Source organism: Labeo rohita, chromosome 19 (assembly GCF_022985175.1).
Source record: "Labeo rohita strain BAU-BD-2019 chromosome 19, IGBB_LRoh.1.0, whole genome shotgun sequence".
Taxonomy (NCBI): Eukaryota; Metazoa; Chordata; class Actinopteri; order Cypriniformes; family Cyprinidae; genus Labeo; species Labeo rohita.
This window is the reverse complement of record NC_066887.1, coordinates 30,553,251-30,625,339: the sequence shown is the minus strand read 5'-3', so window position 1 is coordinate 30,625,339 and position 72,089 is coordinate 30,553,251. Positions and strand designations below refer to the sequence as shown.

At 33.7% G+C, this 72,089-nt stretch overlaps 1 protein-coding gene and 1 long non-coding RNA gene across 2 annotated transcripts; both read left to right on the top strand.

The window, feature by feature from the left end:
* Positions 1-21,729: 21,729 nt before the first annotated feature.
* atp1a3a (ATPase Na+/K+ transporting subunit alpha 3a) lies at positions 21,730-64,849 on the top strand. Its single transcript, XM_051137377.1, has 21 exons — positions 21,730-22,098; positions 33,236-33,352; positions 33,632-33,691; positions 37,926-38,129; positions 38,834-38,947; positions 39,304-39,438; positions 41,132-41,249; positions 44,091-44,359; positions 49,674-49,872; positions 50,175-50,419; positions 52,358-52,550; positions 52,650-52,962; positions 56,832-56,982; positions 57,111-57,279; positions 58,619-58,773; positions 58,932-59,055; positions 59,179-59,324; positions 61,448-61,578; positions 61,710-61,811; positions 61,950-62,041; positions 63,759-64,849. The coding sequence occupies exons 1-21, from the start codon at positions 22,093-22,095 to the stop codon at positions 63,785-63,787; spliced, it is 3,072 nt and encodes a 1,023-aa protein (XP_050993334.1). The 5' UTR covers positions 21,730-22,092; the 3' UTR covers positions 63,788-64,849.
* A 3,944-nt stretch (positions 64,850-68,793) lies between these two features.
* LOC127182365 (uncharacterized) lies at positions 68,794-71,400 on the top strand. The gene is made up of 3 exons (XR_007829889.1): positions 68,794-68,897; positions 69,580-69,715; positions 71,324-71,400. It is a non-coding gene; the product is annotated as an uncharacterized LOC127182365 (long non-coding RNA).
* Positions 71,401-72,089: the final 689 nt, after the last annotated feature.

Genomic DNA, 72,089 nt, shown 5'->3' with positions numbered 1-72,089 from the left:
AGAAAATGGTGGTTTTCATCTAGCCACTTTCCTGGTACAGAAAACACATTTTTACTCAAAATTAATCAAAAAGGATTTATAGCGTTTTGGAACCAGACTCTTCAAATATACCCTACTTATGACTGGATTTGTGGTCTAGGGTCACATATTTTGGTGGATTTTGATGTGAGTGATTTTCACTGGGGGAAGCTTTATTATGGATTATGGTGTTTTGGCCAGAGGCGATGGTGTAAAGTTTTATTTTTGGGTGAACTATTCATTAAGTGTGAAGTTTAGTGTGATTGAATTTCACCTGCTGCCCTTTCTGACTAGTTCACTCAGTGAAAACCTCATGTTTACTTTTTGTCAATTCACTACAGTGCGTTTCTTCATGCAGTGACTGTTAAAATATAGAGGTATTCGGCTTTAGCAGCTTATTGATCAGATATTTTGTTCAATTTTTTAACATCTGAACACCTCGGGTCTGCTGGAGGATATTCGTTCTTGGCCTTTCACCTGCTTTTCCTCATCTTGAAACATCAACCTTTAAAGTTCATACATACATGTTAATGTGATTCACGCACATTCGCCAGCAGCCACACGTAACCAACCTGTTTGTTCATCCATCTTTTTGTTGCATCATTACCCTCAATCCATTTCGTCTCTCTCTCTTTCACACACACACAATCCTCACTTTTTCTCATTAACCATCTTTGCCCTCATCTATTTCCCCAGTGGCGGCTGCAGCGACACCTTCGATAAGCCATCTCCATGGAAACAGCCCAGCAACAGGCTGGCCCCTCATGGCCAATGAGAGCGAGAGGTGTCCTGGATTCTCCTCCAATGGTGGTGGTGGGCTGCTGAGCTCAAGGTGAATGCTCAGGGAGGCGTGAGCACTGACTTTCTGGTATATTTAGCAGCGAGCATCACCGCATATCTCTTGCACTCAATCTCTGTCTCGTTCCTCCTGTGCTTCTGAATAATGTGGATGCAAAAAATGTTTTTCTGTTACATGACAGTGCTGGATTTACAGCTATAGGCATTGCATGAAGGCCTGATGTAAGTTAGATTGGTTCGATAGGTTGCTTTCTGAAACAATAGTGATGGAGACCACATTTGGATAAATGTGTATTGATTTTTTTTTTATATTTTTAGTCTCTTAGTATATATTAGATTCTTAGTGTACTGAAGCCAAATCAAAGTATGAAATATCTGGAGAATGATGAGTTAGATATATAAACATGAATACAATTAAAACTACATTACATTACAATATATTAAAAATATGTTAAGAAACTGATTATATGAGGCCTTATAAAATCTGTTTTATTTTTTCCCAAGTTTCCTTTTTGATTTTTATTGATTCCGTTTTATTTATTTTTTTTTTTAATTCTTCTAGACTCTGTTTTAATGGTTATATTTAAAAATATTAATAAAAAACAAGTCTGATTAATTGAAGTCATGAACGTACACAATTTAACAGCATTTTATTAAAAATGTCAATTACAAAAATGTAACAAAAATTACATTTTTAGGGCCCAATGAAATAAGTTTTTTTTTTTTCCCCCAAATTCCATTTTATTTTTCCCCTAATTATGTTTTTTCCTTTTTAATTTTGCTTGATTCCATTTTTTTTTCTGTTGTAATTTTTACTAGATTCTGTTTTAATGGTTAAATTAAAAATATTAATTAAAAAGCATGTCTAATTAATTTAAATCATGAAACGTAAACAATTTAACTGCAATTTATTAAAAATGTAACAAAAATAATTTTTTTAAAAGGCCCTTTGAAATATATTTTATTTTTTCCCCAAATTCAGTTTTATTTTTTCCTGATTTGCTTTAATTTAGCTTGATTTTTTTTTTATTTAGCTTGATTCTGTTTTTTTCTGTTTTAATTTTTCTAGACTCTGTTTTAATGGTTAAATTAAAAAATGTTAATCAAAAAGCATGTCTGATTAATTGAATTCATGAAATGTATACAATTTAACCTCAATTTATTAAAAATGTAACAAAAATTATTTTTTTAAGGCCATATGAAATACGTTTTATTTTTTCCCAAATACCATTTTTTTTTCTCTAATTCCATTTATTTTTAATTTTTCCAAACTGTTTTAATAGTTAAATTAAAACATATTAATCAAAAAGCATGTCTGATTTTGAAATCTTGAAATGTAAACAATTTTAACAGCAATTTATTAAAAGTGTAACAAAAATACATTTTTAAGGCCCTATGAAATCCGTTTTTATTTTTTTCCCAAATTATCTTTTATTTTTTCCCTATACGTTTTTTTCTTTTTTAATTTTTCTTGGTTTTTTTCTGTTTTAATGGTTAAATTTAAAAATATTAATCAAAAAGCATGTCTGATTAACTGAAATCATGAAACGGACACAATTTAACAGCAGTTTATTAAAAACATAACAAAAATTAAATTTTCAAGGCCCTATGAAATACATATTTTTTTGAGAAATAATTATAATAAGAATAATTATTTTTATTTTTTTCTTAAATTCAGTTTTATTTTTATTTTATTCCATTTTAATGGTTTCATTAAATTTTAATAATAAAATTACAAATAATCTCATTAATTGATTTTATTAAAAAAAATTCTATTATTCATTTATTAATTTATTTAAGAAATACTGTAGTATGCATTTACATTTTTCTGGTAAACAAATTTTGGTAAATAATTTTTCAGGTAAATATTACTTAAAAAAATAATGTTTTAATAATAATTTGATTAATATAGTAGTAGTAGTAGTACATTAAGTAATGTATTTCTGTCACAGTTTCCTCAAGTTAAACCAAACTTTTATTTAAGTTAAGTTATAAGTTTAAGTTTGTATATGATATGAAAATAGTTTTTCTAAAAAGAAATGGTAAAATGCTCATGAATTAAGTAGAGATAATGTTTATTTGTTCATGTACTCATATATTGAGAGGGCAGAGGCTGAAAACACCATGACCTTCAGTATGTGTCATAAACAAAATCACAGACATGCAGGACTCATATTTAAATAGTATTTTTGTGGCTCAATATTCACAAAAGTCTATATTATGTTTTGATTCAAGTGTACTGACCTACTTTTGATTTATTCATCCCAAACTGAGCAATGACATTCCAAATTAATTTTGAGTCCCAACTTAATTTAATATCAAAATATATAGCAATATATTATCATAACAAGTGAAAAGATGAGCTGATAAATTTCCAGAATTATATTGAATGCAGAATCACAGATTTTCAGTGTGACATGACTTTTTGACCCCTCTATTAATCAAATCCTTTTAATCACTGTTACAAATACAATAACCTAATGACAAATATATATAATCAAGGTCTCAAATAATATTACAGCATATCACTAAAACATCAAGAAGTCATCAAGAATTCAACCTACATCCAGTCCAGTTGCACAGTTTAATGAACTGCTAAAGTCATCGCTCCTGAAATGACCTTAAAATACCAACAAGCACAAGCTTTGTGATTGTTTACACGTCTATAAACAGTGCAATCATTCAATCAACAGCCATTTAATCATACTCTGTTGCTTATCCCTTTTACATTACTCTGATGTGCAGCAAAATTAATAGTTTTAACACTGATGAGTTTGCGTGTTTAATGTTTTCGACTTCACACCGTCACTGTGTATTAGCTTTTAACTGGCCAAATATTTATATCACCATCCTTGTTTGTGTGCACCTGAGCTAGTACAAAGTGACCCATTCGTTCTAACCATGACAACATGCACTGATTGTGTGAAACTGAGGAGAAATATAGCTTTAATACTTCTTGCTGTGAAATTACACCATATAAAACTGTATGAGACGGGTGTGTGTGTGTCGTGAGACTGCATTCTATACCAGTGCCAGTCATCTCCAGTCACGTGACCTGCCTGCCAGTGGTCTCCTAGCAACCTCCTCCCCTCCCCCTCCCTGCCGTCCCCTCTCCATCCGTCCCTCGTTGGATTCTGTGACTCCGTGACATGTGTGTGTGTGTGTGTGTGTGTGTGTGCGTTTGCGTGGGTGTGGATGGGATCGAGTGAGCCATCCTGGAATGTGGCTATTTATAGATCTGATGGATAAATGGTGGGGGAACTTCGTGTTTGCTAAAATTAAACCATCTCTCACGACATCACCCCAGCCATCCCCCAATCTGCGTTTATCTAGTCTTTTCTTTGCACACATACAAAACACGAACGTTCCCTCCCTCTGCAAGCTTCATTCATAACGCTAAAGATGGGAGTGGGAAGATAAATGAAAGAGGGGTGCCAAGAACACAAGGTGCATTAGAGGGCAAAGATGTGCTTCTTTTGATGAAAATGTGAGCGGTGTCGCTATGCAGCAAGACATGATTTCTTTTTTTTTTTGTTGTTGGTCAAATACAGAATTGCTTGATAGAGTTGGCTGTTCCCCACTCCAGTTCATTGAGTTCATAGCTTCATTTAGTTAATCAATACAATATTTTCAAATATAATATAATACAAAAATTGTTGCTTCTGAGACCGAAACAAAGGTTCCCTGGCAATTCAGCATTACAACAATACTGTTAAACAATAACTAATCACATTTATAGTGAAGATAGTATAGAATAGTTCACCCAAAAATGAAAATTACCCCATGATTTACTCACCCTCAAGCCATCCTAGGTGTTTATGACTTTCTTCTTTTAGACAAATACAATTGAAGTTATATTTAAAAATGTCCTGGCTCTTCCAAGCTTTATAATGACAGTGAATGGCTGTTATTATTCAGTTCTATTGTGAAACAGTTAGCAAAAACTAGAGATTACAGTTTATAAAGTTTTAAATATGGAGATATAATAATCAAAAGCATGTCTAATTAAATGATTTTATAAAAAAAAATAATTTATTTATTGTCTTGTGTGTTTTTTTCTGGTAAATAAATTCTGCTAAATAATTTTTCTGGTAAATATTTCTTTAAAAATAATGTTTTAATAATTTTTTTATTAGTAGTAGTAATATCAGTACGTTACGTAATATATTTCTGTCACAGTTTCTTCAAGTTAAACCACACTTTTATTTTGACAGGTTGCTGTAAAGACCTTTAAGTTTCTGTTTGTATATGATATGACGATAGTTTTTCTCAAAAGAAACCGTAAAAAGCTCATGAAGTAACTCTCAGAGCATTTATAAAGATTTATTTGTTTATTTAATTTAAGATTTATTGTTTATTTCATGTACTTATATATTGAGACTGCAAAGGCTGAAAACACCATGCCCTTCAGTATGTCGTAAACAAAACTGCAGAACATGCAGGTTTTTTAATTTAGTAATATTTAATTGATTAATAACACCCATTTACAGCCATTATCAAGCTTGCGAGAGCCAGGACATTTTTAACTTTAACTCTGACTATATTCGTCTGAAAGAAGTCAGTCTTATACACCTAGGATGACTTGAGAGTGAGTAAATCATGGGGTAGTTTTCATTTGTGGGTGAACTATCCCTTTAAAAACACAAATTTATTACAACAAAACTAGGCAGTGAATATTAATTTTTAATTACACACCCATGATCTTAAAGTAGCCTGTAACTGTATCATTTAGAATCGCAAATTACACAAAATACAGCTGCAAGCAGCAATTACCAGGGTTCAAGCACTTTATGGCATTTAAGCACATATGAAAAAAGACAAGCATTTTTTAAGCATTTTTAAAATCCAGATAATTTACCATAGAAATACTATGTTTTTTTTTAACAGTTATGACTGTTATAGTGCCAGCTGTGGTCCGATCTCCTTAAAAATTTTCATGCTTGTTTAGAATCACCTGTCGCATGTGCTCAGCAGGTTTCATAAAGTTTTGAGTTTTCCTTTAGGCTTTATAGGATTTTGGGCAAATTCGGAGGCGCCCCTTTTCTAAACAACATCGTTTTAGCTTCCCAAAGGGTAAATTTCAACATTGTTTTAATAATTATTGACCTAGAGAGTCCAGAGAATTGTACTGCAGTGTTTTTTTTCCAGACTGAATGAAAAACCTAGGACTAGTTTGCAAAAGTAGGTTTTTTACATCTTTTCAATCATTTAACACACGATTTGATTGATAGCAGTGGTTCTAGAGGCAAAGTTGTCCAGAATGCGGAGTTCTGTCATATGATATTAATATTGCGTGTATGTGCAAAAAACACGAAATACATAATCATTTACACCCTTGAAAAACGATATATCGCCCCCCAGTGGCTGATTTCTTTCAAATTTCTCACAGACCTTTGGGGCCATAAGTCAAACAGGCTCATCGAGTTTCATTCCAATCAGCCTCCTTTAACTTTGCCTAAAAGGTGCTCAAACTTCATCTGCCAATGGCGGCCATGTTTTTTTGTGATACACAAATGGTATCTTTGGATAAAAAACTTTGGACAAATGGTTGCGTAGGTATAACCATTTTTGTTTTTTTCCCCCTCTTATAGCACCACCAAGTGGCCAAGCTCCACGATTTCTGTCCTGCGACCTCAGATTAAGCTCTTACATAAGTGTCCTGAGTTTGGCGAAGATATCTCATTCTGTTCAGGAGTTATAGGCATTTTACTAAAAGTGGCCCCGCCCCATTTGGACACTTTGGCGTCCCCTTGCAACAAAGAGTTGAAAGTTTGACTTATTTTTTTTTGATGATTATTGATATTCGCTCTCCAGAGAATCTTTCTGCACTGGTTTGGTTCCGATTAGGCGAAAAACCTAGGACTACATTGTAAAAAATTAAAAACACAATTTGTTGAGTCAGCTTAAAATAATTTGTTACCCTGCTGCCTTAAAATTTTAAGTTCAGTCAACTAAAATAAGTTTGGTGAACTTGAAATGTTAAGTTGTACTAAGTAACTTAGATATTTGTGTTTGCTAAACTTAACAGATGGGTAAGTAACCCAGCTGCCTTAAAATTTGAAGTTGATTCAACTCAAATATCTAAGTTGTCACTTAGTATAATTTAACATTTCAAGTTGAATAAACTTTTTTTGAGTTGGCTGAACCTAAAATTTTAAGGCAGCCAGGTTACTAATTATTTTAAGTTGACTCAACAAATTGTTTTTTTACAGTGTAGTTTGCAAAAGTAGGTTTTTCAAAAAATTCTAAATACCCTAAAATTTCGCCAAGCTCATGATCGAATCTGAGGCATGCATTTAGTCCGACGACATAATTCACTTGAGCCTGCGACTGATGGTTTAGGAATTATGTGCAATTTCATACTTTTGTTCGCTGTAGCGCCCCCATCAGGCCGATTGGATCAAGCCTCGGTGACACTGACGGCGGTGCGAGTACTACCATCCCTCCAAGTTTCAAGTCTGTACGACTTACGGTTTGGTCTGCACGATCAGTTTTATGTGGAGATTGCTGATCCGTGTCCATTCTAACAATTACAATGGGGTTTCAGCACTATGTGCTTGAACCCCTAATAACGATAACAATATAGCGTCCACACTTATGTAAAATAACGTTCTGTTTATTAGATTTGCACCCTGCAGTTTTGTCGTCTGCCACTTTAAATGCTTGCATTCTTTAAAGCAGTATGGATTCTGATTGGGTGTAGGTGTTCCTAACGTTCTTCAGTTAGAAATAGCTCTAAAAGTGATTTCAACTATATCGTTCCTCCGTGTCATTAGTGTTAATAGCTGTGTTGTGAACTTATGTATTCAACTCGTACAGTTATGGTTGAATTAACCGTTATATCTTTTATCCTTGGTGAGAGGATGTTTCATGAATCTTTCTCACTATCTGAATGGAACTGGTTCATAAGAGTCATTTGTTGACGATTCGGACATCACGGCTCACGCTGTTTACATTACTCTTGTGTACAGGAAACACTGAAGCACACTTTATCAACATGGAACCTGACGAACCCGGATATGGACGTGCACAACGGCGAATCTGTAAGTCCGATGACTTAAAATAATAGTTCGGCTTCCTTCAAAAATCCATTCATAAATGTTGTGGGACGAGTTTGTGCATCCACATATTTTCTGCTTGATGAAACTGATTGCAGTTGTTTTCGTTGTTAGTGTGATCACTGGCGTGGAACCATTTTAGATAGGATTTTTTTTTTTTTTTAAACTGAGCACTTGGACCCAGTGGGGTGTGAAAGACTGTAAGGATGTAATTAGAGGCCTTTGTTATTTGTGGGAAGATGTTGATTGGTTTATAATGATGGGAGGTTCACCATTGCTGTTATTGCTTGTGGTGGCTTGTGGCACACAGTCTGATTGATTGACCTCCTGCAATGACAAAAGACAGGTTCCTTAGCTTGCCTCTTCCCCCTTTCATTTGCAAATGGACTGATTGATTTTTTTTTCTTGAAAGACAGCATGTAGTGGACATGTAGGGTGGGTAAATGCGTTTTAATGCTAACAATGAATCAGTCGATATGTAACATAGTTTAAAGCTAAACAAGATTTCTGAGTCATTGCATGATGTTAGTGCTCTAAGTGGTTTTCAGCTTTTTAATGTTGCTTTGAGGTTGCTAGGGTGTTCTGGCAGTTGCTAGGTATTGCTAGGATATTAAGCTAGCTTTTAGGGGGTTGCACAAATGTTTCTAGCTAAGCTTGATTTTGTACTTAAGTGCATTTTGCAATTCATAGTACAATGCAAGCGGGTGTTTCTTTGATTTTGCATTTTGATAATGTGGACATTTAGTAAAACCAACTCACCTAAAACATACTTTAACATTCTCACTAGTTCATTTTGTCAGCTAACAATATCCAACATTGAAAATAGGCTATATGCATCATAGGAGAAATCTGTCATTTTTTTTCTGTCATGTCCATTTTGTTATGTTTTGCATGTAAAATTCTGTGGTAAAAATTACTGTAAAATTACATTTGCATTACATTGTGAAATAATATTACAAATTAAAATAACTATTTTGTATTTCAATATATTTTATATTTCATTATAATTATTATTTGCTGATTTATTATTTTTCTAATTTATTATTTTTGCTAATTATTATTTTTCTGCTCAAGAAATATTTCTTATTAATATCGATGTTGAAAACAAGTTGCTTGTTTTTTTTTTCAGGATTCTTGGATGAATGTGAAGGGTTTAGAAAATTTATTTGAAATAAAAAAATGTAACAATGTTAAAGTCTTTACAGTCACTTTTGATCAATTTAATCAAATTTTGCTGTATATGCACTACCAGTCAAAAGTTTTTGTACAGTAAGATTATTAATGTTTTTTAAAGAAATCTCTTCTGCTCACCAAGCTTGCATTTATTTGATCCAAAGTACAGCAAAAACAGTAAAATTTAGAAATATGTTTACTATTTAAAATAACTGTTTTCTATTTGAATATATTTTAAAATGTAATTTATCCCTGATTTCAAAGCTGAATTTTTAGCATCATTGCTCCAGTCACATGATCCTTCAAAAATCATTCTCATATTCTGATTTTCTGCTCAAAAACCTTTTTTAAAATCTTTTTTTACAGGCAGTTTTCTCTTTCTGTCATGATGGAGATTTGCTAAGCAAATTATTTATATATAGCTTAAAACACATTTGATTTATGTTGCATTTCATTTAAAGACATTTTGAAGGTATCTCTATTGCCCCCTGTAGTTTGTCAATATCACTGCAACAGAAGAACATGTGTATGTTTATCAGGATTGCATGCTTCCAATGTAATGTTTTTTTGCATCTGAGTTTGCCTTAATTATCTTTTCCCCAAGTATGTGCAAGTGCAACTTTGCAATATGTTAAAGTCCACTTCCATTTGTGCTTTCCACAAAATGCATTTGCTGTTAAATGAGGTGATGTATAATCCAGGCTATCCCCTGTGTACGCATGTGTGTGTTTGTCCTACCTGAACCTGCAAGTAATAATGTGTCATTGCTCCGGAAGACCACCTGTCAAACCCATCCATGTGTAAAACAAGGAGTGGAGGCAAGAGAGAGGAACAGAGATTAAAAGAGTGAGAGAAGTGAGCGAGCACGGCTCATTCATTGATGTGTTTTTTTTTTCTTTTCCAGCCTCAAGCTCTCGACTACAAATGCAGAGATTATGAAACATTTACGCACATGGATGTAGTGAGCGCGAGGGGGAGGAGGTGCGATGGAGGGACGTGGAGGGGAGGATGGGGGATGCCAAGCACGGTCGCCGTCCGCTGGAGCATCGGAGTGTTTCCTGATCAACATACCGCCATCAATCTTACCAGTTCCTGTTCCTCTTTGCTGAAAACAATTTATCACTGCCTTTCATAAAGCCTTGTTTTCAGTCATCCTGTTCTCTCTTCATCAAGGTCGCCAGCAAGGACGTTCACAGCATCTCCTCTCTGATTGGCCGAGTCGTCGACTGGGGCTTAAAGAGACAGTAACGATTAAAATATCACCAGCCATGTTGGATTCTTAGTCCTTCACAGAGCAAACATTTGATGAAAATAATCAAACTTAAACCTGAATGATCAGGAGCGATTGCTGTTTAATCTCAAAAACATAAACTGCATAGCAATTATCATAATGCACAAAAATGGCCTTTTAGCACAGATTTCAGCATATGTGAAACAGTCAAAGGACAAGACAAGGTTATAAGGATTTTGCACAAGCAGACTACAGTATTGATCATGAGGGGATTCGTGCATTACCATGACCTGACCGTATCGTTTGCAGATGTACAGAAAAAGGCGGTCAAAGCTCGAAAACGAAAAAGAAGAGCTGTTGTGTGATTCCTGTTGTGAATTAAAAAGCAGGTTTGCTCAAGAATAACATCTAGGTGTCATAAGAACTATGCTTTTTCACTCGTCTTGCACATAATCAATGAAAGCTTACACATTTTGTGCTAGATATATCAGTTTAGCTAACCCAGAGGAATAATGAAGGAGGGAGACGGAGACAGTCTGAAAAAAAGGAGACAGCCTCTTTGGCTGCTACACACACACACCTGTACACATATAGTGTACATTTTTGCATGTAAATCGAATAACCAGATCGAATTTAACCTTGCAAAATACAAGAAATCCAATCACATTTGTTTTGCTTTTCCATGCAAATTAAATCTTCATGTTTGATTACTGAATTTTTTGACATTTTGTGCCTGACGTCAACATATGGCTAGGTGTGCAGTTCAACCTTCTGAAAAGAGAATTTTTTTCAATGACATTTTCCTCTGCATCTGTTATGCAAACAACGTCCTCCTGCGTGCTTTGTTTGTCTGAGTAGATCTGGGAACGTGTACTATGGTCGTCTTCTGTGCATCGTTTGTCAACTTGCGGAAAGAGAACATGCAAATAATCTGTGTTAATTCTTTTCACAGTTGCTGTAGAGGAAGCGCTCCAGACAGAATGAGTGGAGGGGAGGAAGGAGAGCAAGAAGAGGTGCTCAGCAAGAAAGAGAAGAGGAGGGTAACCATAAAAAAAAGAAAAAACAGCTTGAAGGCAGATTAGGGGCTCTCGAAAAATGAGAGAGAGAGAGAATGAGAGACATTAGCAACCTAGTCATGTTCATGTCAGAGGAAGTGTGAACATCTTACACTTGTGGAAAAGTGCCAGCATTAATATTAACAGGGGAAGCACAGTGCTGTTGGATGCATAAACTTGAAAGCTTGGTGTGTATGAAGTATGAATAGTCAGACTTCATTCTAGTCTGGTCATGCACACACATCCAAAGTCAGATCTCAGCCCTCACTGGCGGGTTATGTAACAGCAGGTATGTGTGTGTGGGTGGGTTTTGACTGCAGTGGTCCTCACAAGAATAGTAAAATATGAAATAACCTATTATGTGGACCAGCCAATAGTTCCCCCATGATCACTAGGTCTAAAAATAAATTATTAGATCACTTTCGAAATATATATTATTTTTCAAGTGGTTCTCAGAGTGTATTTACATTAACGACTTTTTCAATGAAGCATAATTAGTTACTTAAAAAGCATATTTTAAACTAAAACATTAAAAAAACTTTCAAGTAATAATGCATATCTAATTAAATAGCCTAATATTTAAAACAATCCCACAAATAAACATGCAAAACCAGACAAAAATAGAACAATATAAAGAACTAGATATGTACATGTTCTGAAGAAAATGTAAGGGGTGCTTGCCGTGGCACTAGGCACTAATAGTAACCCCAATTGTGTTAGCATCATGATAACAACATGCAAATTTTGTTAGCATTATGCGAGCAGCATTTTAACACAAGTAACATGTTAACTTGAAATTAGCATGTTGCTAGCATGATTAACAGTGATGGTAGCAAGATGTTAACGTGATTACTATGTTGTTAGTATGATTAACATACTGTTAGCATAATGCTAACATGTTTTTAACAAGAAGGTAACATGAATAGCATGATTCTAGCAACTTGTTAACATGATTAGCATATTGATGGCATTAAACTAGCATGATTAGCATGCTGCTAACATGTTATTAACAAGATGTTAACATGATTAGCATAATGCTAACATGTTTTTAACAAGAAGGTAACATGAATAGCATGATTCTAACAACTTGTTAACATGATTAGCATATTGATGACATTAAACTAGCATGATTACCATGCTGCTAACATGATGCTGGCATGTTTTTAACAAGATGTTAACATGATTAGCATGATGCTAACATGTTTTCCACTATATTAATACAGTTAACGTGTCATTAGCATGATGTTAGCATATCTTATCACTTAGGTCGGCTGTCCTAGCATGTGTAGCATGTTTTAGTATTTTCTGTGATATAGCTAAGTAATGCTAGCATGATAAAGAATATTGTTAGCATGATGCTAGCATATTTTAGTCTTTAAGTTGGCTTGAGAAAGCCAATATATTGAAATGCTATTTAAACAACTTAATTATTCTTCTTCTGAGACTAAATCTGTCAACATTAACTCCTCCTAGAGCTTTAACTCTACAAACTGCAAACTCAGCCCAGATCTTCAGACTGATCTGACCGAGTGTGCTATAACTTTTCTAACTGATCAGACTTACGGTTTTCCTTAAAATGGCTGTTAAAACTCGGAAAAAACCCATAGACTTACATTGACGGAATGTTCAAATGAGCCAGTACTATTCAAACTCCAACTGTCAAAACTCCCAGAATCCTTTGAGACTCAGTCAAGCTTCCCTTCTATGTACTGTATTTCTAATCAATTGAAATTCATTCAAACTCATCTAATATTTCTCTAGACAGATCTATCTATCTATCTATGCCTAGCAACTAGAATCATGTTAGCAACTTGCTAATCATGTTAGAAACATACTAGCAACTTGCTAATCATGCTAGAAACATGCTAGCCACTTGCCAATCATGCTAGAAACATGCTAGCCACTTGTCAGTCATGCTAGAAACATGCTAGTCACTTGCTAAACATGTTAGAAACATGTTAGCAACTTGCTAATCATATTAGAAACATGCTAACAACTTGTTAAACATGTTAGAAATATATTAGCAACTTGCTAATCATGCTAGAAACATGCTAGCAACTTGCTAATCATATTAGAAACATGCTAACAACTTGTTAAACATGTTAGAAATATATTAGCAACTTGCTAATCATGCTAGAAACATGCTAGCAACTTGCTAATCATGCTAGAAACATGGTAACATGTTAACAACTTGCTAATAATGTTAGAAACATGCTAGCAATTTGCTAATCATGCTAGAAACATGTTAGCAACTTGCTAATCATTAAAAACATGCTAACAACTTGCTAAACATGTTAGAAATATATTAGCAACATGCTAGTCGTGTTAGAAACATGCTAGCAATTTGCTGTTCATGTTAGAAAAATGCTAGCAACTTGCTAATCATGCTAGAAACATTTTAGCAACTTACTAATCATGCTAGAAACATGCTAGCAACTTACTAATCATGATAGAAACATGCTAGCAACTTGCTAATCATGCTAGAAACATGGTAACATGTTAACAGCTTGCTAATCATGTTAGAAACATGTTATCAACTTGTTAATCATGTTAGACACATGCTAGTAACTTGCTAGTCATGCTAGACACATGTTAGCAACTTGCTAGTCATGCTAGAAACATGGTAACAACATGTTGGCAACTTGCTAATCATGTTAGAAACATGCCAACAATTTGCTAATCATGCTAGAAACATGCTAGCAACTTACTAATCATGCTAGAAACATGGTAACATGTTAACAACTTGCTAATCATGTTAGAAACATGTTATCAACTTGTTAATAATGTTAGACACATGCTAGCAACTTGCTAGTCATGCTAGACACATGCTAGCAACTTGCTAGTCATGCTAGAAACATGGTAACAACATGTTGGCAACTTGGTAATCATGTTAGAAACATGCCAACAATTTGCTAATCGTGCTAGAAACATGCTAGCAACATGTTAACAACTTGATAATCATATTAGAAACATGCTACCAACTTGCTAAACATGTTAGAAATATGCTAGCAACATGCTAATCATGTTAAAAACATACTAGCAACTCGTTAATCATGATAGAACCATGCTAGCAGCTTGTTATTCATGTTAGAAACATAGTAACATGTTAACAACTTGCTAATCATGTTAGAAACATGTTAACAACATGTTAGCAACTTGCTAATCATGTTAGAAACACGTTTTCAACTTGCTAATCATGCTAGAAACATGCTAGCAACTTGCTAGTCATGCTAGAAACATGGTAACATGTTGGCAACTTGTTAATCATATTAGAAACATGCTAACAATTTGCTAATCATGCTAGAAACATGTTGACAACTTGCTATTTTTGCATATTATAGCACTTAGCTAATCACTGTTAGCATGTAGCTAATCACTGCTAGCATATGTAGGATGTTGAGAATCCTATTTGTTAGCATTAGTCAAAAGAATCAACTCCCATGTCTATATGATGTTTTGATGCAAAGATGTAAGACTTGTTGATTGGTTGCAAGGGTACTCTGTTTGGTTGCTAGGAAGCAGCTTGGGAGCTGCCACTGATGATACTTCAAAGCTGCTTGCCAGTATGAATGATATCAACCAACCCCCATTCCTCTATGACATTCAGATTTGAAAATATGCCTGTTTGGGTTGCTACGGTGTGGCTAGGAAGGTGCACAGGTGATCCGTGATTGGTTGTTTGCTCCTCTGAATCAAACGAGCCGACCCCATGTCTCTATAACACTATGATCTAAAGATATCCATCTGGGCCTTTATAATGGCAGTCTATGGGATCAGTTGCTAGAGTGCTCTAACAACTGGGTATGGCTTGACAGCTTTACAATGATTCTGAGAGTCTGATTGGTTGGCTGAGTAAAATGAGCCTACCCCCGTGTCTCTATGACCTTGTGATGCAGAGTTATGTTCAATGCAGAAATCCCATGTAAATTACCGTAGTAGGAAAAACGTGACATTTCATGGGACTCACCATAGTATGTCTATCGGGCAACTTATACCCCATTGCGGGGTATGTTCTCGCAAGGCTTGCCAGCCTCTTCAATTGTGGTGAATCACGTTTCTACAAAATTCTCCCTCGGCACTACAACCCGCCAAAGTTGGCCGCAATGCAAAGTCTATGGGATTTTTTGGCTGATTTGTCGCTGTATGAACATCACACACCCGATTGCTTGTAAAAGTAATAGCACACCATTCCTCACGTGTACAAACGGAGAATCTGAAATTAGGGCTGGGAGTCGATTCCAAAAAGAATCGATTCCTTGATTCCGAGGTGTTGGGAATCAAGAGTCGATTCCAAAGTTTGGAATTGATCCCATCAAGGGGAATCGACTCTCCATTCATAGCCGTTTTCAGTTCAACAAAGCTTATCTGTGGGCGCCTGTCAAACGAATCATACAAAGGCTGCATATCTCGGCTGTTGTCATCAAATGTCGCTGAACATCGATTCACTAAAATAAACTGAATGAAAAGTCGGTTCTGAGCGGTTCTGAGTTTGAGGATGCAGCCTTGCTCGCTAATAGTGATTAGAAGTAAGATCTGCATGACAGAATAGATCATGACGTGATTGAGGGTCCATCTTTAATAAAATGCTATTTTTAACCTTTCTATCAACCAATGAAAATTTTGAGAGAAAACACAGAGAGCACAGATCAGTGGCTGAGAATGCATCTGATTTGACAGATAAACCACAAGCTCTTATATCAGTGTTGTTGTTCTGGTTATTTTGTTTCAGTGTACAGTTTGTTCAAAGCATATCATTGACTGTGCCTTGTTCCATTCATGCAATAAACGCATGTCCACTGCTGCGTTGTGGGCTATGACTAATTTCATGTGCAATGCAGACAAAATTACAATTTAAATACAGAAATGTATTTTTTAAAAATAAAGCTTCATATTATGATTAGGCTACTTTCTAAGACCTTTATATCCTACAGTCATGGTGAAAGTAGGTTCCTCCACTCTACAAAAATCGAAAAGACTCGAAAACAACAGTGAGAATCGATTCTTGGAATTGAATCTCATCGATTCCAGAACAAGGAATCAGAATCGGACTTGATTCCAAAATTTTCGGAATCGAACAGCCCTATCTGAAATTGCTTGTTCAGAGAGACTGTTTATAATTTATTAGGATTATAAAAAAATTAGTGGGTGGATTTTTACCATTATAGGCTGGTTGTTTACACGCACTGCAGCCACACAACTGTGTTCAAACACCTGTGATCAAACAAGTGATTTTTTGCATAATAGATCCCCTTTAATCAAAATAACTCCCCCTTCAGGACTTATACCCTTATCCCACATGCAACTTATGTTATATATTGATATACATCACAATAGGGAAAAAATCAAGCTTTCATGCAGACTTTAATGACAAAATGTGTCCCAGTTTATTTGAATTCCCCTCATGACAACATTTGCACATGCACACCTCTTCAGTCTTACTCATTAGTAGGGTGGTGGTGTTTCAGGGCTCTTCAGGGCTCTTCGGGACTCATACTACACAAGTAATTTGCTGTTTCAAGTCACAGTCACGACACCCAAGATGATTGGTTAGCACCAGAGAGCTGTTGAGAAAGGCCCTGTGTCATTAGTTGACACAGTTTTAACTGTTATGATGCTTGCATGAAAATGCATCTTTATAATTAAAGAGTTAATATGAAAGTCACTAAATAAATCTGCAGTTCTTAAGCACAAATCTAGTAAAGAGAGAAAAAAATCTGGTTTCTGTAAGTCTGTAAATAGCGCAGTACTCCTCATGACGTTTTAGATTTGGCTCCACTGTAGAACTAAAGGTGCTTGAATTATTCTGTTGTGTACTCAACTTCTCAATAAATATTGCAGATGCCTCAGATTTTTTTACCTAACATGTGGAGGAACAGTCATAGGACTTTAATGTTCTAGTATGGGATCCATTAAGTACTTCACTTCAGCTCCAATTTCTTGTAGCCTCCATGAAATTGGTCTTCAGAAAGCTTTATAAGTTATTCAGGGAATTGCCCTGTTTGTGTACTTACAACAGAAGTTGTTCTGAAAAAAACATAAAAACAGCTTATTGTGACTTTTTATCTCACAATTCTGAATTGTGAGATATAAACTCACAATTGCAAGTTATGAAGTCAGATAAAATAAAGATAAAAATTCTGACTTCTTTCTTGCAAATGCAAGTTTATATCTCACAATTCTAACTACTTTCATGCAATTGTGACTTTTTTTCTCAGAATTGTGAGATAAAGTTGCAAATTGTGAGTTAAAAAGTCAATTTTTTTGAGGGGGAAAAGACTGATATGTTCTCGGAATTACGAGTTTGTGTCTCACAATTCTGACTTAACTTGCAATTACGTGTTACAAAATTGATATAAACTCGTAATTCTGAATTTTCTGACTTTAATGACAAAATTGCAATTGCAAGTTTATATAACGCAATACTAACTTAATTTCTCAGAATTGTAAGTGTATTTCACAATTCTTAGCAAATAAGTCACAAAGTTGCGAGAAAAAAGACTTGTGAAATAAAAAGTTGCAATTACCTTTTTTTTTATTTAGTGGCGATAACAGGCTCTCATAACGAGTCAATGTTGTTAACTATGCATGAGTTTCGGCTTACTTGCACTGTATTATTTGCATTTAACATTGTTTTTCCCTACTATCCTAGATCCTATACGGATAGGCTTCTCACCCATTCTTAGGTTGCATCCCACCACTGGGAGCCTCCAGTGAGTTTCCCCAGTCTGATGAACCCCAGAGGATGTCCTAAGTATGTTTTTGCTTTTATTACATTGAAGACATTGAGGACACTTTAAAAAATCCTGTGCCATGTTTATAAAGTTTAACATATATGGCTGATACAGTATTGCACAGTTGCATGTGCAATTTAATGAAAAACGCAAATGGAATCCATCTGGACAAATGGCAAATTGTTTAGGCATCTATTTGTATAAAGGAGTACAAACTAGATGTTTTGACAGTCTTGGATGCATATGTAGACAGAGACAAATATAGATATAGCGATGTCTCATGTTAGTTGACTTTTTGAGTGTGCATAAGGAACACTGTGGTTCATGATAGCTCAATGTGTCATATCCCAATCTCTGACTGAACTCTTATTTCTTATAAAGTACATGACCATTACATTTCATCTCGGGGATCGATAAAGCATTTATCTATTGCATAAATATATAACGTGCCACTAGTTGCAGGGTTTTACAGAACAGCAAAAGAAAAACTAAGGAACAGGAGAATAATGTGAGCCAATAATCTTAGCCAACAAAATAAGTGCACTTCAATCTATCTACACTTTCACGCTAAACTGAATGATTAGCCTCATTACCTGAAACATCTACAGCAATCAAAATTCAGAAGTATTTGCTTAAATTAGAAGTTTTGGCTTGGAGAGGTTAATTAAACACGTCCTTCAGCTCCCGACTGCATCTCCACATATCATTTTCTCAATATCTTTTCAGCTTGATTAGGGGGCAAGGTTACTTAGCAGCCGTTGCTATGGGGACCTGATAAAGGATGAAATGAAAAGGAAGTTAAGTATAGTGTGGCTTGGATGGTGTCGGCTAATTTGTTCTCTGAAAAAGAAGAACTTTGTTTACCAGACTCATCGGGACGTAAACAGATGATGTAAATGGCAAGATCGGGTTGCTAAAAATCACTTTAAAAGATTTATTGATCGCAGCACTGTATTTGGGGTCTCATGTGGCCTGGAGGACACAGCTGGAAAGTAATGTTATGGATTGCACAGTATCTTTCGGTTAATCTTATGCAAAAACAGATCGACCACCACTTGCACTACTTATATTTGTTCATATAACTTGCATTAAGTAAAAGGTAAATGCAAGTAGGTTTAACCAAAATTATAAAATTATTCACTTTACATCTGTAAGGTTTACTATGGAAGTTTCTTTCCTCCACTTAATTAAAATGAAAATGCCTTTTTATCTCCAATTTGGACTTATTTTCTCAGAATTGCAATTGCGAGTTAAAAAGTCAGAATCGCATGATATTAGGTTGCAACTGTGTGTTATCAACTCGCAATTTTTCAGAAAATTGCGAGATAAAAAGTTGCAATTACCTTTTTTATTTAGTGGTGGAAACAGTATTCCATAAGCTACTGCCTTGTGTAAATTAGCGTTTAAATAAATATAAATATTAATACAAATTATTTAATATCACTGATGGTGATAAATGATTGTGCAGTAGTAAAGTTTTCAAGATCCATCCTGAAAATGTGATTCTCTGATAAATGGTGTGACCCTGATTGTTTTAGGCCTCATTAATCTATTCTTAGCACCTGCATGGCGAAACGCTTGAAATCTCCTGTCATCCTGAGCTCGTTTCATCCGTTTTATTCTGTCTATACATCTCTTTTATGTTTATTTCCTTTCTCGATCCAGACTTTGATTAGATGGCTGACTCATTCTGTCTCTTCAGCTCATTTATAACTCTCTCGTTCCGTCACTTTTTCTCACTGCATTTAAAAATACCTGATCGCTGTATCTGTCTGCCCTTATCTGCCATCTCCCCTCATGCACAACCACAAATATCCAGTTTTTATGACTAATAGATAGCATCATCAGATTTTCACTGCAAGAAACATTCGCTCAAACACAACACTGCCTAAAAAACATCCATTCTTCACAATTAAAGTTTTCAGTCCATTATTATATTTTCGAAACGTTATCATTCTTTCTCTCTATATTTCATTCTGTTTTTCTCTATCTGTAATACACCCACACAGCTTTAAGATTCAGTCCATTTCGGGGATCAGATAATGCCATTAAATTGGCTGATCTTCTGGAACATGTGCTGAGAATCAAAATAAGTTTGAGAAGCCTTCCAGAGCTTATGAGCTCCTTTGGTGCATTGGCTATAGACTACAATGCCATCCATTAAATGATCTTTTAATCATTTGTTCAGGCCTACAACACATCATAAGCCAAGAAAAGCATTGTACACTCTTAAAAAAAGGTTAGATGCACCATTTATGGTTTCCCAAAAAAAAACTTTTTTCTTAGTGTGAAAAATATTTTAATAATCTAAAGAACATTTCTTCACTATAAAGAACCTTTTGTGGAATGGAAATGTTTCATGGATGTTAAAGGTTCTATATGGAACCATAGATTCCAATAAAGAACCTTTATTTTTAAATATATCTCAGCAACATCTCAGTATAAATTAAAGCTTCAAGCAGCGTTGAAAGGGCCCTCACAGGGGAACGGTGGGCAATATGCTTTTGGTAAATATAGGAGAAATTTGTCAAATGCATTTATATGTGCCAAACTTCCTGCTGCCAGCTGGTGGCGCTATGACTATAACTGAATATGGGCATGGGTACGTGTTCAGGTCAGGACTCTTATCAAACATATGAATTTTGGTACAGATCGGACATTGTATGTCTGAATTATAACAACTTCCTCTTTCATGGCGAAACATCAAAATTTGTCAGGGGACCACGGACACGCCCTTTATCAAAAACTCAAGATCTTCACAGTTTAACCTCACAAAGGGCTTTAGATTAGACTGACCAAATTTGGTATTGGTCTGTTTAAATCTCTAGGAGGAGTTCGTTTAAATACAACACCTGAAAAAAAGGCAAAACCGGCACAAAATGTTCAAAAAATTCGAAATAACAGACTTTCTGTTGGGATTTGGACTTTGTACCGCGGGACTTTTTTTTAAATACGTATTGGTGTGTTACATGTGTCTACCGAATTTCATACATGTATGAATTTTATACACCACTCGAGAGGCACTTCGTTGAAATTTTATAGGTGACGCTATCAAGCCATTATGACATACCCACTTTTGAAACCAGTATCAGATGTAAATATTCACCACTTTTGGTGTGTGTACAAAGTTTTTGAGCATGTTTAGGCCTTCAAAATGCGATTAATTTTGGAGAAGAAGGAAGAATAAACTGAGCAAATCCAATAGGGTCCTCGCACCATTGGTGCTCTGGCACTAATAATGACAATCCTTGACGGCTGCTTTTGGGAACTTTTAGGATGTGTTTTATGTTTATGTATACCATGGTGCTTTGATTGCTACATTAATCTACCATGGCATTTGCACTTAAAGTAGTTCAAATAATCCCATGGTGCATGCTAGAGGTACTAGTTTTTTGTGAAATATTATGTCCATTAGACTGTTTATTGGATCGGCCATGATTCAGCACAAAAATCCATTGCAGAATCAGGTAAGCAGTCGAACAAGTGTCTGCTGATATTTTTTCACCCGATCTACAAACACTTGTAACATTCTCTTAGTATAACCAGTTTCTTCTGGAACATTATCTCATTGTCATGTCTGTACATTACAGGCGTTATGGAGCTACAGTCGCTCGCGGAGGGTTAAGAAGTGTGTGCCGCGGCTCAAAGCACTAGCAGCGGAGGGACACAAAGAGGCAGACTGAGCGCGTCGGCTCTTCATCCCACCGGCATCATTCTCAGCCAGAGACGCTTCATAATCCTCTGCGCTGCATATGCTCTTCTATCATTATATCAAAGGCAGCCACATGTGCTTTTAAAAACCAATGCAGCTTGGGCCATTCTTTAAGTTTTTTCTTCATGCAGACCCCCTGTAATACATTACTACGCATGGTATCTTCAAGAATTTATAGATTTAATTTATAGACAGAGGGTCGTTTAAACGCTGCCCGTCGTTATCCGTTCAAGAGCTTCATTTATTCTTCTCTCCCGCCTGACTGAGACCAAACGCAGTTTGATAGACTGAAGAGACAGCGACTGACGGCTCCAAAATGGGGGTAAGAATCTATTTCCAAATGCTTGCACATTTTGTATGCCACGCATCTTCAGAAAAATTAAGGTTTGTGAGATTTGTATGCCAAGGTGTCCGTATGTATTTTCTCAAATCGTTCCATCTTACAGATGCGCTTATTTCTTATTTAACGCATTGCTTACTACTACAAACATTGTAAATGATAAGCAAATATGTATCAGTTATTCTGTGAGCGTTTTAACCCCAGACTGCAGGTTTAACATCATTGACATTGTGAAATAACGCTGCTCGATCGTTTGGCAATTGCGTCAAATCGGATGCTTCATTTTTGCACCCAGTTCGATGCGTCATGATGCAGTTAAAGGGAACAAATAGGGAATACTGGTGGCTATAAATGCCTATATTAACATCAAAATATCTACGGCGTTTGGCGTAGAAACGGAAGATATAAGCGCAACTTGAATCATTCGATGCAAAAAGGCGCACTGAGGTAAACGCAAAAATGCTGTCGAATATCAAGATATTGTTAACTAATATGTTTAAAAAGCATACTTGTAAGATATCATAATAACACATATACAGAAGCACCTTATGATTATATCATTTCTGTTTGCGCCTCAAACGTGTTATGACAGCGCGTCAGGAAAATAACGTTGACGACCGCAGTTATGACCATTTGCGGTGAACGTTTCTGCATTACGCCTTGTCTTTAAAATGACACCAGATAACTTGGATTGCCATAAAGTGACCAGTTTAATTTAGTTAGTGCTGATTTGTGAATTCATATGACGTTGTAAGCTATTGCGATTTATAAATCGAATATTTCCTTTCGATGAATGACGACAATACTAGCTAGGGAAGCAAAATCTTTAAAAACTAACCCGGTGATTTTTTTCTACAGTTATTTTCTGGCGTTTGCAAGTCTGGAAAGTCTGAGGAGAAATTCTGTCAGTCTCCTAAATGAAAGGCGTTAACCACAGATGGGGGTGGGGGGGAGCGTATAGATTTGGGATGACTGCATCTGGACCGACCCGTTTCAGTAGTTTCACAGCCGACTATCCAACATTTATGACAAGAATTAAATCCCAAAGCGGGTCCAATTGGTCAGTAGAAGCGGGGACAACTGCGTCAAAATGGATGTCTGCTGATTCACGACAGAAGCGCGAATATATCAAACTCATTTGTCACACCAAGCGCATTTGAGCTTGTTATTTTGCGACCTTGCAATAACCAATAATTTAAAATTCATATTAAAACAAAAAAATCATTCGATTTGAAATTAAATGATGTTCTGACGCAAAGACCATGTTCGCTTTCAAACGATACCTTTTCCATCGCACGCGATGTGCTGTATGTCGGTTTCTGTGTCGTTTTGACATGCTGATATCGGTCGTGATGCCCGGAGGGGTAACCGGGCTCGACGGTCGGTGACTGCGTCAAAGTGGAGGCTGATCAATGAGAGTGGAAATTCCCGAACAACTACCGCGATTGGTTTGTATAGCGCCATGAGGGCGGGGTCATATTCGCAGTCGCCGATGATTGATTGGTCGTGAGCCAATCAATCAATAGGTAGAGGCTGCGTGATTGGCTAGATGTGCTAGGTTTGGGGATCCAGAGGCTGGTAAGGGATGGACTGATGCAGGAGGAGAATAAAATGAGCATGGAAAGTGAATGATGGGGTTACAACAGGGTGTTACCTGGTGTCACCTTGAGAGAGGCAGTGAGTGAGTCATTTGTAGGAGGCTCAGGTGCATGGGGTTGTTGCCAGTTTGTATGAGGTGAATGTCTGCTGGAGGTTGACTATGTTCAGAATAGCATACTGCATAGGTTTCTTTTTCTAAAAAATAAATAATTAAATGTAGAGTTTTGGCACATAATTTACTCTGAAACTGTTTTCACTCAGTAAATTTCACTGATGCAGTCAACTGGGGCGGTTGTGGTTAGACAGAAAGACCAAAGATTGTGGGTTTGATTCTCAGAATCGAAAGGAAATGTAGGTGGGGGGAGTAAGTGAACAGCGCTCTTTTCCATCCTCAGTAACCACGACTGCGGTGCCCATGAGCTCCAGGTGTGTGTTCACTACTCACTGCTGTACAGTATGTGAGCATTTGGATGGGTGGAATGCAAAGCACAAATTTCGTGTATGGTTATTTATTTATTTATTTAATTTTGAAGAAACAAGTAAGCCAAACACATTAAATTAAACATTAAATTTTAAAGAATGAATATAAAATATATATTTTTTGTAAAACATACTCCAATAATCTTTCCTATTTTAACCCCAAAAATATTTTTTTAATGTACAGTATGTAGTGTATATAGTATAATGTGTACAGTATTAATTTCCACATTCATGTAATACCTGTACACCTATTCTAATAATGTACACTTGTTAATACACATGGCAGGTGTTTATATTTCTTATCATTATGAACAAAAAAACTTAAGAAAACAGAATGAATATTGATTTACTATTACTGATTTATATGCATACTGTAGTTTATATACATACACATATATATATATATATATATATATATATGCACACACACCAGTCACATTTTTTGGTAAAATAAACATTACTTACATGAAGAATAAGAAAAAATCTATTTTATATTTTTACATTAACAATGTAATCAATATTCTATTTATTAAAGCCAAGTATGAATCTCATCAAGTTGGTGTTTTTAAGCATTTCACATTTATTCCAAAATAATCACTCAAGGCAGTTGTGGACTAATGTTCAGCTATTTTTTTAATAGTTAACTTTTAACTATTTTTTGACATTTTCAGAGCACCAGAGCTATGTAAATATTGTTCACAGACACAGAAATGTTAAATTTCACCAAGCTGATTACTCACTAAAAACTCCCACAGATCATGTTTTCATGCAATTTTAAGTCTAATATTGACTACCAAAGTGGTTACATGCCTTTGTATTGTTAATTCAAACTGTTTCACTAACACGCACAAACACAAGAGGCAGGATTTTATCGATTTATATTAACTTTGAAAAATATTTTTTTTACCCTACTTCAAAATTCAAAAATTATGTTGAATTCAGTGTTACTTGTAGTTTCTTTGTAATAAATTGTGAAATTTACTTGCAGTTCTTGAGTGAAAATTGTTTCTACACTCAAATTCTTTCAGTGTATAATGCATTTTTACATTTAAAATATAAATGACATTTATTTCAAAAATTACATTTGTGATTACTGCCTAAATAAATCATGCAGTGTAATACTTTACATTTTTATAGTTGCATAATGTGTTCTGTTTCACATGCTAGTTAAAAAAAATAGACTTTATAGAATATAAGCTGATAATATTCCATTGTAGACAAGTGATATCAGGGATGGGGTGATACAGTAAGGGAATAAGGTGGGCAGGGCAGCAGAGGTGAACGATGGGGTAACAGTAGGCGTTTACCTGGTGTTACCTTGAGAACAGCAGTGAACAGCAGTTGTAGGAGGCTCAGGTGCTCGGGGTTGTCGGCAATTAGTGTGACGTAAACGTTTCTTGGAGGGTGACTCTGCGATGCCCTTGGGACATGCATCCAAAGACGCAAGCCTGTCTGAAGGCTTCAAGGGCACTGCCGGTGATTAGGATGTTTAGAATAGCAAAAATGTCATATCACACTAGTATCTTACTAGGTGGCTGCCACCATTTTGTTTGTTAATAAATCACTTTAAGTAAAAATGGGGTTTAAACATCTGTTTACATAACTTTACATGTTGCATGAGTGATAATTGTGTATCCGTGAATGAAAAACGGACTGGTGGTGAACAGTCTTATAATAGATGGTTGTGTAATGGACGCCGTTCAATAGCTCATTCTCGCTGAGTGATTTTGGATATGTACGTGTGTGTGTGTACTTTCCACTAAAGCACACAATCAAGCCTTATTTTGTGTCGAAGCCCAGGGTCATATGAATCAAAGCTAGCAGACACGCTATCAGTCAATTCGGCAGATGCCGACATGATGTCATATCCTGTGGGACCTTCAAGGTCAGCCAGCAAGTTTATTTGATTGGCCCTCAAATGTCAATAGCAGGTTTTTAATCAGCTTGTTACGCACCAAGGTTGTGTTTTCCTGCAAAACCACAGTGACCACGACTGCATCAACAAACAGTCAGGTGTGTGCTAAAATGAGTCTACTTAATAATTATTATGCATTTAAATTCTAATTACGTAGGAATTTTAGTAGCCAAAAATTTTTTTGCATTTTTAGCCACAAGGAAGTTGTAAAACATGTATGGAAACAACAAATAACACACATTATGTTTATATCAAGAATTATATGTAGAATTTCACACATTTTTAAATGCGCTAGAGAATGGATTATATTAAATATTTTATTGAAAACATTTTACATTTGACCTTAAAATTAAATGAAAAAAAATATATATTTAAATTACAATTAAAAAACTAAGCTTATTTTTAAAATATTTATTGCATTTGGATTGTTTTCAAGCAATTAACCACATTTATTATTATTCTCAATTAAGATGTTTGTTAATTTCCATTACAGGAATACAGTAATTTTTACTGTATGACTGTACTGTATACTATATGCAATGGTTCTTATTCAAATGAGCATATTTGTGCTTATTTATTTATATTTATTCATTTATTTATATATATATATATATATATATAAATGGCATTTGGCAAGAATTTGAGGCGAGAGCTATTCTCACACAAAAAACGACTTGACTTTTTTTTAAGGAAAACCTTCTTTTGATTTTGTAGTTATGATTAGAATAGGTTATATGAAATTTAACCCAGTATTTTAATTTAACATTTGCATAAAATATGAACACCTATGCAAAGTTGTCTTGTATGCTGAACAAATTTGATGTCAAAACAGTTTTCACTGAAAACTTGCTAATACATTTCACAAACTGTTAACCAAACTTCACAAAAAGAAACGCAAGTAACGCACTGAATTAAACATGAAATTAGTAGAAAAGTAGAAAAGCTTAAATGTTTTCTTATGTAAAACATACAATAATAATCTTTGTTTTAATTACAAATATGATCGTTTACAGTGTAAATCACATTTGTGATGTGCCGTTTTTGGGTTTTTTTTTAAATTGAGATTTATACATCACCTGAAAGCTGTATGGTTTAATAGGACAATATATGGCCGAGATACAACTATCTGAATATCTGGAATCTGAGTGCAAAAAAATGAAAATATTGAGAAAAATGCCTTAAAATTAGTCTAAATGAAGTTCTTAGCAATGCATAAAAATTAAGTTTTGATATATTTATGGTAGGAAATTTACAAAATATCTTCATGGAACATGATCTTTAATTAATATCCTAATGATTTTTGGCATAAAACAAATATTGATAATTTTAACCCTTATAATGTATTGTTGGCTATTGCTAAAAATGTACCCGTGCTACTTAAGACTAGTTTTGTGATCCAGGATCACATATGTTATCTGTCACTTTCTTACTAAAGTGATATTTCATATACAGAGACGTTATAATTCACACCCATGCTTTAGTAATCCGTTGCACACTAACATACTAATTTCACCTTGGGTTGCATTGAATGCATGCACAATATGCTTAATTTCTGGACATGATTCACTGCACTTAAATTAAACACTTATCATTCTCTCACTGCATGATTTAATTTGTTGTACTGCCATAATGGATAGCTCTAACATAACATTTAATTAGCCTGGTTTTGTTTTATTGGTGTCTTATGTGTAGTTATGCATAAGCAAGGCTTCTTGAAGGTTTATGGAGACTGTAATCCATTAGTGCATGTACAGTACACTGCGTGTTTCCATGTCCTCAAGGTCATTAGATGAAGCCTTGGACAGAGATAGAGAGAGATGAGAGGTGCTCTCGATGTCGGCCATGTTTCATCTGGAACCCATTTTGTGATTTATTTTTTGATGTCTGCTAGCTCTTGTTATTAGTTCTCCCAGAGATTAATTCGTGAAATGAATCGTTTACAAACCCTCATGTCAGGTTTTCTTTTGTGAAACACAAAAGGAGAGTTTAGACAGAATGTTCACATTTCTCTTTCACATGCAACAAAATTTATTTAGATCAAAGGCTGTGAGACTGCAAAAAAGGGTCAAAATGCATAAAAAAGTGGTCCATATGATTCATGTAAGTCTCCAGCTTTGTTTGAGGAAAAAAACAAATGTAAATGTGTTTGATTTCAATTTATTACTTGCAATTGCATGTTATTAAGTCAGACTCGCGAGATATAAACTCACAATTCTGTGAAAAAAGTCACAATTGCAAGTTAATATCTTATAGTTCTGACTTTATAAGTTGCAGTTGTGAGTTTATATCACACAGTTCTGACTTAATAACTCGCAATTACATTATAAAGTCAGAATTGCAAGATATAAACACAGTTCTGAGGGAAAAAGTCAGAATTGTGAATTTTTATCTTGCAATTCTAACTTTATAACTTGTAGTTGCGTGTTTATATCTTGCAATTCTGAGAAAAAAGGACAGAAACTGTGAGATGTAAACTCGAAATTGTGAGAAAATGTCAAAATTCTGAGATAAAAAAGTTGCGTTTACCTTTTTTTTGTATTTTTCAGTGGCAGAAATGGGTTTCCATAAATAACCATAGTGTAGTTTACAGAATAAAGAAAACATGCACATTCAAACTGACATGAGGGTGAATAAATGATAGCAGATTTTTAATTTCTGAGAGAACTATTTCTGCAATATTAACATGATGGTCTCAGACTCAAGCTCTCATCCAAAAACCCCTTACATTTCAGTCGTGGGTCTCTCTAAGAGAACATAATCTTAATCAGGTCTGAAACAAACCCCACTGGATTTACTAAAGTGGAGCAGCTCCAGTTCTCCACATCCTATGTCACAGCGACCGATGGGCTTTGACATGAATGTGCACGTGTGCCACTTCTGATCTCAGGGTCACAACTGAGTCTGTAGCTGTGATGCACGTGTGCACGAGCGATGAAGAGAAAACCGCAGACAGTCAAATGGATGATGTTTCATGAATGATGATACAGCGGGAACACAGTGTACCAGTATATGACTAGACTCTCAAACTGAATAGACTGCAGCAAACTATAAATAAAGCAAGTGGATGAGTTAAGACAATAAATATTAAAATAGACAGTATATAGTGTTATCTCAAAACATTTGAGTGATTGAATATATGAATTAGAGAAAAGCAGGAGCAGGATTACAGTTGTTCAGTAGGTTAATCCAGACTGTAGTAAACAGTCTTAATCCTGTGTTGCCGTCTCACCCAGAGGATAGAAAGAGGAAAAACCCCTGACAGATGGTCAGACTGTTTCAACACAAGGCCACAAGGATGCTACAATCTTGGTTTTTTTGTGTTTTGTAGTGTTTTGTTTATATTTTGGTTTATTTCGTAGCATTTCCTGTTTTATTTTTTTTTTTTTTCAAAAAAAGTACTGTCTGTTAAACAATATGATTTTATTTAAGTATCATTATTAAATATCAGATATTTTTAAATATATTTTGAATTACTTTTTTTTTTCATCAGTTGTTATTAATTTTTAAGTTACTAGGTTAAGTTATTTTAGTATGTCAAGTTAAACACATTGAAAATGAGAAATGTAGCTAAAAACTAGCTAAAATAAAATGTTTACATTTTTATTTCAGTTAACTGATTTTTTTAAGAAATACTATCTGTTAAACAATATGTTGAACATAGCAGTGTTAAGTATCATTATTATAGTTTATTAAAAATATTTTGAATTAGATTTTTTTTTATCTTTTCTGCTTTCATGTTAATTTTGAAGTTTTAGTAATTTTATTTTTATTACTTCACTTTTATTAATTAATTTTTGTTGTTTTAAAATGTCTATTTATATTTTATTATTTTTATATTTTATTATATTTTTATTTATTATTTTAGTACATAGTAACTAAAAAACTAGATAAATAAAATAAGATTTAAAAAAAACGAAATAAAAAACTAGATAAAATAAGTTTACTTTTTTTTATATTTTATTTTATAATATAGCTTTAATAATACCACTGGAACAAGCTGCTACGAAAATAGTATAGTATATTTTCAGTATTTTAAAAGTCCTTTTTAGGGATTGTTTGATTTGTTTTCCCCATGTTTTATTTTAATAATAATAATATAGTCCTGAAAAAGATAAAGTTAAATAAAAGTAAAATATTGAAAAAAGATATTGAGTTGTGATAAACAAATTTGTTTTAAATAACAAATAATAGTTGCTAATATAAAAGCAACCACTGGCTAAATTAATATTTTGGGGGATCATTTAATGCATTTATTGGTTTTTATTTATGTATTTAAATGTTTTTGGCCTTTTTTTTGGTTAATCATTTTTGTTTGATTGAAGTTAAGCCTTATAATAAACATAAATAATTAATTTTTGATTAGATACTTGCCAGTAAATTTGGTCTGTTTTAACATCACTCAATATTTACATTCCTTTACATTTTTATAGCAAGTTTTATGTACAGTTGAACCATATAATGAACATAAATGACAAATAAGGTGTAAATATAAAATATTTAAACCTATTCAATGTTCATATTCTAGCAATGGTAAAAGTTAAATATTAACTACTTTGCATGAAGTTCATTTAGACGTTCTGTCAGACATGGCCTGAATGTATTGAAATCTATAATCATACAATTTATTCCTTTAATAATATTTCTTTATATATATATATATATATATATATATGTATGTATATATATATATATATATATATATATATATATGTAGGATAATATTATCAACCAACGATCACATCAGAATCATTTATGGAAGCATTTAAAGCATTGCACATTAGGTGTAAACGTGCTGGTGGTGTTGTAATGGTGGATTTGACTGTAATGCCGTCTGGTTGTGCATGCAAGCTAAAATAGGTCACAGTAGCACACATGGCAAATCAGGGGATGCCACATCAATGAAAAGCCCTAATGTGGATTGAAGTGCACTAGACCACCCTCAACGGCCCCCACGCTCACACCACCCCCCGTATCCTGCATGGGCTTCCTGTTAAAGCCTCACGGTTTCAAAGATAATCAGGATAGTAGTTGAAGCATTATCAGGTTGGCATTTCCCCTCTCATCCTCAGTCATGGAAAGCATCAGCTCCTCAGTTCCTGGACTGTGTGTCTCTAACAGTGCAGCAGAAGGTACTGCGGCGTGGTGCTTACATATGAGTCCATCTGTGTGTTCGTGCAGTTTCAGCCGGGACACGTTTTGCTAAAGTTCTGATTTATGAAGCTAAATCTGTCATTTGTGAGAAATGCTACTATTTGTGCCTCAAAAAGGTTTTGAATTCCATTGTACCAGCATTGAATCCACACAGATTTACCAGAATAGAAGCACAGAATCCAGTCATAAAAATGGAATTTACTGTATAACGCGGAATGTCAGGGAATTTGAAACAATATAAATCAAAACGCAGTATGGACTGTCTGTGAAAAATATAGCGCCACAAAAATATGAATCTTGCATGTTCTGCGTGTCTCAGTGTGAATGAATGGCACAATCATGCATTTTCGTTTAACACACATACTCAGGCGTACTTGACACTCGTGGTGTTTTCAGCCTCTGCCACCTTAATATAGGAGTACATGAAAACAATCTCTACAACCACTCTAATAGTCAATTTGTGAGCATTTTACTGTTTCTTCTAAGAAAAACTGTCGTCATATCATATACAAACAGAAACTTAAAGGACTTCAGAGCAACCTGTCAAAATAAAAGTTCGGTTTAATTTGAAGAAACTGTGACAGACACAGAATATTAAACTTAATGATAGTACTGCTACTAATAAAATTATTATTTAAAAAATTATTTTTTCAGGAATATTTATGAGAGGAAAATATTTACTGTAATTTATTTACCAGAAAAATATAAAAACACTGTATTTATGAAAAATAAAAGATATAAATTAAAAAAATATATGTTTTTTTATTAAACCAATTCATTAGAGATGTTTTTGATTATTATTATTTGCTTTTGATAATTCAATGGAATCCAGAAAATGTATGTAAATCACAGAGTTTGGTAAAAATAAAACTGAAAAAAAAATGAAAAAATGTTTCATAGGGTCTTAAAAATGTAATTTTTGTTAAAATGTAAGTTTCATGATTTAAATTAATTAGACACACATTTTGTGTAATATTTATATTGGTCTAGAAAAATTAAAATGAAAAAATACAAATCCGGAATCCAGAATTATTAAAACGGAAAAATTGGAATGTGGAAAAAATAAAATGGAATTTCAGAAAAATAAAATGGATTTTATAGGGCATTCATAAAAAAACAAAAAACACTCGTTATTATTTTATAACGTCTTGGTTGTACAGTCATAATTGATTTGTCAGTATATATGCTAGAATAAGTTTTTATTTGACAAACAAAAACAGTTGACCAATTGTATTTTTTTCTATGCATTCATACTGCCTGTGTGTTATGTGTTCATACTGACTATGTGTTAAAAATAAAACAATGTAAAATAATAAAAAATAAAATAGTATTTTTGTTTTGTATATGGAAATGTAATATATGATATAAACTGCCCTATATCAAGAGTGATATTATCATATGTTACCTATAAGGTGATACATAGTTTTCACATACAGACATTTTTGGGGTATATGAAGTTTATAACGTATATAAAATCCCATTAGTAAATGTTGTATATGTACTGTATGTATGTTAAAATACTGTCTATTTGATGATTTTGTATGTGGTATTATATGTAGCAATCATATGTCAACAATATATATTTAATTTATATATGCAACTGTATTCAAACAACATATAAAGTCTGTGTTTATGTACTTTTTTGCAATGATCTTTTTCAATGCATGTCTGTTTTTTATATTTACTTATATATTATCAACATGTATTAATAAGTTTTAGGATGGATATACATGTACATGACGTATATGTCCAAAAATCTATGCCATATATATTTGTATGGACTAGATAATATATGAAATTGTCCTCATTTCTACAAAGTTTCATGTGACAATTTATTTCAAATATGGAAAGTACAGTAACACTTTACAAAAAGGTCTCAGTTGTTAACCTAACATTATATTTACAAATGGGATCCATCTGATTTTACTCTAATTATGTAGCTGATCTAAAAACAATCCTAATTTTTTCTTCCAGTATGGACGGTCGGACAGCTACCGCGTGGCAACCACGCAGGACAAAGATGAGAAAGAGTCTCCCAAGAAGGGAAAGGGAGGGAAAGACCTGGATGACCTGAAGAAGGAAGTACCGCTGGTAAGACAAATCAACACATATCAAACATCTTCATGTGCATATATGACACTTCAAATATTTAATACTTACTATCAGTGACCTATAGTAATTTTATATTGTACATACTGTTTCTGTTATGTAATTCAGCCATAGTGCTTTCTAGGATTAGTTCATAAATTAATTGAAGTACACAATATTCTATTGATTTTTTTTTTTTTTTTTTTTTTTTTAAATACTGTTGTGGTTCAGTCTTTGTGGCCATTTGCACTCTATAGCAACTCTCTTGTTTTTTTCCCCCAGACAGAGCATAAGATGTCAATTGAAGAAGTATGCCGAAAATACAACACTGATATTGTACAGGTAAGTTTCTGACATCAACAGTGAACAATTTAACCATTTAAATCATCTAAACAAGACAAATGCAATATTAAAATACATCTTAAAATCCAAAAATAGTATTACAAGAATAAAGAATTTAAAAATAATCTCCAAAATACTTTTTTCTAGAATGAAGGTGTAGTTTTAAGAATAAAGTCAACCTTTTAAGATTAAAGTTGTAATATTTTGGGAATAAAGTTAAAACTCTGAGACTGATATTAAAGCATTATGAGATTAAAATAGCAATATTATGAGAATCTCATGGAAAAAACACATCAAAGTGAAGTCGAACTCTGGTTGTCATTTGAGATTGCAGAAAAGAGGCAATTTCCTGACTGTCCGTCTGGTTCTTTCTCCTGAATAAATTCAATTTCCTTCATAACTGCGGATGTGTCTGGATACTAAACATAACTCAATACTGATGCACCAAAAGACCAAGGAATTCTGTCTTGGTGAATCTTTTGCGGAAGTTTAATTGAACTCAATCCTCCATTTCCTCACTGATGAGGCTACTCTGGAACCCTGTTCCTATAATTGCATATATTGTGAATTTTTTTCCCCCTCAAAATATGTTTTTGTACATAAAATTACATTTTCCATCTCTTGGTATCTTTTTTTTTTTTTTTAAATACAGTCATCATTTGTTCACCCTTGTGTTTTTCCAAACCTGTATGGCTTTCTTTCTTCTGTGGGAAGCAAAAGAAGATGTTTAGAAAACTGTCTGTGTGTGTTTATTACATACAATGTAAGTCAAAGGGGTCCAATTTTTATTTTGAATCCAATTAGTTTTAAAATAATATTAAACTGTTCTGACTCTGTTTGATCTTGTAACATCTGAATTGTCAAATTTGATTTCATTTTTGTAATGATACTACTTAAATAGTCATACTTTCATTTTGCACTACAAAAAAAGTTATAGTGAAACCAGGGTTGCCAGGTAATTACAACAAAACCTCGGTGGGGGGTTCCCCGGTAAAAATTGCAGTCCGGGTGGTAAAATACATGGTTTTTGGTAGGGTTCCCCTGGTAAAATTTGCATTCCAGGGGATAAATATCACATCTCTGAGGTCGATTCAACCCGCAGACATGAAAAACAACCCGCAACAACAGTGTTAAACTTGGCAACGCTGGGTAAAACTATTCTATACTTTCTTTAATGCTCAAATTTAGGCCTCTAAATTATGATCACAATCAAAACTTTGCTGACAAACTTGTTTTCAATCTGCCATCTGCTATCTACTTGATAGTTTATACTTTTTTAGCAAGTAAAAGGTCTTTTAGATTAATTCTAAAAACATAAACCTTCACGTTGTGGTTCACATGTCATTTTGCTGTGAAATTGCATTGATTTTTATAAATTAATGCAAGAATAAATGTTTTATTATTAGTAATATTTCAAGATTCTTGATTATCCATGATCTTTTTTGGACAAATCATTAAAAATTCAAATGGTTAATCAGTTAAATTAAATCAAATTTGATACATATCAAATATAATACATCAGGCTTTTGATTAATGTTATTTTTAAGCTTTTTAAACTGTAAGCTTCAAGCACAGAACTAAGCATTTAAATATAATCTTACTAACAGTGTTGGGGAAAGTTACTTTTAAAAGTAATGCATTACAATTTTGCGTTACTCCCTGAAAGAGTAACTAATTACGTTACTTAGTTACTTTTTATGGAAAGTAATGCGTTACATTAATTACATTAATTTTTGCTTATTAGTATGGTTGAATTGCATCACCGAAGGTCAGCAGCAAAGACACTGGTTAATAAAATGGGATTAAATATATAAAGGATATGTGTTTTATTTAACATATTAATTATTGCAGGGTTGCGTCATATTCTGAGTTTGCATTGCTCTGTTTTTATTCATTTTGAGGAATACTGAATCTGTTTTTTTGTGATTGAGATGAATTAATGCATGTTCACATTTAGTCTAAAATACAGTAACATAATGTTTACTCAGATTTCCAAACAGGAGACTTGTCAATTAATAAATGGGGAAAAAAGTAACTGGCGTTACTTATTTGAAAAAGTAACTCAGATATTTTCTTAGAAATTTAAAAGTAATGCTTTGCTTTACTAGTTACTTGAAAAAAGTAATATTATTACGTAACTTGCATTGTTTGTAATGCCTTACCCCTAAAACTGCTTACTAACACATATAATTAGAAGATATAAAAGTGACAACTGATATTTAGATGAAGTTTGTAAGTAATTAAGATATTGATATTGCATAACTATGATATTGCATGAAACTATGCATAATAATATAATTATATGTAATTATGTAAATAATTCTGTAAGTAATCCGGTATATTGTTCATTGATACTGAAGCACTTCTCATTGATTTACATTACAAACTATCCAAATTTCAGCGTACTTTTTGGCCATATAAATGTCACATATGCACCAAATTGCATATTTTGCTCAGTTCAGGCCTTTAAATAAAACTTAGGTGTTTTTTGCTCCTCAAATACGTGACCACAAAACCAGTCATAAGGGTCAATTTTTTAAATTGGTTTATTAGGATAGGACAGTATTTGACCGAGATACAACTATTTGAAAATCTGGAATCTGAGGGTGCAAAAAACACCTTTAGAATTGTACAAATAAAGTTCTTAGCAATGCATATTACTAATAAAAAATTAAGTTTTGATATATTTATGGTGGGAAATTTACAAAATATCTTCATAGATCATGATCTTTACTTGTACTTAATATCCTAATGATTTTGGGCATAAAAGAAAAATTTATCATTTTGACCCATACAATGTATTTTTGGCTATTGCTACAAATATACCCATGCTACTTAAAACTGGTTTTGTGGTCCAGGGTCACATCTGACCTCCACACTGTCAGTATTTCATATTACATGAGCCTGATATATCAAATATGGTACTCAAAAATTAAAAATAAATAAATAAATTTGAGAATTTTAAAAAATATTTTAAAATAATTTGTTTAAAGCTTCATATGTATGTTTTGTTCTTCTGTGAAACATAAAAGAAGTTACAGTTTTTCTCAGTCGCTTTGGTGCATTTCTCAAATCTGAAATAAAATTCTCAAAACTACTTTTTCAACCTCTACATCATCTAGTCACTTGTGCACATCATAATAGCAGTTTCTCATTCTTTTGAACAAGTTGCGATTGTTTTGGTACATTCATGCAATTTATTATGTACATTTGTCTGCATTTTCCTGTTTTATCAGTAGTGTCATGTTGCTCAAAATGTATTATATAGTTCTCTGTGCAATGGTCTTACCCCTCAAAACATCATGTCACTTTTACATACACTCTGTATCATGAACATCTTACAGTAAAGACATCTAATAAAAGTCTATTGGACACCTGGTAGGAAACGTGCAGATGAGCGAACACTCTAAAAAATAAATCTTGCAGATGTAAATGTAGACGTAAAATCAGGGATATTTCTTTTTCTTGTCTATCACAATGATGTAATGCATTTTTTTCTTTTCTTTTTTCTTTTTTTTGTCCTATCCAGTCTCTTTCAATCAATATCTCACATACAGTAATGTGTACATTTGTACTTTTGAAATGGATATATGGCACACATAAAAATTGCAGCCTTCTGCATTTCAATACAGTAACTGTCATGCAAACTATTGCTATAGTTTACATCAGGTAATGCTAATAGAGTACACTTTTTGATTGACAACATGACTAAGCATTCTGACTATCTTGTTTGTGTACAATGACACAAGGACTTTTCATTCTGATGGCACTGATATGTTCATTGACATGCATACTTACTTTTGATAGATGAGCTAACTATTTTGAGTAAGTTACAGGCTTTTGTAGGTAATCCATTGTGTTGTGCTGTTTTGAGAAATGCACATACTTCTTTGCAAATGTTAAGGATGATTTGAGAAATGCACCAAAGCAACTGAGAAAAACTGTAATAGTAAACAGTTAATGGTCCCCATTGAATTAATGCATTAAAATACAATAAAATGGACGTCAATAGGGACCAGCAACTGTTTGTTTACCCAGGAAAACTATCCCTCTAACAGTGAACTGATTTCACTCTAATGAGCTTATCTGAAGCACTAATGTTTCAGAGCAGAAGCTGTGATCCCAACAAATCTCATAAACCACAGCACCGTCATCGCCCCCTAGCGGCAGTGCAGTAATGTTTGACATGAACTCTTGAGTCAGATTTCTTCTCACATTCTCTTCTCCCCTGAAGGGTCTGACTAATGCCAGGGCGGCGGAGTACCTTGCTCGTGACGGTCCGAACGCTCTCACCCCACCGCCCACCACCCCAGAATGGGTCAAATTCTGCCGACAGCTCTTTGGAGGATTCTCCATCCTTCTGTGGATCGGAGCCATCCTCTGCTTCCTGGCCTACGCCATCCAGGCCGCCACGGAGGACGAGCCTGCTGGAGACAATGTGAGAACTCATACATTTGCACAAAATATGTGTTATGCTGCTGTTTAGAGTGTGCCAGATTTAGGACAATTTTCCTGGGAGTAGATAAGGCATTTGTGACATAATCAGTAATCCTAATCAATAGATCTTTTATTTGTAATCTGTGTTATTTTTGTTAAATATGATGTGTTCCTTTTATAGTGTATTTAGTTTGGAGAAAAGCCATGGGCAGCAAAGAGCATTTTAAAGAGGTTGGGTTGACGATAAAAACAAGCGTTTTTCTCTGTTTTGGTTTTAGCAAATTAATTCTAAAACATTTTCAGTCTCTCTTTCAATAAATGTCTTGCACTTTGTTATGAGGCTGTATTTATTTGATAAAAAATACAGTAAAATCAGTAATATTGTGAAATATTATTATCATTTAAAATAACTCTTTTCTATTTGAATATGTTTTAAAGTGTAATTTATTCCTGTGATGCAAAGCTGAATTTTCAGTATCATTACTCCAGTCTTCAGTGTCACATGATTCTTCAGAAATCATTCTAATATGCTGATTTGCTGCTCAAGAAGCGTTTATTTTATTATCAATGTTGAAAACAGTGCTACTTCATATTTTTGTGCAATCTTCTTGAGTAGAAAGTTCACATTCAAAAGCATTTATTTGATAAATGAAGGGAAGCATTTAACCAAACGTGACAGTGAATTCATTTATTTCTGCTTCACAGTTGTATCTGGGGATCGTGTTGTCTGCTGTGGTCATCATCACCGGCTGCTTCTCCTACTTCCAGGAGGCCAAGAGCTCGAAGATCATGGAGTCTTTCAAGAACATGGTTCCCCAGGTACACAAAAACACTTTAAAAACCTCAGTTCTGATTCCTAGTCCTACTTCATCCAAATTATAATTAAAAAGTGAGAAAGTTTGCAGTGCATGTTTCTAGCTACTTCATAATAACAGTCCAGATCAAAAGGAAAACTCAAATAACCAATATACTCCAATCATCTTAATCCGCTGTTTTCCTCTCTGGTCATAATCCTAATTATCATCTCCCAGGGTTGAAGCTCTGAATCCTCCAGACTGTATTAATGCTCCTCTAATCTCTCCAATGGCCTTAGACTCGTTAGAATCTGAAATTGATGTATGTATGTGTGTGTGTGTGTGTGTGTGTGTCTGTGTGTGTGTGTGTGTGGTCCACAGCAAGCTTTAGTGATCCGTGAAGGTGAGAAGCTCCAGATTAACGCTGAGGAGGTGGTGGCTGGTGATCTAGTGGAGGTGAAGGGAGGAGACAGGATCCCTGCTGACCTCAGGATCATCTCTGCTCACGGCTGCAAGGTACAGTATCTAAACAAAGGCATGAGTGGAAATGTTTATGGCAGAGGCAATAGATGCTACTTACACCAAGTGTAAATAGCAATGAATTGTATTTACACCATCTAACAATAGGACTATTTTCTTTGTAATAATAGTAGTTACATGCTGTTTAGAAAACTTATATCATTTATGTTACATAAAACAGATATCTGCACCTCAGTATTGTAGTACATTATGAAACAGTATGCAATAATAGTGTATTGGGTGTAATTTAGAATTAGTATTAAAATTAATAAATGGATGCCCCCCCACACCTAACCCCAACCTTAACCGATAAACATGTTTTTTCTACTTTTCCGATTATTTCCTTCATTTTATTGAAAATAAAATCATTCTATCATTTTATCTATCTATCTATCGTTCTATCTTTCTATGCATCTATCTATCGTTCTATCATCGTTCAGTCAGTCTATCATTTTATCTATCTATCTATCTATCTATCGTTCTATCATTCTATCTTTCTATGTATCTATCGTTCTATCATCGTTCAGTCAGTCTATCATTCTATCATTTTATCTATCTGTCTATCTATCGTTCTTTCGTTCTATCTGTCTAGCGTTCTATCATTCTATCGTTCTGTCTGTCTATCTATCTATCTATCTATCTATCTATCTATCTATCTAACGTTCTGTCTATCAATCTATCATTCTATCAGCGTTCAGTCAGTCTATCATTTTATCTATCTGTCTATCTATGTATCTATCTATCTATCTGTCGTTCTATCATTCTATCGTTCTATCTATCTATCTGTCGTTCTATCATTCTATCGTTCTATCTATCTATCTATCTATCTATCTATCTATCTATCTATCTAACTGTCTATCTAGCGTTCTATCTATCTATCGTTCTATCATTCTATCATCGTTCAGTCAGTCTATCATTCTATCATTTTATCTATCTATCTATCTATCTATCTATCTATCTATCTATCTATCATTCTATCTATCTATCTATCTATCTATCTATCTATCTATCTATCTATCTATCTATCTATCTATCTATGTATCATTCTATCATTCTATCATTCTATCATTGTTCTATCAGTCTATCGTTCTATCATTTTATCTATCTATGAGAAATTTTCTACATAAAAATTTAAACTAAAACAAGGTTAAATTGGTTAAACTCAACAAAAAACAAAACAAAAAAAAAACAAATTAAAAATGTTTTACAATCATTTAAACACTTTTGTTTTTGCTTTTTTATTTTTAAATATTTACAGTTATTTATTTTACATTTTTTAAATTGGTTTTACAATTATTGTTTTTAATTATTTATTTATTTTATATTTTATATAATTATTTTATAATTATTTCAGAAATAATTATTTATTTAAAAAATTATTTTGAAAATTTTATTTTTTAATGTTTATTAAAGAATAGTATTATTAGAAAATCAGTTATATAATCAGTTATTTAAAATAAAAAATTTCTATCTATCTGTCTATTGTTCTATCGTTCTATTGTTCTATCATTCTGTTGTTTTTCTATCTATCTATATGACTGTCTTTCTGACTATAAGGCCTGAAAATCCTCAAACTATTTTATAAAAATCCTCAAACTAATTATTTTAAAACACTCACATGCTTTCAGACAAGGCTTCATCAAATCAACACTATTATATTACACATACATATATATTTTTTATTCTTCAGGTTGATAACTCCTCCCTGACGGGCGAATCAGAGCCTCAGACCAGGTCGCCTGACTGCACCCATGACAATCCTCTGGAAACCCGTAACATCGCCTTCTTCTCCACCAACTGCGTTGAAGGTACGGTTGCCATAGCAGCTGCATCACCGCTCCATTTTCTCGTCCATGCTGTCTCTCTCTCTCCCTCTCTCAATTTTTTCATTTCCTGTTCTTTATGAACTCATCTTCTCCGATCGATTTCTGCTTTTTCATTTCACTCTTTTTCCAATCTCTCTATTTTATCTTCCTGTTTTTGCCAAGAACAGCAATAGAGGAAAAATGTTGTCATGACAACAACCTCTCACTTCTGCACCCATCTTGCCACTCGTCTGCTGCCCACACGATTGCTCACACCCTCGTTTTTCACTCTGTTTTTCCACACATTTCTCTTTCGGTGTCACTCTTTTGGCTTCGTTTTGATGATAAAACACTTATCATTTCAGATCTGACTGAATAAATGAATAATTCTGCAGGAGCTAAATACATTTTCTTCATTATCACTATCACTGCTGAATTCCAATTAAGGTTTTATCGTTTCATCGAATTGAATTTTTCACAGGTTTTCTACCTGTGAATGATGATTAATATTCATTATAACAAATCCAGCTACTTTGATTAAAGCAATTACATATATAGCTCTTTCAGAAAGGACTGATCTCAGCTCTCAGTCAGTGTTAGTGCAGTATAAATGTGTCTGCAGCTCTTGTCAGTTGTGTAATGCTGTTGTTTTGATAGGTCAGGAGATGTTGCATATGTCCACTGCTCAGCAGGGTGTCAGTGTTTCGTGATCTCAGACAATGTCCTTCCTCTAAATTCAGACTCAGTTTCAGGGTGACGCTCTCCTGCCACCATGTGGTGAATTAGAGAAATACACAAGAGGCTTCTAGAATGTAGCACAGAACTCTCTCCTGGGATGTGGAATGAAATCATTACAAAACAAGACTATATATATATATATATATATATATATATATGTATACACTGCTGGATCAGTAAGATGTAATGTTTTTTTAAAGAAGTCTCTTATTTTCATCATAGATCTATTTATTTGATCGAACATACAGAAAAAAAGGTAATATTATGAAATATTATTACAGTTTAAAATAAGAGTTTTCTATTTGAATATACATTAAAATATAATTTATTTCTGTGATGCAAAGCTGAATTTTCACCAGTCTTCAGGATCACATGATCCTTCAGAAATCATTCTAATATGCTGATTTATTATCAGTGTTGGAAACAGTTGTACTACTTAATATTGTTTTTGGAACCTGTGATACATTTTTCCAGGATTCTTTGATAAATAGAAAGTTAAAAAGAACAGCATTTATTCAAAATAGAAATCTTTAACACGATTTAACACATCCTTGCTGAATAAAATATTTCTTTTAAAGAAAGAAAGAAAAACTTTAATCGGTAGTGTATATTGTTACAAAAGATTTCTATTTTGAATGAACCCTGTTCTTTTTAATATTTTATTCATCAAAGAATTCTGAAAAAAAGTATTACAGGTTTCCAAAAAAAAAAATTAAAATAAAAATTAAGCAGCACAAGTGTTTCCAACATTGATAATCAACATATTAGACTGATTTGTGAAGGATCATGTGATGCTGAAGACTGAAGTAATGATGCTGAAAATTCAGCTTTGCATCACAAAAATAAATTCAGTTTTAAAATGTATTAAAATAGAAAACCACTATTTTAAATTGCAATAATGTTTCACAATATTACTGTTTTTTCTGTATTTTTAATCAAATAAATGTAGCCTTGATGAGCAGAAAAAGACTTAATTAAAAAGTTAATTAAAAGTCTTACTGATCACAAACAAGAATGTATATGAGACACTAATTTTAGTTTCTTAGGGGGGTTAATGTTTTTGTATTTAAAGAGAAATGTATATAGCAAAATCTAATATTCAACATCAGAAGGGCTCAATAAATAAAATAAATACAAAAATGATTTACGCATGCAATTTTTAGTTTTTTATATATATTTTTTTAAATAAATTAATGTCTTTATTCAGCAAGAAGGCTTTAAATGAATCAAAAGTGACAGTAAAGACATTTATAATGTTACAAAAAATTCTGTTCTAAAAAATAAATTCTGTTCTTTTGAACTTTCTATTCATCAAAGAATCCTGAAAGAAAATCAGTTTTCACAAAATATTAAGCAGCACAACTGTTTTCATCATTGATAATAATATGAAATATTGCCTGAGCAGCAAATCAGCATATTCAGAATCAGAATGATTTTTGAAGGATCATGTGGCACTGAAGACTAAAGTAAAGATGCTGAATAAATAAAAGTTGTATAAATTTTGTGCAACTAGCAATACTACTACTAAAAATAACATTCTTTTGTCTCACATAATAAGATAATATCAACTTAGATAAGTATCTCCTGTAATTCTATTTGTGACCCTGGACCACAAAACCAGTCTTAAGTAGCACAGGTATATTTGTAGCAATAACCAAAAATACATTGTATGGGTCAAAATTTGTGATTTTTGTTTTATGCCAAAAATCAGTAGGATATTAAGTAAAGATCATGTTCCATAAACATATTTTGTAAAATTCCTACCGTAAATACAGTATATCAAAACTTCCTTTTTGATTAGTAACATGCATTGCTAAGAACTTCATTTGGACAACTTTAAAGGCAATTTTCTCAATTTTTTGCACCCTCAGATTCCAGATTTTCAAATAATTGTATCTCAGCCAAGTGTTGTCCTATCCTAACAATCCATACATCAATGGAAAGCTTATTTTCATATGAAAAAATCTGAATTTAAAAAAATGTACCCTTAGGACTGGTTTTGTGGTCCAGGGTCATATTTATGTATTTGCTAAGTAGCCATGTAATAATTGAGATAATGTCATCTGGTCATTATAACAATGTCCTTCTGTTCCCTTCTCCTGTCAGGTACCGCTCGTGGAATTGTTGTTTGCACCGGTGACCGCACCGTCATGGGCCGCATTGCTACTCTGACCTCCGGCCTGGAGACCGGAAAGACCCCCATCGCCAAGGAGATCGAGCACTTCATCCACATCATCACCGGCGTGGCCGTCTTCCTGGGCGTTACCTTCTTCATCCTGTCAATCATCCTGGGCTACACCTGGCTGGAGGCCGTCATCTTCCTCATCGGCATCATCGTCGCCAACGTGCCAGAGGGACTGCTGGCCACCGTCACTGTGAGGACTCCTGCTTTCTCCCTTTCTTTCTCAGTGTCTCAGTGATTTTGTAGTGTGTATCGGTGTCCCTGCTAGTGTTTTAATGTCTTTCTGTGAAACGTAGGTGTTTGTTTTTGTTATTTTTTAGTAGAATTTGTGACTTAAAGTGTGTGTTTGTCATCGTTTTTGTTACTTTTTCTTTCGTTCATGGCTTTGTTTGGAATGGACACACAACATACTAACATACTTCACAGTGTGTACTACGTACTGCACAGTATGTACTGCACACTGACTACTGAGTATGTGAAATAATATGTGAAACAGTATACCGTACGCACCATATGCAATGAGTAGCAATAATATGTCCATAAGTAAATTTACACTACTGTTTCAAACAGGGTTGTACAAAGTGCTTGCAGTACTTGAATTTAACTTTTAAGGCCTAGAAAACCCTTGAAAATAGCGATATTCCTGAAGAATACTTGAAGAAACTTGAAAAGTGTTTGAATTATTTAAAGACAATGTATCTATCAAATAAGTGTTTAATCTTGTGAATTAGCACATATCTTTTCACGCTAAATTCACACAATTAAAAAAACATACCTTTTTCACTTATTTCAGTTAATGTCAGAAAACTATTGAGCTAAGCAAGTAGTAGTACTGACAGTGTTTGTATAAACATGGCTGAAGATGTGAAAAGAGGAACAGATGAACCAAATCACTCACTCAATTACTCCAGTCTTCACTCGAACCAAGTCATCAAACTTGTGACTTCGATCATTCATTTCAAGCAATTCACTAGCAAAAACCAGATCAAAATAAAATAGCCATTTATTTTTGAATTTCAAAATGATTTTAAAAGACGTAGTGATGGGTGAAATGGAGCTCTTTGAAACTCTGAATCAGTTAAACCATTGCGAATCTTTTGCTTTAGATCGGAACTTTGGAGCGCGAATCGTGATTCATTTGATTCAGATCGGAATTCCGGATCGGGTTCGTGAATCTTTTTCCTTTAGATCGGAATTTCGGAGTGTGGATCACGAATCTTTTGATTCAGATCAGAACTTCGGAGCATGGATCGCGATTCATTTGATTCAGATCGGAACTTTGGAGTGGGTTTGTGAATATTTTGCTTTAAATCGGAACTTCGGAGCGGGTTTTTGAATATTTTGCTTTATATCGGAATTTCAGAGCGTGGATCAGGAATCTTTTGATTCAGATCAGAACTTCGGAGCATGGATCGTGATTCATTTGATTCAGATCGGAACTTTGGAGTGGGTTTGTGAATATTTTGCTTTAAATCGGAACTTCGGAGCGGGTTTTTGAATATTTTGCTTTATATCGGAATTTCAGAGCGTGGATCAGGAATCTTTTGATTCAGATCAGAACTTCGGAGCATGGATCGTGATTCATTTGATTCAGATCGGAACTTTGGAGTGGGTTTGTGAATATTTTGCTTTAAATCGGAACTTCGGAGCGGGTTTTGAATATTTTGATTTAGATCTGAACTTCGGAGCATGGATCGCGAATCATTTGATTCAGATCGAAGTTTTGAAGTGGGTTTGTGAATGTTTCACTTTAGATAGAAACTTTGGAGCGTGGATTGCGATTACTTTGATCCAGATCGGAATATTCGAAGCCAGGATCATGAATCATTTGATTTAGATCGGAACTTCGGAGCGAGTTTTTGAACATTTTGCTTTATATTGGAATTTCGGAGCGTGGATTATAAATCATTTGATTCAGATCAGAACTTCGGAGCGGGTTCACGAACATTTTGCTTTATATCAGAATTTCAGAGCGTGAATCGTGAATCATTTGATTCAGATCAGAGTTTCGAAGTGGGTTTGTGTATTTTTTGCTTTAGATCGAAACTTTGGAGCGTGGATTGCGATTCATTTGATTCAGATCGGAACTTCAGAGCATGGATCGCAAATCATTTGATTCAGGTCAGAACTTCGGAGCAGGTTTTTGAACATTTTGCTTTATATCGGAATTTCGGAGCGTGGATCGCAAATCATTTGATTCAGATCGGAACTTCGGAGCGGGTTCATGAACATATTGCTTTAGCTGGGAACTTTGGAGTGTAGATCACAAATCATTTAATTTAGATCGGAACTTCAGAGTGGATTTGTAAATCTTTTGTTTCGATCGGAATTTCGGAGCGTGGATCATGAATCATTTAATTCAGATCAAAACTTCAGAGCAGGCTTGTGAATCTTCGGCGTGTGGATCGCAAATCATTTGATTCAGATCGAAACTTCGGAGCAGATTTGTGAATCTTTTGCTTTAGATCAGAACTTTGGAGTGTGGATCGTGATTCACTTGATTAATTTGATTTGACACAGGAATTGGATCAATTTTTGCACATGTTCAGTAGTAGTTTTTTTACAAAAAAACTAGAAAGTGAGTGAATTTTGGTTTGGTGTAGTTTCTTTCAGGTGGGGTCAGGATAAAGGAAAGCCAGACTTCAGTTTCTACTACTATCATTCTTCTCTAATTCAAGTATTACAGTTATGTGCCATTCTGAACATATTCCATGAGATTTTATTTAGACACTTTAATTTCAGTGAATCCGTTTTCTGTCCTTTTTCGCCTCTGTTTCATTTAGTTTCTTCTTCAGTGTAACTCTTGATGGTGTTTGTGAGTGTTGTGGCTTCTCGTCCGTGGTTGTGTGGTGTCAGTGAACGCTCCCGTAGTGTTGAATATCATCATGTGTGTTCTTGAACTGTATTCCCTCTCTCTAATCCTTCGTATCTGTGACTCTTCGTGACTCTATCGTCTCTCTCTCTCTCTCTGTCTGTTCCTCTCTTTCTCTTTCCTGTGTTCTTTTACAGACTCTCACTGTTGAAAGCCTAGGCCAATATGAAAATCTGAAAAAGTATTACTCTGTGGTATCTCTAGTTGCCTGTGAGAGCTAATGGCTGCCACATAGAGACTGACGGGGCTCTGGCTGTGCTGTGCTTTGCTGTGCTGGGCTGTGCATTGAGGCTGGCCTGTGCCTCTGGCTGCCGTGCACAACTAGGCCTGAAATATACTCTACGTAGACATCAATATTTCTATTTGGAAATGTGTACTTCATAATGCGATGCAAATATGCATGCTAAAAATGCATGCTAAATACACTGACACTGAGGATGGTGAGACTTCTTGCAAATATACACACACAGTCAAAAGTTTTTGAACAGTAAGATTAGTAATGTTTTCTAAAGAAGTCTCTTCTGCTCACCAAGCCTGCATTTATTTGATTCAAAGTACAGCAAAAACAGTACAATTTTGAAATATTTTTACTATTTAAAATAACTGTTGTCGATTTGAAATTTTTTTTTTTTTCAAATTTTTTAAAATGCAATTTATTTCTGTGATTTCAAAGCTTAAATTTTTGCATTACTACTCCAGTCACATGATCCTTCAGAAATCATTCTAATATTCTGATTTGCTGCTCAAAAAAACATTTATTTTTATTATTATTATGATTATTATTATTATTATTATTATTATTATTATCATTATTATTATTATGTTGAAAACAGCTAAATAGATTTTTTCAGGTTTCTTTGATGAATAGAAGAACATCATTTATCTGAAATAGAAATCTTTTGTAACATTATAAATGTCTTTATCATCACTTTTGATCAATTTAAAGCATAAAAATGTTTCTTGAATAGCAAATCAGCATGTTAGAATGATTTCTGAAAGATCATGTGACACTGGAGACTGGAGTAATGTTAAAAATGTAGCTTTGATCACAAAAGTTAATTACATTTTAAAATATTTAAAATTTAAATAGAAGGAAGTTATTTCAAATAATAAAAATATTTCACAATATTACTGCTTTTGCTGTATTTTGGATCAAATAAATGCAGGCTTGGTGAGCTGAAGAGACTTCTTTAAAAAACATTAAAAATCATTAAAAAAAAAAAGCATGAAAAAACTTTTGACTGGTAGTGTAAATAAAAAACAAATAAATAAATGTATACATTTTATTTTGACTAAACTTGCTAATTTTATATTTATACATTTTTTATACATTATATATTTACAGTAAATGGTAATTAGTCTTTTAAAATTAATATGAATAAATTAGTGTAATGCGTTTATTGTTAACCTCTTTATTTTTTACCTAAAATGATGTCCATAAGAATTAATTCTACTCAACAGTTTTTATTGTAAATTGTGAAAGATTTTTTTTTAATTTTCAACACTTATAATGTACAATAAAACACAACAAAAAGGGAAAAAAACAATTAACAAACAAAAAGTAACAAAAAATATACTGTAGCTTTTATGTTTTTTTATGTTTTTGAAAGAAAATTCTTATGCTCACCAAGCCAGCATTTATTATGTGAAATATTATTACAGTTCAAAATAACTCTTTTCGATTTAAAAAAATATTTTAAAATATGATTTATTTCTATGGTGCAAAGCTGAATTTTCAGCATCATTACTCCAGTCTTCAGTGTCACCTGATCCTTTACAAATCATTGCAATATGCTGAACTGATTTGATTTTTTACTGTTATCAATGTTGAAAACAGTTGTGCTGACCTATATAACTTGCATATGTTTCATTGATTAAAAAAATGATATTGGACTTTATAAAAGCACAAAATAGATAATTATTAACATGATATTGGTTAAATTTAGATTTTTAAATATCTCTTGATTTTTGCTTTTAAATGCTGAAAACTAGTAAAATGTTTTCCATATCTTTTTGATTAAATTTTGATTGATTTTTATGGTTTTTTTTCACACCGAATCTGATTGTAGTTGTAGTCTGTCATAAGACAAATTGTGGTCTAAAAGTCTTATTATTATTATAGTCATAACTAAAATTTGAAAAAAGAAAATGTGTAGTAAATCCATTTTGGACGTACTTGTCCTCAGAAAAAAATGTATGGTCTGCACAAATGTTTAGTTTATCCTCACCCAAGTGAACCTTTATTTAACATAATCTGGGTTATATATTTTTATATCTTGTGTCATATTGTAGAGTGTTGTTCTGACCTGACTCGCTCCTACCAAGTGACAAATGAATTTGTGCAAATAAAACTAGACATTACGTAGAGTATGTTTCCGACCTCTCTGCTTCCTGCTGTGCTTTGCTTTGCTCCTCAGAGCCTCTTTTTGATTTCACACGGTTCTGTTACTGCACGAGGCTGCATTGTGCCCCATGACCAGCAGTGTAATGTCACTAAAACTCTGTTTGCTTCTTTTTCTCTCCACCTCTTTTTCCTTTCAACTTCTGCCTCACACTTCCTTTTGTTCTGTTATTCTGCTCCTCTGTGTCTTCTTTTCTGTTTCTCTCTTTCTGTCGTTCTGTTTGCGTCTCTCAGGTGTGTCTGACGCTCACGGCCAAGCGCATGGCCCGTAAGAACTGCCTGGTGAAGAATCTGGAGGCCGTGGAGACGCTGGGATCCACCTCCACCATCTGCTCCGATAAAACCGGCACCCTGACGCAGAACCGCATGACTGTCGCTCACATGTGGTTCGACAATCAGATTCATGAGGCTGACACCACTGAAGATCAGTCGGGTGAGTTGATAGTATAAGTGCCGGTTGCTTAATACTTAATATTTCTTGAGCAGCAAATCAGCATATTAAAATGATTTCTGAAGGATCACTGAAGACTGGAGTAAAGGTGCTGAAAATTCAGCTTTGCATCACAGGAATAAATTACATTTTAAAATATATTCAAATAGAAATCAGTGATTTTAAATTTAGAAGTATTTTAAAATGTTACTGTTTTTACTGTATTTTGACCAAATAAATGCAGCCTCGGCGAGCAGATAAGACGTTGTTTGATACTATATTGATCCGTGTGTGTTCTCTAATAGGTGCATCCTTTGACAAGAGCTCTGGGACGTGGTTGTCTCTGGCCCGTGTGGCGGCGCTCTGTAACAGAGCCGTGTTTAAGGCGGGACAGGAATCTCTGCCCATCCTGAAGCGCGACGTTGCGGGTGACGCCTCTGAATCGGCTCTTCTCAAGTGCATTGAGCTCTCCTGTGGATCCGTCAAAGCCATGAGGGACAAGAACAAGAAAGTGGCTGAAATTCCATTCAACTCCACCAATAAATACCAGGTTTGTGTATTGTTAAATGTCCGACGTGACTGTATCCAGCAGCACCCATTGTGTCCAGCATTCATGAACTTGGTTAAAATTCATAAAGATAAAAAGCTTTTGTAACATTATGCACTATGCCATTCAAAAGCTTATTTTTGGGAAGGAAATTATAGAAATTAATACTTTTATTTAGCAAGGATGCTTTAAATGGATAAAAAGTTATGATAAAGACATTTATAATGTTACAAAAGATTTCTATTTCAAGTAAATGCTGTTCTTCTGAGCTATCTGTTCATCAGAGAAACCTGAGAAAATTCTACTCAGCTGTTTTCAACATAATAATAATAATAATAATAATAATAATAATAAATGTTTTTTGAGCAGCAAATCAGAATTAGAATGATTTCTGAAGGATCATGTTATGATGCTGAAAATTCAGCTTTGAAATCACAGGAATAAATTGCATTTTAAAATATATTCAAATAGAAAGCAGTTATTTTAAATAGTAAAAATATTTCAATTTTTTTTTAACCAAAAACTTTTGACTGGTAGTGTATATGGTTATATATAGTTATATAGTTATAGTTATATACTTATATATATAGTTAGTTTTTTAAATAAATATAGTGCAATTCAAACCAATATTAAATAGTACAAATTAATGTTATCATTTATATCAGTGAGTAAGAAAAACTGTATATTGTAGGTCCTGTCACACTTTTCTGTAGGTTTACCACAATTTTTAAAACCCTTTTACATTCAATACTTTATTTGATATATGTATATATAGATAGACAGATAGATAGATATAATAAATATTACTTGTCATACAGATTTTTTATATTATATGCCTACTTTTATTATATTTATATTATATTCATGTAAATATAGTCTCCTAATTAACAAAATATTGTTTAAAAATGGTTTTAGATAGATATAGTCACACCAAAGAACACAATTTCCCAAATATATTTAATTTAAATAAAAAAAGTAAATATATTATAAAAAACAGAGAAAGTGTTATTAAAAACTAATACATTTTTGTCCGTCAACAATAATAATAACTACAATACTTTAACCATTTTAATTTCTTTAAAACTGATTGTGAATGATTTTATCTAAAGAAAACTACAGACTGATTTAGTCCATTTTTTAAATTACAATTTATTAAAAGATTAGAAATTATTTTATCTAAAGAAAACTAGGCAAATTTAGTTTATTTTTAAAATTAGGATTTATTAAATTGATTATGAATGATTTTATCTATAAAGAAAACTACGGACTAATTTAGTCCATTTTTTAAATTAGAATTTATTAAAATGATTAGAAATTATTTTATCTAAACAAAACTAGGCAAATTTAGTTTTTTTTTTTTTTAAATTAGGATTTATTAAATTGATTATGAATGATTTTATCTATAAAGAAAACTACAGACTAATTTAGTCCATTTTTAAAATTAGAATTTATTAAAATGATTATAAATGATTTTATCTAAAGAAAACTACAGACTAATTTAGTCCATTTTTTAAGTTAGAATTTATTAAAATGATTAGAAATGATTTTATTTAAAAAAAAACTAGGCAAATTTAGTTTATTTTTTTAATTAAAATGTATTAAAATTGTTATAAATGATTTTATCGAAAGAAAACTAGGCTAATTTAGTTTTTTTTTTTTTTTTTTATTTATTAAATTGATTACGAATGATTTTATCTAAAGAAAACTACAATTACAGTTTTCAGTCCATTTTTTAAATTAGAATTTATTAAATTGACTATGAATGATTTTATCTAAAGAAAACTATACTTCTGCAGTCCATCATTTGACAATGCCATTCCTCTAAGATTTTTATTTAATTGTTGTGAATGATTAAACATGCTCATCTTTAGTCACATTTAACAGTTTATTCTGTTCTCATTAACACTCACTGTCATGTGCTCGGATGTGTTTTCACACCAGCTGTCCGTGCACGAGTCAGATGAGAGTACCGACAGCCACTACCTGCTGGTGATGAAGGGGGCGCCAGAGCGCATCCTGGACCGCTGCACCACCATCCTGCTGCAAGGCAAAGAGCAGCCCATGGATGAGGAATTGAAGGAGGCCTTCCAGAATGCCTACCTGGAACTCGGAGGACTGGGAGAAAGAGTGCTGGGTGAGAGATAGGGAGATGTGTACTCAAATAAAAAAATAGCTCTTAAAAATCATTTTAAAAAGTGCAACTTCTTCTGTCTTTTCTCCTCCTTCCATCCAGGTTTCTGCCACTTGTTTCTGCCCGAGGACAAGTACCCCAAAGGATTCGCCTTTGACACGGACGACATTAACTTCCAAACAGACAACCTGTGCTTTGTAGGTCTGATGTCCATGATTGACCCTCCCCGAGCCGCCGTCCCCGACGCTGTGGGCAAATGCCGCTCAGCTGGAATCAAAGTCATCATGGTGACCGGTGACCATCCCATCACGGCCAAGGCCATCGCTAAAGGTGTGGGGATCATCTCTGAGGGTAACGAGACCGTGGAGGACATCGCCGCTCGGCTTAATATTCCCGTCAGCCAGGTCAACCCCAGGTAGAGTATAAAAATACACAGATAGCTTTAACCCTTTAAACCCTTTAAAATTTGATACAAAGATTCAAGGCCTTTAAATGATCAACTTGATCTAAACTGGTGTACACAATCTACTACACTTAAAAATAAAGGTGCTTTAAAAGGTTCTTCACAGTGATGCCATAGAGGAACAATTTTTGGTTCCACAAAGAACCATTAAGTCAAAGGTTCTTTATAGAACCATCTCCTTTTTAACTTATTACAATCTGAAGAACCTTCTTTTGCCACAAAGAACAGAAAGGTTCTTCAGATTTTAAAGGTTCTTTATGGAACCAGTTAAACAAAAAAGGTTCTTTTATGGCAGCATCGTGAAGCATCTTTATTTTTAAGAGTGTATGTACTTTCTGTTTTTTTATTGATTTTCATATAGTAAATGGTAGAATAACCTTACTGGCCTGAAGCAACTTAGATTAAATTGATTATTCATTAGAAAAAAAAGCAAGTTAAAATGTGGTGTTTTTGAGTAACGTTATTCTCAGTCATCAACAGTGATGGGAGTAAAGGCGTTATTTTTTTCAGTAACAAGTAATCAAACAAATTACTGTTTCCTCCATTACAATGCCGATGCCATTACTGACAATAAAATGTGGTGTCACTAGAATTTATTATAATATTATTATAATTTTATTTCTCAGTTCATCTGAATGGATGCACAGCACACCTGTATTCGATGATCCGTAAACTTTAGTGTGAAGGCACACGACTAGCCATTGCTTTGTCTCACACACATGCAAAGAAAGATACAGAGCGAGAGAGTCTTATATAACATGCAGAATTGACGCGCTACATGTAAATGATATTCTTTGCTGTATTTTCCTGTCAAAATAACAAAGTTCCTCTGGAATTCTTCAGCTTTTAAGAACTGCCATTTTCTCTGGTAGCAGGCGGAACTAATGCGCAAGCGACAATCTCATTGGCTGGCGCTCACCTATTATCGTCCCTGTTTTGATTTCAGCAAATCAGTTCGAGTGAACGCAGACAACGTGATTAATATTCATGAACCTAGCAGCTCATTAATCTTTAGTGCGTTTTATATTGTTAATAATAGTAGAATTTTTAGTAGTTTTGTTATCTTGTCAGTATTATTTTTAGTTTTTTCCCCTTTTTTGTATAGAAACACTAAATTACAAACAATATCTTAAGCACCACCACATGACATCTATGTATATATGTATACTGTATATACATGTATGTATATATGTGTGTGTGTGTGTATATATATATATATAAAACTCAAAAAAAGATTATTTACAGCTATTTTCATGTTAAATGAGAAAGTATCAAGTAGACATTACAAAATGTAGCTTTAGAAAGAAATATTTTATTTCATTCAACATAGCATTTATTACACACAAACATTTAGGCTGCAGCGATAAAACAATGAAAGTCATTGGTAACCAAAACATCCCTATAATCCATTTAATATTTTTAGTTCACTTCTTTTTCCTTTTTTTATAAAATTATACTCTAAATAAGAAACTCAATCTGCCAGCAGGTGGCAGTAAATGTCTTCATGAGTCATTAATTTCTTCATTCCATTCATTCAAACAGCTGATTTATTCAGGAATGAAGTAAATGGCTCTCTTTGTGAATGGGCTTTTGAATCATTGATTCACACGATTTGTTCAAAACGCAGATTCATTCAGAAACTAAACACCGCTGTGTTGCTTTGAGACGTGCAACAATTCTGCTATGGCTTCAAAGATAGTATGTGCTCTGCAAAATTGAGCAAAAACACATAATATTGTGTTTAAAATATAACACAATATCAACTTCTTATTTACTGAACTGTTGTATAAAATCAAATTTGAGCTTGTGATAGATCGGGACAAAATAAGCACTTGTGTCATATTGATCTTGATGCCCGTGTGATATGTGATATATATAAATATGAGACAAAACACATACAGGGGCATTTTTTGCACCAATATCTTGAATTTTATGGCATAACTGCATTTGTTGAGTTGTTGCCCTGCATCGTATTTGTCAGCAGTCAGGTCTGGGAGCAGGGCCAGTGCATTAACTGCGTTAAAATATTTTAATCACATTATTTTTTCTTATTAATTAAGTTAATGTGTTAAACTGACAGCCCTAATATTGAGTGGATCAAAACCTTACCTAAAACCAAAACAAAACCCATTCTTGTCTCAGGACAACCTCGACAAACTTTTTTTGATCCACTTCAGTTGTTGACTACTATATAGTAGTATATCAGATATTTAATATTAGTCTGGTGAGTAAACTAAACTTTTTATTCATTTTATTTAAATTTCATTCAACATATTTAATACTGGGGGCATGCAAGGCACATTTTTTTAAAAAGTAACACAATAGTTACTTTCCCTGGTAATTAGTTACTTACATATAATACATATAATGGCGTAAATCAGGTACTATTTTTGAGAAGTAACTAGTAACTATAACTAATTACTTTTTCAAAGTAACATACCCAACACTGGTCATCAGTGAAAACTCAGAAAACTAAGCATTTAATATCAACACATTATTGGGAGATGATTATAATCTTGTTAATTTAGATAACAAACTATCAGAATTAAATCTTAGTTTGTGGCCACATAAATATCAGCAAATGAACCAAATTGCAGGGTTTTCCTCAGTTAGAGCCTCTGAAAAATGTTGAGATGTTTTTCCTCCTTAAAAACGAGTTCAAAATTCTTCTGTGTCATAATATATGAGCCATAAAATCCTGATGTATACATTTTTTTTTTGCATTTTTTATGTTCAATAAACTGTTCCATCAAACAAAAAAAAAAACACACACACACACACACAAATATCATTTCATGTGTCAGGGTTAAGAAATAAACTCCAGTGTCCCATTTTGCATCTTTCTACCTATAATTTCCTGTATACTTTAATACTATACTATGGATACAAATATCAAAAATTAAAAACACACACATTTAGGTGGCCTGTGCTTTTAAAGTTCATGGTTTTCCCAAGGACGTTCTCCTGGATCAGCATGTTTTTAGTACTGGAAGAGCATTCCTATCAACCGATGGATGGGATTACTGGGTTGGGATTAAGCTTTAACAATATTATTTTCCACCAATCATTTGCTTTTAGAAGTATGCTAGGTTAAGGATATGGTGTGTTATTGCTTGATAGGAATATTGTTTCTAGGAATGACAAAAGGTCATGATCCATGAACACGTCTAAATTGAATCCTGGTTGTTTGAATGTCTATAATACCATATATAATACTATAATACTGTCTAATAACTTCAAAAGTAGGTCACTGGTAAAACATCTACACTTTTAAAAATAACAGTTCTTTAGTGGCATTGATGGTTCTATAAAGAATCTTTAACATCAACAGAACCTTTTAAATGCACAAAATGTTCTTTAAAGTGGAAGAAGATTCTTTAGATTTTTAAAATGTTCTTCACATTTAAAAAATAAACTGTTCTTTTAAGAACTTTTCACTGAAAATTGTTTTTTAAATGGTATCACTGTGAAAACCCCCCATTTGGTGAACGTGATTTCACCAAGTACAATATGTTCCTGAATCAACATCCTTGTACTGTAATATAGTACAATAGTTGCAGTTTATTTGTGCAAATATGGCAACTTTTGAATGTCCATCAATGGAGAAATATGATTTTGCCCCATAATTGTGTTGGTACAGTATCTACCCACATGGAAATTTATGCAAAAAAGACTGAATTTTGGATAATGTGAAACATATTTGTCTAATAATTCTTGCTTTTCTTTTTTATCTAACAACAGCAGCTGTACATTTAGTCTGATTCTGATACAACCGGAGAACAAGTCCTCATTTGGTATTCTTTGTGTGTGTGTGTTGTCAGGGATGCTAAAGCCTGTGTGATCCACGGCTCAGACCTGAAGGATCTCTCGCAGGAGCAGATGGATGAAGTGCTGAAGAATCACACAGAGATTGTGTTCGCCAGGACCTCTCCCCAACAGAAACTCATCATCGTGGAGGGCTGCCAGAGACAGGTGCACACCAAAATAACACAACAAAATGATTTGAAATCGAACTGTAGCCCATTAATAATCATAATTACAATATCAAGAGAATCAACTGAATTGTATTTGCACACACGCTGTCTCTCTGCATTGTTTAGGGCGCCATTGTGGCAGTGACTGGTGACGGAGTGAACGACTCGCCCGCTCTGAAGAAGGCAGACATCGGTGTTGCTATGGGGATCTCTGGATCAGACGTCTCCAAGCAGGCTGCAGACATGATCCTGCTGGACGACAACTTCGCATCCATCGTTACTGGAGTTGAGGAAGGTAAGTGAGACAAAGGGTATTGGAAAGACGGAAAGAAATCCAGAGCAAGACAGAAAATGAAGGCAGCTCATATGAAGCAATTATTTTCATCTGTGACCTGGATTTTGCTCTTCATTCTTCATTAATAATTCTTTAATTGGAGCTTGATGACATTTCACAAATCTAGCGGTTGCTAATCTACTTGGGGTTCATATAAACATTCATAATATAATATAATATGATATAATGTAATTAGAGCTGTCAGTTTAACACATTAGCTTAATTAGGTATGAAAAAATAACGAGATTAAAATATCTAACGCAATTAACGCACTGGCCCCGTCCCCAGACCTGTACATCATCTTATATTTCATACAGTTGACTGTTAACAAATATAATGCAGGGCAAATATTGCAGATATTGTTGCAAAAAATGTCCTTGTATGTTTTTGTCATATATATATATATATATATATATATATATATATTTTGTTCTGATCGATCACGAGCTGAAATGTGATTTTATAGACCAATTTAGAGTAGACGTCACAGTCACTTGCAGCTGTGCGTGCATACTGGTTGCAGAAAAACACTGGTAACAAGTGGAGGGAAAATCCATAGAATAAGAGAGAAAAAAATATTTTTGTGCCTTTTGATGTCAAAATCGAAATGCAAATAATTTTTATAAAATACTGTAGTCAATAATATAATAGTATAGTATAGTTAGTGTGGAATAATATTGTTTAATAATAATATTGTTTAATGTTTTAATGATTTAAAAAACAGCAAAACGACAACAGCTGTAAAGAAAACTAGGTGATAATTAAAATCAAATTATAAACACAATCTTTTTATATTAACGTTTTGAAAAAACAAACAAACAAATCAAATATGTGTTTGATTTGTAGTCATTCAAATTATGGTTATGTTCAATAAATGTTAAAAAAATGAAATAAAAATCAGATAATTACAGTAAACGAAAACATGATAAATAAAAATAAGTTAAAATTAATATTTGTATTAATTGCATTGTTTGTTTTTATTTATATTTATGTCAAATTTTAGTTTTAATATAGTATAGTTTTTATTAATGCTTTAATAAAAAATCAACAAAATGTAAACTGATTAATAAACACACCGAGCATGGTTTTGTATAGAAGCTTTTATTAAAGGCTTTTGTAGTTTTTGGATTTTAAAATATGTACTAATTAATATTAAATACAATTATATGACTTCTATATTTTTAATTATATGCATGGCACTTCTTTGCAAGCAAAATGTCTTCAGAAATTTTGGGAAAAAACTGGACCAATTGACTTTAACTCAGTTAATGGTGAAGTCTGTTAATTTTTTCTCTCCCAGGTCGTCTGATCTTTGATAACCTAAAGAAGTCCATCGCTTACACACTGACCAGCAACATCCCTGAGATCACTCCCTTCCTGTTCTTCATCTTGGTCAACATTCCTCTTCCTCTGGGAACCATCACCATCCTCTGCATTGACCTGGGCACTGACATGGTGAGACACAAACACACACACACATCTACACATCTAATGCCTTTATTTCAATAATGAACAGGAACTGTTATTTTCCAGTTAACTGTTAATTACCATTCTCACCTTTTTCTGAAATACACTCCCTTGATACATTAACCAATCATTGCATTCTATCTCAGGTCCCTGCAATCTCATTGGCTTATGAAGCAGCAGAGAGTGACATCATGAAGCGCCAGCCTCGTAACCCTCACAGGGACAAGCTGGTGAATGAGCGTCTCATCAGCATCGCCTATGGACAGATTGGTTAGTGAGCTGCTATATTACAAAAAAAAAGTATTTTAGTTCAGTTTTGGTTAAACTGCTGTAGAAAGAGGACCCAAAATGAACTAAATAAAAGTGATATCCTTGTCTTTTTTAAATATGTAGGTATGATTCAGGCCCTGGGAGGATTTTTCAGTTATTTCGTGATTCTGGCTGAGAACGGCTGGCTTCCTAGTCTGCTGGTGGGTATCCGGCTAAACTGGGACGATCGCTCAAACAATGACCTGGAGGACAGTTACGGACAGCAATGGGTAAACATGCTAAAGAGATACATTACACAAACTATACTCATACTTGATAGAACAGGTTTGACATTTATGCACTTGGTCTTGTCCAAAACAACCAACTATCCTGTTGGCTGACCAAAACAAAGAATTACTAAAAGCTAATTAGATTTTTAGTGTTGGTATGTCATTGGCCATCAGCTTCCATCTTTTCCAGCTATTAATTATCTAGTTTTGACATACAAGAAAACAAAATAACAAAAGATGCAGATTTTCAAGACAGAAAGAGCAAGTAAAATAAGGAATACAAGTGTATTCCTAAGGATGCATCTACAGGTGTATCTAAAAAAATTATAATATCATGAAAAAGTTGTAACTTATTTAAAAAACTGAAATTTTCATATATTCTAGATTTATTACATGTAAAGTAAAACATTTTTTAAAGTTTGTTTTGTTTTAATTTTGATGATTAGAGTGCACAGCTCATAAAAGTAAAACATCCAGTATCTCAAAATATTAGAATATTTACATTTGAGTTTCATTAAATGTCCATCCCTACAGTATAAATTCCGGGTATCTCTTATTCTTTGAAATCACAATAATGGGGAAGACTGCTGACATGGCAGTGGTCCAGAAGACAATCATTGACACGCTCCACAAAGAGGATAAGTCACAGAAGGTCAAAAGGGGTGGCTTTTTACAGAGTGCTGTATCAAAGCATATTAAATGCAAAGTTGATTGGAAGAAAGAAATTGGGTAGGAAAAGGTGCACAAGCAAAAGGGATGACCGCAAGCTTGAGAAAACTGTCAAGCAAAGCCAATTCAAAAACTTGGGAGAGCTTCACAGGAGTGGACTGAAGCCTGAGTTGGTGCATCAAGAGTCACCACGCTCAGACGTCTTCAGGAAAAGGGCTGCCAAGCCGCTTCTGAAACAGAAACGTCATTAGTATCTTACCTTAGCATATTACTCTGCTTCATTGGCCAGCCAACATGCCTGACCTGAACCCCATAGAGAATCTATGGGATATTTTCAAGACAAAGAAGAGAAGAAAGTCGATCCAACAATATACAGACGATCTGAAGGCTCAGCAGTGCCTCAGCAGTGCCACAGGCTGATTGCTTACATGTCACACTTAACTGATGCTGTAATTTGTTCTAGGATCAAGGAATTTGCTGTAATATGTCCTGCCGACCAAGTGTTGAGTGCATAAATTAACATACTTTAAAAAACATTTCTGTTTTGCAATTCTGTTTTTTGATTGATCTTAGGAAATATTCTAATATTTTGAGATACTGGATTTTTGACTTTCATGAGCTGTAAGCTCTAATCATCAAAATTAAAACAAAAAACGTTAGAAATGTTTTACTTTACATGTAATAAATCTAGAATATATGAAAGTTTCAGTTTTTTAAATAAGTTACAAACACTTACAAAAAAAGTTACAAACTTTTTCACAATGTTGTAATTTTTTTGAGATGCACCTGTATAGATTGTTGTTCATACACAGTTGCAGAGATTTTTCGCAAGTGTTTGACAATGTAAAAAAAAATGTAATCTCAGTGATACTGATCTAAACAAATCTAGCAAAAAAAATAATTAATTAAAATCTAATATACACTACCATTCAAAAGTTTGGTGTTGGTAGAAAAATAATTGTTTTTAAAAATAGGCTGTATTTATTCAATCAAAAACACAGTACAAACATTAGTACTGTGAAATGTTATTGCAATTTAAAAGAACTGTTTTCTATTTAAAATACATTTTAAAATGTCATTTGTTTCTGCGATGTCTTTAGTGTCACATGATCCCTCAGAAATCATTCTGATATGCTGATTTGAAACTCATGAAACCAAATCTTTATGATTATAAATGTTGAAAACAGTTATCTTAATATTTTATGTGGAAACCGTGATACATTTTTTCACGATTCTTTGATAAATAGACAATTCAAAGGAACAGCATTTATTTGAAATCTAAAACTTGTAATTTTATAAATGTCTTTACATCATTCGTGATCAATTTATTTCATCCTTGCTGAATAAAAGTCATACATTTCTTTCAAATGCTTACTGAACCCAAACTTTTGAACAGTAGTGCATGTGAATATGGAGCATGTGAGAGTGTGTAATCGTTAATGTCTTTCTGTCAGACATACGAGCAGAGGAAGATTGTGGAGTTCACCTGTCACACGGCCTTCTTCGTCAGTATCGTGGTGGTGCAGTGGGCCGACGTCATTATCTGCAAGACTCGCCGCAACTCTGTGTTCCAGCAGGGAATGAAGTTAGTACCTCTGACCATGTCCCATTAACAAGATTCTGCATTTGCTGGAAGTTGGATCATATGTAAAACTTGAGGTTCGTAGTGACTAAACCAGATTAGCTGAGCTAAGTGATTGTGCTTGTTCTTTGCAGGAATAAAATCCTGATCTTCGGCCTGTTTGAGGAGACGGCTCTCGCTGCCTTCCTGTCTTACTGCCCCGGCATGGACGTGGCCCTCAGGATGTATCCTCTCAAGTAAGTGTTTCCTGCATAGGAACCCCCTGATGGTACATTACAAAGCAAATTTAAAATACGCAACCTCATTATCATTGTGAAAACTGAGGAAACAACTAATGTAAATTCTCTTTTTTTTTACTCTCATTTCTTCTCCAGGCCCAGTTGGTGGTTCTGTGCGTTCCCTTACAGCTTCTTAATTTTTATTTATGATGAGATCCGAAAACTTATCCTGCGCCGAAACCCAGGAGGTACAGAGCTTCAGTTATTCTCTGAATACATGTATTCATATTTTAGCTATACAGACTTGTAATGATATTCAATATATAAGCATTGGTATTTATGTATTTACACTGCTGTTGCTATTTTTGTAGCCAGTTACATTACAGTTTGGGGCCAGTATTATTATTATTATTATTATTTTGAAGTCACTCATGCTCACCAAGACTGCATTTATTTGATTAAAAACAAACAAACAGTAAATTCAGTAAATTTAGTTAAAACGCTAATAGTGTTACATAAAAATAATGCAAATAATTAAAAAAAAAACAACTAAATTATACTAATATGCTAATTTGGTTCTGAATAAATATTTGTATTATTATTATCAATGTTAAAAACAGTTTTTCTGCCTAATATTTTTGTGGAAAACCGAGATATTTTTTTTTCAGGATTCTTTGATGAATAGAAAGTTCAAAAGATTAGCTTTTATTTGAAATCTTTTTTTTTTTTTTTTTTTATGTCTTCAAAGTCAATTTAACACATCCCTGCTGAATAAATCTATTAATTCATTTTTTAAAAATCATACTGACCCCAAACTAAAATACAATAAATAGTTAATTTTTGTGGAAACTGAGATATTTTGAAGAATTATTTGATGAATAGAAAGTTTAAAAGGATAACATTTATTTAAAATGTTTTTTTTTTTTTTTTGTCTTCAATGCTCTTTTTTTCTTCATTATTTATTATTTAATTGGAGCTAATATAATATAATATAATATAATACAATATAATACAATAATATAATGACCCTGGACCACAAAACCAGTCATAAGGGTTAATTTTTTGAAATTGAGATTTATACATAATCTGAACGTTGATGGTTTGTTAAGATATGACAATATTTGGCTGAGATACAACTATTAGAAAATCTGGAATCTGAGGGTGCAAAAAAATCAAAATATCAAAATCGCCTTTAAATTTGTCCAAATGAAGTTCTTAGCAATGCACACAAATAAAAAATAAATTTTGATATATTTACGGTAGAAAATTCACAAAATATCTTCATGGAACATGATCTTTACTTAATATCCTAATGATCTTTGACATAAAAGAAAACTTGATAATTTTGACCCATACAATGTTTTTTTGGGCTATAAATATACCTACTATAAATATGCTACTTAAGACTGGTTTTGTGGTCCAGGTTCACATATAATATATGTGTTACAATATAATGTAAATGTTCAAACTATACAAATAAATCAGAACTGAATTTCAACAAAATGAAATAATCAAAAATATGATGTACAACAAAAATAGATAATTGACTAACACAGAGTTATTTTGCTGTTACAATAAAATGTCAATACCAATTTACTTCTTTTTAAGATACAAAAATTAAAATCTTAAAAATTATATTAAATAATTTTAATGAACAAAACATACAGTGCAATAAAAAGCACAACTGACCTACATACAGTATATTTTAAATAAAATGCTTTATTGCATAGAAAATGCCACACTCATGTGAACATTATAGAGTTTATAATGCAAATGAATCACTAAATCACAGTTTTGAGTTTGAACTGATTCATGAAAATGAATTGAGGAACCATTGTAAAAATAAAATGCTATTAGACATACAATGCTCCTCACATGAATATTCTGTGAATATTTGATTTTTAATATCCACGTTACCGATGCTGAATTTTAATGATCCCTCTTTCTCTCTCTGTTTTACCTCAGGTTGGGTTGAAAAGGAGACATACTACTGAATTGTCAAAAACTTCATTCATCAATTCTCCCTCATTCCCTCACTCTCTTTCTTCATCTCTTTCTCTTTCTCTCTCTCTCTTTTTCTTCTACCCATTCCTCCCTCCACTATAACAACACCAATACAGAAACAACCATGTTACTCCTTCCTTTCACTATAAATATAAAAAATAAGAAGATGAGAGGACCAACCACAGAAAACGACGTCAAACCTCCTGTTTTTTTGTTTCTGCCCAAAGACTACAGCTGAATCTGCCAGTCTGATAGTAGTAAGGTTTACTAATACTGTTAAACACACTGTTAGCGTGTGCACGCGCACGGCTTTTGTAATGGATGTCACGCGTCACGTCTGTCCGAACCTAGCAGCCGCTGCATTTAGACTCCGTCACGGTCGACAGGGACTCCTGTACAAACACTGCCACGCTAGATTACTGTTACACATCCCTCTCCATCTTTACCATTGAAAAATACAAATAACCTAATGATCAGAATTCATTGGACTATCGCCCTCTGCTGGGGAAAAAGAGGAACACAGGCTTCCTCACCCCTGTCTGTCTCTCTTCCTCAGCATTTGTTTTCTTTCCATGTTGTTGTTGTTGTTTTATTAATCATTCATAACTTTTTTTGTTCGACCTTTTTTTATGTTAGAAGTGTGTCTGAGAGCTGCTTGGTTTCATTTTTCTCAGACATGACAAAGCACACTGCCACCCTCTCTCTCTCTTTCTCTCTCTCTGTCTCTCTCGCTCCTCCTCTCCCTCCCCTTTTATCCTGCACTCCCCCCTCCCTCCCTGCTCTTGCTCCTTCTGTCCGTCTGTCCGTCCCCGTCTGTTTGTCTGTTTGTGAACGATGTGAAGAAGCCGCCCTCCTCTATCCGCCCCCGTTTCCCCTCTTCCCCTGTTACAAAAAAAAGAGAAAATACAATCTTTCTGTGTCCTAGGAAAAAGAGATTTCTCTCTGATTTCATTGTTTAAATAAGTGCAGAAAAAAATGGAATAAAAGCAATGTACCATTATGTGAAACAACAGCAAAAAATGAAATAAAAAAGAAGGATCTCTCTTTTCTCAGCTTGGTGTCAGTTTGTTTTTGTGTCTGGCATGAAATCGAATGAAATATTTATTTCAAATGTAAAATCGATTGTAGGACACCTAAACATGTGTTCACACTTTTAATGTATACATATCAAGAAATCAATTTACAGAAGTGAATTTCGTGTTTTAGAATAGTTGAATGTCATCCAGAGTGCATCCAGATGTCTTTTTTGGTTTGTAATTTACATTATTATCAGTGATTTTAATTATTTACCCATTTCTATAAGGTAATGAGAATCATCCTGTCCAGACACACTGTTATTTAATTAAAACTATATTAATGTACAGTTAATACTGATATGATATAATACTTCCATATTCAAATAAAATACATTGCAGCATGTTAATGTGAATTTGAGGTTAAGAAATGGGATTAAATTTTATGAAAATATTTAGATAAAATAAACTGATTATTTTATTTTATTTTATTTTATTTTATTTTATTTTTGGTGGGTAAAATATGACCCAGGCATGTTATTGACAGACTTTGTGTCATTCACAACAGTTAATTTGGATTCTGGTAAAATACTGATATAATATGATATAATACTTTACAAAAAATAAATAATAATAATAAAATTAAAATAAATAAATAAATAAAAATAAATGTTCATTTGAAATCGGGGTTAAGAAATTCAACTAAATGTTATGAAAATAATTTGATAAATAAAATAATGGATTATTTTATTTTAGTCACATTATTGACAGACTTTATGTCATTCACAACAGTTAATTTGGATTCTTGCAAAATACTGATAAAATATGATATAATACTTTATGAAATAATAATAAATATAAATATAATAATAATAATAATAAAATACAAATAAATAAATAAAAATACATGTTAATATGAATTTGAGGTTAAGAAATGGGATTACATTTTATGAAAATAATTTGATAAAATAAATGGATTATTGTTTATTTTATTTTATCTTATTTTATGGTGGGAGAAATATGATCCAAGCATGTTCTTAAAAGGCTTTGTGTCATTCACAACAGTTAATTTGGATTCTGGTAAAATACTGAAGTAATACTTTACAGATTATAAATAAATAAATAAATAAATAAATAAATAAATGTAAATTTGAAGTTGTGGTTAAGAAAGGGGAATAAGTTTTATGTAATTTGGTAAATAATTTTTTTTTTTTTTTTTTTTTTTTGGTGGGTAAAATATGATCCAGGCACTGACAGGCTTGTGTCATTCACACAGTTAATTGGGATTCTGGTAAAATACTGATACAATATGACATAATAATTTACAAATTAAAAAACAAATAAATAAAATAAAAATAAATGTTAGTGTGAATTTGGGGTTAAGAAATGGGTTTAAATTAAGTGAAAAAATAAATGAATTATTTTTATATTTATTTTATTTTATTTTACATTCTTGACAGCCTTTGTGTTGTTCGGATAGTTCTTTTTTTTTCCCAGTATGTTAATGAAAATTTGAGAAGAAATGTGATTCAATATTCTAAAAAATAATGTAATAAATAAAAATTATTTTACATTATTTTACTTAATTATTTATTTTTGATATTATTGTATTTTGGAGGGTGAAACATGACATAGCCACATTTTTGATAGGCTTTGTGCGATTCAGCCAGTAAATTGTAGTCGGCTAATAAAAATATCACAACTACTCACTGGATTAACATGACCAGTGTGAGAACTTTTACCTCCGTAATGGCTTTTCTCTGAACTCTGCAAGTCTGTTAATGGTTTTACTATCATTAATTCACCCTCACCGGTTTATAACCTTCTTTCTCATAGCTTTTATGAGTTCTCCGCCGTGACATTTATAGAGGTGGCTTCTCCCAAAATCATATCACGACAATAATCATGCTAAACACATCTCACTCCTTAATATTTTAGCAACATTCATCATTTTGAGGAAGCTGTTTTTCAATAACAGCAGGTGGTCATAAATTTAATTTGAGATAAAAAATTTCCTGTAAATAAATAAATAAAATAAAATTGCTTTTCCAGAGACGTACCACCTAGAGGTGTGGGTCACCCCGTTTAAAGACTGTCTGCACACGCAGATAGAGACCGAGGGCCTATAACAGCTTATATATTTATACAAGCAGTTATATATATATACAGTTTGGGGTTTTATATGAAAGAGAAAGGAGGAGACGGGCTGCAGTAAAGTCTTTGATGAATTCCCTGGTTACATTCAGCCGCTGTTTCATTTTGATGATGAAGAGGGCTCACAAACACACACACACACACGCACACAAAACCACACCTCTAAAAACAGAATTACAAACATGCCTTGAAGCCAACTCTCCAAAATAACAGAAATATGTCTCCTCATTATGAAACACACACACATACACACGCGCTCCCCTTGTCAGCTGTCCTGCCTGCTTTAATCTTTCTGCTCAATGCAGACCCCCAATCTCTCTCTCTCTCTCTTTCTCTCTCCCCCTTTCCCCCTCTCCCTCTCTCGCTCCACTGTTCTGTGTGATAGAATATCGATCGCTCGCCTCGTCTCAGCAGAAAGGGGGAAGGGAGGGGGCAATGGTCAGATGTGCTCCAAGGTTGTCTCCTTGGCAACTGCCGGATAGGTCACAGGGTTGCCATGGCGCCTAGGTCGTCGGGGTCATCGAGAGGAGGAGGAGGGGTCACCGGGCTGACCAGTAATGTTTGGGTGATGAGTAATTGTGGACATGCTACGTGTTTGGGTGGGTGAGTGCAGGTGGGGACGGCAGTCGTGTTCATTACGGCCATGTTTTGACTGATCTTTACTTCATGCACACAATACGGACTATATATAGTTGCATATTCCATAAAATAAAGCAGTCCAATTCAAATAAAGAGTTTGAATTTTGTGTTTAAATCCTCTAATAATAGTATCAAAGGCTTGTGTGAGTTGCTACCAGTTGAGGTTGCTTAAATCAGCTTACGTTCTTCAAAAATACTTCGCTAATATGAGAATTTGAGGAACGATTGCGAAAATTAGCCATGGTTTTACTACGAATAAAACCCAAAACCCTGTTTTTAAACATTAAAACCATTACAAAATGGTTTCCTGTAGTGTCTTTTAGGACATATTCCATTAACATTTAGTGTTTTTAACAAGCCACCAATAGAAGGCAAACAATTACCAGTACAGACCAATAGGCACCATTACAGTTTCCATTAAAACCAATACAATTCCCATTATAACCAGTAAAACCATTACAAATTCTGTAATGGTTTCTATTGTTTTGCTTTTTCAGCTGGGAAAACACAGTTATTGTAGTTAAACCATGGAAACCACAAATAAACCATGGGTTTGCTACACTAGCCATATTAGCTATGTTATTTGTAGTAACTGGTTATACAATCCACCAAAAAGCCTACATTTTACTGTAATAAAACCATTGTTCATTTTCGTAAGACTATGATTACATATTCCACAAAACGATTCAAATAAACGGTTTAAGTTTTGTGTTTACATCCTCTGATCCTTTTGTAATTCAAAACTATAACAATTTCAGGTACGAAGTAACCAAAATACGGTTAAAGTAAAACGGAAGTAGTTTTCGCGTATATACGTTCATTTTGTATATATTATTTAGGCCTACATGTGTATAAACACCTTTTGAGATATACTTTTTATATTTAAATCTATAAAACATCATATATCGACACGGAAATCTCTTGAGCGGTTAACTGTTGCTATGGTTACCTTCTGAGGCGAACTGGACTTGTCCGTTAGCGTCAATGTACGTGCACTTTAACTAACTTACTTTAACTTTTGTGCTTATTAATAATACTTAAATCTACCTTTAAGACACCTATTATTTTGTTTTTACTTTATGTTGGGCATTCAAACATTAATTTGCTCCGCAAGCTACTGGGTGAGAGTGAACGTTCATAATGTTGACCTTGCAAAGAACGATTCACACCGCAAGATGGCGACCAAACTCGCCAAATCATGTGATTTCTTGTTGATAATTGTCTGGACCCCGAGTTGACGTTCAAGATTTGGTTCAGATGGTTTCCTCACATCGAAGTTCATCCTTTTATCCAGGTGATGTTGTTATACATTATGATTATGCACCTTTATATTTGCTTATCACACAAATACTGACAAGATTTAATTTTAAAAGTTATTCCTATGGTATTCCAGTCAACAAGGAAATGGTCTTGTTGTTAGAAAATAAACTATTGGTTAGGGACTTAGATAGTGAGTGTATTTCCAGAATAAATACGGTTTAAATTTAGGTTCATATTACATAAAATGCTTGTTTACGTGATGTCAGCAGACGTTTTCTCTTTAAGACGACTCAAACGCGTCAACTTTCGAGTCGCGTTCGGATAAATGTAGGACAAAAGCTGACAAATAATTGAGCTTGTGTTTTATAGCTGGTTTATAGATGGTCCAAGATGGTTAGTTGAAAAACCACCATTTAAACTGCTTGAAGCTGGTTAGTTAGTAAAAATGACAAGCTAGAAATTAGTTGCCATGCTGCAAAACACAGCCACCATCTTAGCTGTATTTCAGTCGTTTGTGTGTAGGACTTTGGCCTAAAGATCCAGTAAGAAATCAATACACAAGAAATTTTGATTATTCAGTATCAAGTTTTAAAGTGTTTTGTATAAAACCAAGGGTGTGTCTTTATGAAGATAGGCTAAAACATATCAAAGTGTTTCTAAAGCTTTTAACCGGTCAGTTGCTCTGATATTTGATATTTGGTGTTTGTTCCAATAAGGAGCCAGGATAGAAATGGATGGAAAAATGTGGACTTGGACGAGCTGGAAGTCTTCGTGTTGAGGGGATTTAAGAGACCAGAAGCTGCCGATCGCGGGGACCAGACTGGGGTGTACGAGTCTGATGAAGGATTTTAGGTAATGGTTCTACGGGCCATTGGCAGCATTGCAGGCTAGGACCAGTGTCTTGGGTTTAATTCTTGCAGTTACTGGCAGTCAGTGTAGAGATCTGAGCAAAGGCGTAAAATGAGAGAATTTCCAGAGGTTAAATACAAGTCGAGCGGCAGCATTTTGGATGCGCTCGAAGGACCGTGTAGCAGATACAGGTGGACCAGAAAGGGCCTGAGGTGCAGCAGCCTATCTGTGATCGAATAATGCCTTGACAAGCACATGATTAAAGGAATGATTAGTGTTAAGACATTCAATTCCTTGCATTTCCTTTGTTGAAAGCTCTGAACCATAAAAAGTGGAATCAACCCCAATTCTACTGTATAATATATTTGATACACAAATTTCTAAGGCTTCTAAATTATGAACATGATCAAAAAACTTTGCTGTCGTCTGATTGATAGTTTATATTTTTTTAGCAAGTAAAAAGCCTTTTAGTACTATTTTATAATTCTGTTTAGGACATGTGAAATTTTTACTGGTTTTTATAAAGAATATCTAAAACAACTTTTATTTTGTGTAATATTTCAAAATCACAGTTACTGGACTGAATTAACTTAGGTTTACTTGATTTCCATCTTTTTTTTTTTTTTTCAAATATCAAATGTGACCCAAGACCACAAAACCAGTCATAATGGTCATAAATAAGCTGAATAAATAAGCTTTCAGTTGATGTATGATTTGTTAGGATATGACAGTATTTGGCTGAGATACAGCTATTTGGAAATCTGGAATCTGAGGGTTGAAAAAAATCAAAATATTGAGAAAATCGGCTCTAAAGTTGTCCAAATGAAGTTCTTAGCAATGCATATTACTAATCTAAAATTACATTTTGATATATTTACAGTAGGAAATTTACAAAATATCTTAATGGAACATGATCTTTACATCCTAATGATTTTTGGAATAAAAGAAAAATTAATAATTTTGACCCATACTATGTATTTTTACAAATATACCCGTCCTACTTATGACTATTTTTGTAGTCCAGGGTCACAAATATAATATATTAGGCTTGTGAGGAATGTTTATTTGCACATCTCTCAATTGTCATTGTATATGTTTTACCTCCCAAAATAAAAAATGAATTAGCTTTAATCATCAAACTAAGCATATTAAATATTAATGCATATTATTGTGAGACATATAGAGTGACAAATGATATTTGTACACATTTTGTCTAAGTAGTCTATACTGATAGAAAGATCTCAATTTACATTATAAGCTATCAGAATTTCATCTATTGAAGCAAGACTTGATTTTATCCATTGGAAAGTTGTTGCACATTTTGATGACATATTACAAAGTGCACTAATAATTCTTGTATTAAAAATGTAACTATAATCAATTTTGAATTTATGATGACGATAAGAAGCAAACATTATATCTTACAGTACTGTGCAAGTTTATTTAGAGTACTAAAGACAAATCTAAGCCTGCACTTCTATTGTTATACATGCAAAGCTCATCCATTAAGTCATGTATGATGCATTTCAAATGTGCCAATGTCCATCAAGTGGAGTCCCACCTTCAATAACTCTCAAGCTCCCTCACAAATGTGCCCCTCTTCCCCATCAGTATCTACTCGGTCGTCATGGAAACAGCCAAGATGCTGGGTACAACAAGGGAAAGTGAGAGAAGGAGAGATGGAGGGTGAGGGACGCAGGAAAAAAAGTGTCTGAAGGGCACTCACAGATTAAAGGTTGGTGGTGACAACTGTTTGCATCCCTGCTCGGGTTCAAGTTCGGGTCCTCGTGTTAATAACATTAAACATTTCATCTAGTTAACGCTGCGTTTTTGCATAGTCCCGGACGAACCCCCAAATATACCGCTGTCGGGTTTCTCGCCATGTCACGCCCATTGATCTTCCACTTTCTCCTGATCTCTCTCTTTCTTTCTGGCTCACTCTTTCTCCCTGAAAGAGCCAGATGGGGTGAGCGTTTTTTATTCTCAGAGGCCCTCCTGCACGTGCCTCCTATTCAGAGCCTTAAAGCGTTTAATTCATGAGGGGTTTGATTCTACAGAGAAGGGGCCTCTACATCCCTCCCTCCGCCCGCGTTCTTTCGCCCCTCTCTCTTTCTCTGATCCACTCTTACACCGTCTTATTTCTTCCTCTGTTCGCCTCACTTTTTTCCCTCTCAGCTCCTTTATTCACTCCCCTCCTCTTTTTGACTGTTTCTTTCCTTCGTACATTTCTACATCTCTGTTGCCGTCCTGCATTCAGCCTCTTTTGCCATTTACTGTTCAGAAGTAAATTTCTTAATATAAACAAGTCAAAAATACTATACAAAAAAATCCAAAATACTCAATCTGGTTTTACTAAATGCCCTTGTAAACAATTTTT

Excerpts from the sequence above, each read along its gene's own strand:
- atp1a3a (XM_051137377.1), top strand. Across the intron at positions 33,692-37,925 it reads ACAACACTGATATTGTACAG|GGTCTGACTAATGCCAGGGC; the intron begins GTAAGTTTCTGA and ends TCTCCCCTGAAG. Across the intron at positions 38,948-39,303 it reads TCAAGAACATGGTTCCCCAG|CAAGCTTTAGTGATCCGTGA; the intron begins GTACACAAAAAC and ends TGTGGTCCACAG.